General features: G+C 45.1%; 1 protein-coding gene across 1 annotated transcript; it reads right to left on the reverse strand.

Annotated features, from left to right (window-relative positions):
* Window positions 1–35,877: 35,877 nt before the first annotated feature.
* FAS (Fas cell surface death receptor) lies at window positions 35,878–60,531 on the reverse strand. The gene is made up of 9 exons (XM_044239478.1): window positions 60,404–60,531; window positions 48,700–48,865; window positions 44,196–44,333; window positions 43,029–43,137; window positions 40,230–40,288; window positions 40,008–40,076; window positions 38,733–38,794; window positions 38,279–38,303; window positions 35,878–37,523 (listed from the first exon to the last, which is right to left on the reverse strand). The coding sequence occupies exons 1-9, from the start codon at window positions 60,431–60,433 to the stop codon at window positions 37,210–37,212; spliced, it is 972 nt and encodes a 323-aa protein (XP_044095413.1). The 5' UTR covers window positions 60,434–60,531; the 3' UTR covers window positions 35,878–37,209.
* Between the last annotated feature and the right edge of the window lie 417 nt (window positions 60,532–60,948).

Raw genomic sequence — 60,948 nt, forward strand, 5'->3', positions numbered from 1 at the left:
TGGATTAAAATAAATAAACAGGATTTTCAGCTAGAAAGATTGTCCTGTTTTGACCTTTGTATTGATTTTCTGGATCGCTGCATTTGGAATTACAAAACTTTGATGTTTTCCTCTGGGGAGAAGTTGTGTTGAGTTCTACGATGGTGTTTCTAGCAGCCTAACTCGGAGGCTGCATCTTTTCTAAAATAAATAATGTGTGCTTAGTTTAGTAAAATCCTAAAGCATTCAGGCCTTTTTCAAACCAAGAAAAGCATCACAGACTGATAAATAATTCAGATTGCCTCTTCTCTTAGTTTGGCTGAATCCAAATTCGTCACCATCGACTGGAAGCTTCCTTTGCACAAGGTGCCATTCTGGATATTTCATATCCCTCATTTACTTAAACATTTATTGCAACTACGTGATACGGAGATTTATCCCCATTATACAGAGAAAGAAGCCGAAGCTTCTTGTCAGGCTGAAAGTCTGACTCCAAATCTAGGACTTTTCCAACGGGCTGGTGACCCTTGGAGACAGTCTTCTAGAGACGGTTACTGCTAAGAAGTCTAGGAGCCAGGGAGCTGATGCTGCGCTCCCTGAGGCACTGTCCTATACTCATGAAACAGTAGACGTTAGTATGGAAGAAGTGGGTGTGTTGAGAAGCTAGGAGCTGAGAAGGTTGTGGCCACACAGAGAACATTCGTTAAGCATTTCCATTCCCTTCTAATGCGGATGAGGGCTAGGCAAACAAAATCCAGTAGAAATTAATTTCTTTCTTTCTTTCTTTCTTTTTTTTTCCAGAATCAGGCCCAATTTTGACTACCTTAGTCCAGGGAAATTTAACAATCCTTCTTCATCCACACAAAATGTTGATAAGAAGGAACAAACCACGGGGACCTTTTGTTCTATGAGCTTGACCTTGGAACTGCAAAAGAATGCCTTCGTATTTCTTTGTCAGAAACTGTGCTGGAACCGAAGAGAGAAGAGACTGAAGTCTGTAAACAAAGTTCAGAAAGACACACTCGGCTTCCAGGAAAAGATCCACGCGGGCTCTGCACTCAGTCTGGGTTGAACTGGCAGCTTCAACATCTCTGGGAAGCCCCTTAGTAGCTTGGAGAACTCATGTTGCATCAAAGCGTAATTGCTGTCATTTGAAAGAATTAATGTGTGGGTTCTTTGGGTGATATTGTGAGAAGAAAAATATTTATTAAAGATTGGCCTGTGTATGTGCGGAAAAATTAGACCCCAGAGACAATAACAAAAAAAGAGTAGTGACCTCTACCCTCCTCCCACTAGAAGAGTAGGGGGGAAAGAGGCCTGTTAGGATGACAGACATTTTTATTCTTTGTGCTTTTCCCTTTAAGACAGAACTGAACTGGAAAGTGGAAGAGCCAGGCCACTTGGGTGTATGTATGAAATCCAGCTCTCGGATCTCTCCTTCGCTCTCAGAAACTTAGCCCTCACTGCTGTTCTCACATCCAAGGTCATCCTGCCTGGATCCACTTTCATTTAACCGTTTGTGTCTACTGGGCCCTCTCTCCATCTTTTGTTTCTCCATCTTGAATTTGATTGAATAGAGCAGTGACAAAACTTTGGTTTGTAAGGTCAGCCTTCAGAGGCCTCTAATCTCCTTCCAGACTCCACAACTAAGCCTTGAATGAGCACCATAAAAGCTGATGCCAAAAAGTTTCCCCAGAGAGGGGTCGTGGGGTTCCTGAACGTTAAGTCCGGGCCTATCCTTCAACCCAAAGCTTTCTCAGTTCACAGATTTGCTTACATTGAGTTGTCCTTTTGAAATTAATTAAGTAACTCTGATTGAACCAAATTACACATGTGGGGAGCAGCTGCCCAGTAAATGTTCATTGGGTGAAGGAACGAATTGGCTTCCCTTCCTAAACCAGGCTCTGTGTCTGAAACTGAGAAAAAGTCATTGACATTGACTCTTCCTTGCTTGGTCCAAAGCTCCTAGGTAGCCCCAGATCTCTAGTTCTTTCTGTTGTCAATATCCTTCTGGAATTTCTCTAATGAAGGGATGAATTTGATGAATATGCAACCAGCTCTAGGAGGGGTTGCAGACTAACGTTCCAGGAGCCAAATCCAGCCCTAAACATGTTCGTTGTCTTTAAAATTTTTTAAATTAGAATTTATGACTCAGGAGATTTTACTAAAAAGACAGGTTCTACCTCTTCTTGCACCAGGTCTCTATGTCTCCCTAGCATCCCACAGGTGGAACAGAATATCTGTCTGTTGTAGACAAGACAGGAGCCCTATGCTCTTCTACAGTACAGGTCTGCCCCAAGAAGCATGTCCCTGAATGATTTTATTTGCATGACTCCCCTTCATATGTATAGTAAATGCATATATTTCTCTGTTCCACCAATTTAGACAGACAGTTGCATAATTTTAGAAACAATAGAAAAGAGCATGTGTTTATTTTCCAATAGGAAATAAGGTTTTACAAACATCTGATCATTTTTCAAATGCTTGGCCTCTTGGGACATTTTAATTTTGAACTCTTGCCCTGCTGTCTTTTTTCTGTGGTGGAGATTCTGTGCTTTTCGTTTCTGGGATCTTTACAAAAGCCAGTTGGAGAGAGGAAACTGTGATCTGCAAAATAAATCTTTTTTAAGACTTTTAATTTTCAGGGTGTCTGGGTGGCTCAGTCAGTTAAGCATCTGCCTTTGGCTCAGGTCATGATCTCGGGGTCCTGGGATCAAGTCCCGTGACGGGTGCTCTGCCCAGTGGGGAGTTTGCTTCTCCCTCTCCCTACTCATGCTTGCTTGCTGTCTCTCTCAAGTAAATTAATAAAATCTTTTTTAAAAAAGAGTTTTAATTTTCCTTTCAGGGTTTATCTGAATAGGAATTTCCTCAACTTGGATTGTAAGTGATCAGAGTCTGCTGATAGGAGGCAAAAACCAAGAAGATGAACCCGTAGACTAGATATGTAGGCAGTCCATTGGATTGGGCCCCGGGGTCACGCATGAGACTGAGTCAAGCTGCAGTCAGGCAGGAAGCTGAGGACAGGACCACCAAGACCAGACAGCCACCAAAGGGAGCCAAGTCAAGAACTTACTGGAAGAGCCACATCAGGGCTCAGGAAACTTGAAGAGGAAAACATGTTTGGAATGTATGTCCTGCCTGGGCTTCAAGACTTCCACACACATAGAAGCTGAAGGCCAAGTTAGACTTTCTGGAAACTAAGTTTACCTTTAATCTTTAAAAAAAAAAAGAAAAGAAAAGAAAAGAAAAGGAAAGAATATTCAAATCAACCCTTCTACCAGACTACTTGACATAACACACAAATGGTTTCTTTAGCAACTTTTCTTAAAATATACATTTTATTAAAGTGTAACACATATACAAGTGTTTGGCTCATTGATTTTTTTTTTTTTCTCCACAAGTGGCCATACCATATAACCAGCACTGGAATCAAAAAATAAAACATTACCAACATCCTCATGCCCCTTACCAGGCATGTCCTTTCTAGGGCTAACCGCTATCCTGATGTATCACAGAGAGATTGCTTTGTCTTGTTTTTTTTTTTTTTTCGTTTTTTTTGTTGTTGTTGTTGTTGTTGTTGTTGTTATTTGTTTGTCTGTTTTTTAAAATTTTACAGAAATAAAATTGTAAGACTTTTATATACTGACTTCTTTTGATTCAGTATTGTGTTTCTGAAAATCACCTACCTTGTTGCGCAGAGCATTGTTTTACTTATGTTGATGAAAACACTGTAATTTATATGTTCCTTCTACTCCTGATGTACATTTGAGTTAGTTTCAGTGTGAGGCTATCACGAACAATTCTGTCATGCACATTTTTGTCTGTATTGGATGGCGACTGTTTGTATGTGTGTCATCTGGGTGTATTTTCTCAGAAGAAGGTTTGGAGTCATAGAGAATGCTCCTGTCCACTTTTACTAGATATCACCCAACAGTATGCTAACAAACTTGACTATACCCTCACCACGAGTGTAGGGACTTCCTGTTGAGCCACAATATCACCAACTCGTGGAATAGCTTATTTCTTTCATTTCAGTCATGCATATAATTGGGAAAGGGTGTTTCAGTTGTTCCTACTTAGCATTTCCTTAACTACCTACAAAGTTGAGCGCCTTCTTCTATGATGACTGGTCATCTCAATACCTCTGTTTGAAACGTGTTTCTTCATGTCTTTTGCTCACATTTTTCTATTGTTATCTGACTTTGTTCTTTTTGTTTCTATGAGCTTTATATATGAATAAGTAAATACAAATACATGTTGTGTATACAAATGCTTTTAGGATATCGGCTTTGCAAATATCTCTGCCCTTTCTGTAGCTTACCTTTTCACGGCTTTAATGATACCTTTTGGTGAACTGATATATATATATATTTTTAAGATTTATGTATTCATTTGAGAGAGAGAGAGAGGGAGCAGAGGGGAGTGGGAGAGGGAAAGGGAGGGAAATCCTCAAGCAGACTCCCCACAGGGCATGGAGCCCAATGCGGGGCTGAGTCCCAGGACCCCAGGATCATGACCTGAGCTGAAACTAAGAGTCTGACGCCTGACCAACTGAGCCACCCAGGCGTCCCAGTGAACTGATATTCTTAATTATAATGCAGTCTAATGTATCTCTTCCATGGTTAGTGCTTTTCAGTGGCTCTCATTTAGGAAATCTTTGCTTGTTTCAAAGTCATAAAGACATTCTTCTGTATTTTAACTTAGAAGCTTTATTGTTTTGTCATACTATCTATCTGTGCATCTGGAATCAATCTGGTTTACAGTGACAAGTGGGAGTGGGAACTCGTTTTTGTTCATATGGAAATCCACTTGACCCAGCAGCGTTTATGGAGATTGTCCTTCTCCTGCCCCACGGCACAACAGTAATCAAGGGACCATCTATGAACGGGTCTGTGTCTGGTTCTCCATTCTGTTCATTCCATTCATTTATCTATTATCATGCTGATATTGCTTTAACTGCTCTATAAAATCTTCATATCTAGTAGTGCAGTAAGACCTTCAGGTTTGTTTTTCCTCTGCAATATCCTCTTACTTATTCTTGGATCTTTGCATTGCTCACAGAAATAAGAGAGGCATCGTATTAATTTCTACACGTACACATGCACACAAACATGCCTGAAATTTAATTAGCTTGGCATTAAATTTATAGATCAATTTGAGGGGAAGGGAAATTTTTGTAATTCACAATATTTCATCTTCTTGCCCTAACATGAGTTTAGGACCTGTTTTAGTAGGCTTTCTATTTGCTTTCAAACTTGCTTTCATTTCTCAAAAAAGGCAATTCCATCCTTCCCGGGAGAACTTTTAAAAATTTTTATCACTATTTTATTAACGTACAATTTTTCTGACTGCACCAATAATCATTACTTAGTGTACAAAAATCTTTTAATTATAAAAAAGAGGAGAGAAAAGTCAATAATTCATTCATGATCTTAACCATCTAACTATTACCATAAATGCCATAAAATGGAGATATCGTATACCTCCTTTCGTATCTTTGGTTGTCTCTCAATATTTCAGGGAGCTGTTTTCTCACTTGATTACATTTGCACTTAAAGGTGATTTTTAAAATAACTAAGTAGTATTATCCCCACGTATTGACATCAAATCAACTATATAACAAAGCCCCTATTATCAGTAATTCAGGCTTTTTTCAGATTTTTCTCTATTCTGAGTCATACTGGAGCACCATTCTTGGAAATTGATATTTGCTCTTATGCCTGACTGCCAAGATCCTCTGAAAATATTGGGTTTCCTCAGGCCGGGTGTCCTTGTAAGAAGGATGTCATCGTTCAATCTTACGTGGCCATTCCTGATGTACCAGCAGGATACCCAGGGAAGACAAGTGACCCGGAGGTCTGCTTCCTTCTTTAAGGTCCCCCACCTATGAGGTTCTGGGAGCAGATAGTATGGGGTCCAAGATGCAGCCCATCCCCGTGTCCCTCCAGATGGGTGAGAACAGCATGTCTGCAAGGCCAGCGAGGACATCTGGAAAACACCCCAGCTCCCCCCATTTCTCTATCTTCACTAACACCCAATGGTGGTCAACCCATCTGAGAGCGTCCCCAGGAATATACAATGCATTTCCCCCAAGAAGCTCGGAAGCGTCAGAAGTGGTATACACTGTGCCACGGAGGTTGTTAGGAAACATTACTTTCCAGTAAGTTCTTCACTAGGGAGTTTCTCAGATTATAGGAACATCCTTCCCCTACCCCCCTCCCTCCTTTTTGCCTTTCTTCCTTTCTCTGAGAGGAAAAAGCAGTGAGGAGGGCAAAGGAAATGGATGAGCCAAAGAGATGAGAGCAGCTGTGGTCAAGGAAGTCTGGCTTTGCATAGAAACTGCTTCTCACCTCTGTGGGAGTTTGATTCTTGATTTAAGAAGTTACTCTCTGGGGCTCCTAGGTGGCTTGGTTGGTGAGGCATCTGCCTCTTAATTTCTGCTCAAGTCATGATCCCAGGGTCGTGAGATTGAACCCTGGCTCCGGCTCCATGCTCAATGGGGAGTCTGCTTGAGGATTCTCTCTCTTCCTCTGCCCCTCCTCCAGCTCATGTGCTCTCTCTCTTTCTAGAATAAATAAATCTCATCCATTCAGGGCTAATCTTCACGGAGGATTTATCACTTAGCAATAGCTCGTTCCAAAAAATTATTCCAGAAAGATTTGTCTGCAGTGGCATGTAGATTTAATGCGTGTATCAACTCGTCTTCATTGGTAATGAGAAACTAGAGAAGTAGGTGGGGAAACAGACTCCTGGTTTAGCAGGAAAGAATGTTAGTTGGTTGATATTCACTGGGGATGTGTGTTGGGGGAAGTGTACTTCTGCTCCTGGGTCACGTGTTCTTGTGGCTCGCCGTGCTAAATTGGACAAGACATGGGAAGTTGATGATAATGACAGTTACGAAACATCTAGAAGTAAAAGTTAGTTGGAAAATAGTGGTGGGGAAGCCCCTATGGGCACCTTTCCTGGATGACAGTGTTTCTCACATCCTGAGGGACCTTTTTCCCAGCCCTAAATACAAGTCCTTAAATTGCCCTTGATGTCTTCTTCTGCACTTTTACCTGTCCTACTCTTCTCCCCTCCAGGAATTTTTTTTTTTAATTTTATTTATTTATTTATTTTACTTTCAACAAGTACATTTAGAGGGAGAAATTGCAAACAATAATAATTTAATTCAGTGCAACTTACTGGGTGCTCAGTTCAGCTGAAGTCAACCAAATTCTTCTAACTATGCATTTTTAAATTTACAAACTTTCACTGATTCACATACAGCACACAACACTGCAAAACCACTTTAACTCTTCCTACCACTAATGGATTGCGTTATTTGCTAAATAGGGTCACTTCACACTTGGAAGCAAGTAAGTAGCCTTATGTATACAAGATTGTGTAGCTTACTTGTCCTGAAATGGTAAGCCCTTCTCCAGGGAGAGCACTTGCCATGCACCAGATCCTGGAAGGGCAAAGCTGAGTAAGGAAATACTGGTTATTTCAAAATAGGAGATGAACAATACTATGGTAAAAGCTGTCAGCTGGGGGACCACTTACCAAGAACAGTGAGGGGTCTGAGATTTTGCCCTCCTTGTAAACTAACACATTAGTCTGACAGTTTTGTGGAAGCTCCCAGAAGACTTCTGGATCAAAGATAAAGAACTCTATTACTCATGACACAAATATGAATGTCATGTTTGTATCACTTCCCCTTGTCCAGTGATTCCCACCAGGGTGACACAGAGGGATCTGGGATGTGGGTGCTGCACGAGGAGGGGCTTGCTTCACAGTCGAGGTCCCTCCAGCTCAGGGACTCTTGAGTTTTTTCTGCTACACAGTAAGCAGCAAGTTCTTCAGATAGAGACATTGTATCTATCTTCCAAGGCTTCTTTCTGTATGTGCCTCTTGGGAAAGATCATCCAAAACAAAAGGACAGCTAAAGCCTCCCTCCCAAGACATGCAGAACTGCAAGAACGCTGTAGAGAATTAACTCTGCCTGGAAATCAAGGACGGCTTTCTGGAGGAGGTGTCTAACTTAGAGAATAAATGGGAGGTTACCGGGTAGAGAAGTAGTAGGAGGGAAGACACTCCAGAGAGTGGAAACTGTGTGAGCAAAGACCTGGAGACAGAAGGAGGAAAGGACAAGGGCAATTTGGAAATGCTAGAGAGGAAAGAATTATTCTCACCTTCAAAGATTCAACCTAATTTTGATCATCATTTCAATTTATTTTTTCTACAGATTGATGTCTTCGTGATCACAGTGATGTTTGTGACAAATCATTGAGCTGTGGATCGGGGATGGGGACGGTGTGCTGGGCTAAATACATTTTGTTTTTCAGAACCATACAGGTTGAGTACCCCTCTGCCCACACAAGCTACATGGGAAATGACAGCTAACTGTCCCCCTCCCCGTGGCCCCAGAGCCTTTGGGTCTTTCAGCACCTCCCACGTGGGTCGTGGTTTCTAAATCCTTCACCATCTGGATCTTCTTTTCTCTGGGACAGATCTTGGGACACCACTCAAAAAGCGTGTCATGCAGAACTGGACAGAATATTTGAGTCCCGAGCCCATCTTGAAACTCCCAGGGATCTGAATGACGAAATCTATTGTTTGCCTCTTGTTCTGCTAGAATCAGTGTCGCCTGAGAACCAGCCAAACCACAAAGGGGTCATCCTACTGGCCCTTGTAGTCTTCCATGTGGCTCTCAGACTGACCTGGCGCAGGAAGGTGAGGACCGGTTTGGAGAAAAGGACTCTGGTCTCCTAAGGAGTCTTCCTGAATTGGGGCCCAAGGGCCATCAGTAACAACAAAATGGGAGGGAAGAGCATTAAAATGCAGATTCCTGGGCACCGCCCCTAACAAATCAGTCTCCGGGCAAGAGGGCTTGGGAAATCCGCATTTGCAACAGACTTTTATGCACTCGAATATTCCTATGGGCTCAAATATTAGAAAACTCCTGCTGAAGAAGGTCCTTTAGAATGGCGTTCTGTCCTGAAGGAGTTAATAGACGCCCCCAAGGAGTCAGTCACTTTCCAGTTCCCCGGGGAGGGAGGAATTTCCCACCTACCGCTGCCAGTGTCCCTTCAACATCTCTGGGTGGGGGGAGGGAGAGAGGAAGAAGCTACCATTACAAGCGCCTGTAGGGGGCAGATTGCCTCCTTTTGTCTTGAGGGTGACTTCCACAAGTGACCCAGGAGTGCAGCCCTATACGTCATGGCTCCAAGGTGAAAATTCTCAGAAGAGGGTGCAAACAGGTTGTCAGGCTCACAGTGAGGTGAGCGGTGAGCGTGAGTCACACCAGTAAACATGACAGGGACATACTTGAGTGTCTAGGGGAGAACACCATCAAGCCGCGATGGGCATACCAAAAACCATGCCTCATGGCAAGAACCACGAAGGAAGTACATGGGGCACAGTGAAGGAAGAAATTCAAGGTGATTTAGGTTTATTTCCCTTCAAAGGCAAAGAGTAAGATATCTTGGGGATCCCCAGGAAGGAAATCCACTCGATCTGTGGCCAACGAAAAGGCAGGCGAATGCCAATGAGGTGCCCTGAAATAAACATTTTATATTATATAGGATTACATTTGATACATTTTGGTTTTGGTCTTCCCACTGTTTCCCTAGGTGAGATAAATTACAGCTGGTTCATAGATGAAGAAACCGAGAATAGGAGGTTTAAGTTATTTATTTGTTCCACAAAAATTTATGGGACCCTCCCCCGTCCCTGCCGGCACAGCTTCGAGGTCCCATAACAGGCCCGAGGCTGGCCTCTCACTTCAGGATGCAGGCTTCCTGGGATGTTTGCTATCGAATTGCTGATAGTATGGCTACAAAATGCACAAATTGGAGCATGTAAGTTATAGCGCGATTTCAATATAAATACATGGTGAATTCCCAAAGGAATTGTATGGATTAGAAATGTCAGTGTCTGTGTTTTGGAGGGCCAGAAAAAGCTTCTTCCAGAATTATGGACTTAAGATGCGCTTTTAAATAATTTTTTAAATAATTTTTAAAGGTTTTATTTATTGTAAACACACACACACAGAGATTACAAGTAGACAGAGCAGCAGGCAGAGGGAGAGGGAGAAGCAGACTCCCTGCTGAGCAGAGAGCCCGATGTGGGGCTCAATCCCAGGACCCTGTTATTATGACCTGAGCCAAAGACAGCCACTTAAGTGACTGAGAAACCCAGACACCCGTGGGCTTTTAAATATTAATAGAATTTAGTGAAGATCTCAAAAATAGAGGACATTTGCTCTGAGTTGATGTGGGAAGTTTAAAATGCAAACAAACCACTGATTATACATTAAAAATACCAGTTCACTCAATCAAGCAACGTGTCTTTATTGAAGATTAGGGTGTGCACAACTTCACAAATCTGGGGGCTCTGGGGCTCCAATGTCGTAAGGACACCTGAACCCTTATTAAAGAATTTCCAACCCAGTTGGTCTGAAAAGATTTGTTAAGAGATCTAACCTCACTGTGGAGTTATGAAATAGACCCCTCCGCTGTCTACATAAAGGAATATGATAATAAATGATAAGGTAGTGGTGTTTAGATAGTAAGAGCCAAAGGCATTAGAAGCAAAGTAAATCCGACTTCTCAGTCATGTGGGAAGTTCCAGGAAGACTAAACACTGGGACAAATGTGTGTGTGTGTGTGTGCGCGCGCGCGCGTGTGTGTATGCACACAATTGTATTTTTCCAGGAAAGACAGCCCCAAGGCTGTGTTGTAGTTTTTCCCTATTCTTTTGTAGTAAATTACTTCCTGATACCGTAAGGGGAAATGTGTGTGTGATCTGTTGGCCCTCCTTTAAAGAGTACAGATTTCTATTAATTTTTTTTATTTCTCAGAGCTTTGCACTTTAATGTTCATTTCTTGTTTCCTAGAGCTCTACATGTTAACTTCCTACTTGATTCAAGGTAAAGTGAAAAATTCTTAGAATGGAATTTTTGTGTTAAGAGTATTTTTAGAGGGTCCCCGCCGGACATTTATTTTTAAACTTTTTTTCTTTTATGGAAATATCCAAGACACATATGACAAACGGCTGATATTTTTTATACTTGTGGAGCAAGTACGTAAATGCTCTATTATTGTATTGTCCTGGGCAGTGTTGTGTTATACGTACATTATCTGTATAATGACATATACAAAATATATAGGATCTTGTGTTACATTTACATTTTTCAAAATAGAAACAAACTTTTTGCCCAGTTGCAGCACTCTGAAATTCTTGGCATCAGGAACACCGCTTAAGATCACAATCCAAAATCCAGCATGAAACAGTGAGGCAACCCCCCCCAAAATCTAAACCCAACACAGCAAGAGGGAGGAAGGGGATAAGATTAGTTTGGTCTGATGGTTACAAAACTGTCTTAACATAAAAGGAAAAGCAAAGCTCTACTTCATTGGCAGAAACAAGTTGCCGTACAGGTAAGACACACCAGCCAGAGAACAACAAGAAGAAATTGTATAATTCCTTATTTTTCCATCTCTCTCTTCCTTACTTTCCTCTAAGGCTTCCAACACATAAGGCTTAGATCCTCAAAGGGGCATTTCTATCTCAAGTTCAGAAAAGCCCTTAGGAACTCAAGAAATGAGGTGACTGACTCTCTGCAGAATAGTTTGGGGGCACAGCCTATGTGGGCATTTCTCTAGAATTTTTTCACCCACACATTCTTTTTTTGGAGAAGCTGGACTGGGACAGCCCTCAGGTTTCCATTTTGGGGAGTTTAATGTTTGAAAGACAGTGAAATATCTTATTTTTTTATTTTATATTTTAAAATATTTTATTTATTTATTGGGGAGAGAGAGAGAGACAGAGGGCACAAGCAGTGGGGAGGGGCAGAGGGAAAAGCAGACTTCTGCCTGGTAGGGAGTCCGAGGTGGGGCTCAATCTCAGGACCCTATGATCATGACCTGAGCCGAAGGCAGACACTTAACGGAAAAAGCCACTCGGGCGCCTGAAACATTTTTTTTAAAGAGATGGTTTTTTTCGTTGTTGTTTGTTTGTTTTTAGAACAGATTTATGGAAAAATTGAGAAGATCTTACAGGAAGTTCTCATATACCTAGCACCCAGTTTCTCCAATTATTAATCAGTATGGCACACTTGTTATAATTAATGAAGCAAGAGTCACACATCAGTATTAACTGAAGTCCATGTTTTATTCATATTTCTTTAATTTTCACCTACTGTCCCTATTCTGTTCTAAGACCCTGCCCAGAACACCATCCCGCATTCAGTCACGGGTTTCCATGGGCTTCTCTTGGTTATGGCAGTTTATCAGGACTTCCTTGTGTGTTGATGACTTTTCACAGTTTTGAGGACAGTTAGTGAGGTGTTTTGTAGGATGTCTCTCACGTGGGATTCTTCTGACGCTGCCTCCAGATTAGACCAGGGTTATGAATTTGGGGAAGGAAGATCACGTAGGTAAAGTGCCTTTTGATCACGTCATATCCAAGTTATATACTATCAACATGCTTAATGACTTAATGACAACAAAGTCAACATGATGTTGACTTTGATCACTTGGCCAAAGTAGTGTTTGTCCAATTTCCCCACTTTACTTCCACACCCTCCCCTTTGGAAGGAATTTACCATGCGCAGCTCACACATAAGAAGTAGGGAGTAGCTACATCAATTATTTGGAATTTTTCTGCAGGGAAGGGTTGTCTTTTCTCTTCTAGTTCTTTTTACTCAATCATTCGTTGTATCAGTATGGACTCGTGCATATTTGTTTTATACTTTGGGTTCTAATCCAATGTTCTGTTATTCTGTTGCTCAAGTTTGTTCCAACTTGGGCCATGGAGAGCCCTTTATTGGTTCCTGCAGGTCATAGAATTTTACATAAGTATGACCATCTCTGCAAACACTTTATTTATTTATTAGACAGAGATTTATTTATTATTTTTTGGGGGGCAGAGATCACAAGTAAGCAGAGAGGCAGGCAGAGAGAGAGGTAGGGAAGCAGGCTCCCTGCTGAGTGGAGATCCCGATGTAGGGCTCAATCCCAGGACCCTGGGATCATGACCTGAGCCGAAGGCAGAGGCTTAACCCACTGAGCTACCCAGGCACCCTCTGCATACTGGGAGGCTAGTCCACGGATGACAAAACTTATTCTTAAGCCTAGTTCACACATGGTAAATCTTCATATTCTATTTATACTTTAGTATTAATTTTACTGGGTTGAAAACCATTTATACTAACCATTAAGGGCCACAGAAGAGGGTCTGAAGAAGATTCGGGCAATAATGCCACGACCATGAGTGTGTGCATGACGAGACTAGGGGGCTCACAAAGCCCACAGAGGTCAAGCCCAGCACACAGAGGGTGTCCGCCACAGGCTCGTTCGACTCGCCGGCGCCGCCTACCGCAAGCTTGGGCAGCAGCTCTTGATGCTCGTGCCTCCATCCCAGGAGTTTCGGGCTCTGCAAGTCAAAATCTGGGGCCAAGGCTCAAACCAAGACCCAAGCTGCCCTTTAGCTCTGGCCCAGCTCCAGTGCAACAGCAAGATCAAGAAGGGGCCAGGCCTCTGCCAAAGCTCCTGAGTAGAGGCCTCTGTCTGCTGATGAGACGAGGAACGGCTGGAGTGACCTCGGGCCACTGTCTGCATGGAGCTGGGGTCCATAAAAAAGCCTAAGCCAGGATCTATCAACAAAGGAAGGGAAGAAGAGAGGAGAGGAAGGGAGAGAGCAAGGGAGGAAGGGAGGAAAGGAGGATTGAAGGAAGGAAGAAGGGAAAGAAACGAGTTATTCTGTTAAGATGAGGTTACCTAGAAGATGAGCAGAGCTTACCTTCCAGGGAACTGCAGTTACCATGTCAACAGACTGCGGTTTCTGGGTTGACAGTTGAAGACTTTAAGACAGCTAACTCTCCGTCAAAAGTTGGACCAGCATGCAGAGCTGAGTGCCACGCAGCCCCAGCTGAGCCCCAGGCACAGAAATGCTAGCCTTTCCGCACACCCACATGGACCTTCTTTTTGGGTGATTACGAAGGTAATGGAAGAGTCCAAGTTAACATCTATCACAAGCTGTTAGTTTTTTCAAACTTGTCCTCTGAATTCCTAACTTAACGTCTTTCAAATACGTCCCATGAGGTGATTAGACGATACTCCGGCTCCTACGAAGGGCATTTTATTAGCTGATTGGGTTAAATAAAGCTATTTTATGTCAGAATATATTCTCTACAATTCTACAGCTATTTTAATGACCAAGATGTGTCATCTCCTTTTAACTTTTCCTAATTATTTCTTTCCCTTTATCTCAATGTTCTGTGAGAATTTGGTTCTTTCCCATGAAATGGATTTGATTCTTTTTTTCTTTATAATCAGAGTATCTTAAATTAAATGCACATTATAACCTTACAAAAAAATTTTTGGTATAATAGCCACTTTTCCTTAATACCTCATGAGTGGATTCCATTTTTTAAAAAGATGTACTTATTTATTATTTTAAGAAAGAGAAAGAGAGGGAAGCATGGTGGGGAGGGACAGGAGAGAGAGAGCATCCCAAGCTGAGTCTGAAAGAGGTTTAAGGAGTTGGCTGGTGCAGGGGTGAGGCTGGCATGTCTGAGATCAGCAGGGCAGGAAGGGCAGGCAAGGCAGGCCGGCAGGCATCTATGCTGTCGTTCTGAGTCCACAGCGGGTCAGGTACAGCGCGCTTTCAGATTGAAGTCAGGTGTTGTCCGCTGCGCAGAAGAAATACTGCTGTTACAGGAATCCTGCTTCTCTAGAGAGCCCTGAATAATCCAGTGTGTGTGTGTGTGTGTGTGTGTGTGTGTGTGTGTGTTGAGGCGTCACAGAAATGACTCTGTAAGACTTCCAAGGCCGGGTGGAGAAAAGCTGGTAGACCTTTCTCTTGCTCCTTTTGGGTGCTTGTGGTCGAGACCCGGCCACCAGGCTAGGAGGATGGCGAGGAGCCACACGAAAACTCTGCATGATGGTGCTGTGGTCACAGTCCAGCAGAGATGGGGTGACGAGCAGCCTCGAGCCCCAGGCATGTAAGCGAGCGAGCGATCTTCTGTTCCAGAGCGAGTGGTCTTCCCTTCCAGGCCTCAGCGGTGGAACCGCTCGGGTTTCTGCTCCCACAGCGGAGACGAGACCCTCCCAGCTCCCCCTGCCCCGCCTCCCCAGGCCCTGCTGCAGCTGCACACCTGTAAGCGGACGTTTCAGCCACTCGTTTCGGGGTGAAACACTCCGTAAAGGAAGGTATGGATTAGCTGAGGCTGGGTCCCAGCCCGGACACGATCAGCCCACAAGCCACGGAGACTTACAAGAGCAGAGGTTGACTTCTCAGTCCTGTCGCTTGTCCGCTGCGGGGCCACCGCCGCTCTGCTCCCCGGTCTCTGCTCTGGACTCGGACCGGAAGAGCAGCCTCTGTCTGCACCCTGATGCTCTCACAGTCAACTGGGGTGGAGGAGGCAGTGAAGGAACCCGTGGGGCTCTTAAAGGCCCTACTTGGAAGAGGTACACGTTTCCGCTCACACTTCACTGGACAAAGAAGTCTGGAGGCGAGGCTGACCACAATTCAAAGGTGCAGGAAATTATCATTCTGCCCAGAGGAGAGGAGCATGAGTCACATGGCCTGTCCACCCCGGGGGCACGCACAGGGAGGGGTGAGGGGTGGGCACTCTGGTGACCTACAGGAGGGAACATCCTTATGGAGAATGAGAAGAGTCAAAGTGTCCATGGTTTGATCTCTTTCTTTCTTTCTTTTCTTTTTTTTAAATATTTTATTTGTTTACTTGACACAGAGAGACCACAAGTAGGCAGAGAGGCAGGCAGAGAGAGAGGGAGAAGCAGGCCCCCCCACCAAGCAGAGACCCTGACGGGAGGCTGGATCCCAGGACCCAGAGACCACGACACAAGCCGAAGGCAGAGGCCTAATCCACGGAGGCACTCAGGTGCCCTTGTTTTGTTTTGTTTTAATAAAAAAAGCTTACTCTTTTTTTTTAAAAATTGACATATAATGATTATGTGCTTCAGGAGTACAGGTCTGTGATTCATCTGTTTTATAGAATACCCAGTGTTCCTTACAACACATGCCCTCCCCAGTGTCCATCATCCAGTTACCCCATCCCTGCACTCTCCTCCCCTCCTGTCACCCTCAGTTTGGTTCATGAGGTTAAGAGTCTCTTATGGTTTGTCTCCTTCTCTGGTTTCATCTTCTTTCACTTTTCCCTCCTTTCCCCTATGATCCTCTGCCTTGTTTCTCAAATTCCACATAGCAGTCAGATCAAGTGATAATTGCCTTTCTCCAACTGACTTATTTTGCTTGGCATAATACCCTCTAGTTCTATCTATCGTTGCAAATGGCAAGATTTCATTTTTGATGGCTGCGTAGTATTGCAGTGTATCTATGGACGGCATCTTTATCCATTCGTCTTTATCCATTCATCTGTTGATGGACATCTAGGTTTTTTTCCGTAGTTTGGCTGTTGTGGACATTGCTGCCATAAACTTTCAGGTGTATGTGCCCCTTCGGATCACTACGTTTGTATCTTTAGGCTAAATACCCAGCAGTGTGCTTGCTGAGTCTTGTAGGGTAGCTCTATTTTTAACTTTTTAAGGAAACTTCATACTGTTTTCCAGAGTGCCTGCACCAGCTTGCATTCCCACCAACAGTGTAGGAGGGTTCCCCTTTCTCCACATCCTCGCCAGCATCTATCATTTCCTGACTGGTTAATTTTAGCCATTCTGACTGGTGTGAGGTGGTATCTCATTGTGGTTTTGATTCGTATTTCCCTGATGCTGAGTGAAGTTGAGCACTTTTTCACATATCCGTTGGCCATTTGGGTATCTTCTTTGCAGAAATGTCTTCTGTCTTCTGCCTATTTCTTGATTGGAATATTGGTTCTTTGGGTGTTGCGTTCGATAAGTTCTTTGTAGATTTCAGAAAAGACACTGATCTGGTGATGGTGACTACTTCTCAGCCTGAGTGCAAGGCTGTCTCTCTGTTCCTCTGTCCCTCCTCAATCTTTATCATACGGTTTTGTAATTTTCTGCTGCTGGGGGAGGGGTGAACAGTCATGGGATAGGTCTAACCTGAAGGCTCTCCCTCAAGGCAGTGAGAAGTTCTTAAGATTTTGTGAGCAGAGGAGAAATCAATCTGCTTTATATTTTAGACAGACTGATCTGGGGGCAATTTGGAGGATGGGTTCAAGTAGGGTGACCCCGGAGGCTGGTTGACCAGCATTTCTGAGGATTTTTGTCTAGAGCAGTGGTGGCTGGAGTCCGAAGAAGTTGGTAATGGGACAAAGAGCTCGGAAGTGGTTAAAAACACATGAGTAAATCCTGGGACCAGCATAGGTGATAGATAGGATGTGGAAAATAGAAGAAAAAGGGGAGGATGCTTGAACTTTGCAGCTGAAAGCATTCCTCAGCAGAGTAGAACAGAGGGTGTTCCTTTGTTGTGTTAACCATTTCCTGCTTCCCAGAGAGCCTAATGAACGAAGACTTGTCCGGGAACATTGGGCGGTTGCTCAAGGGGTGAGTTTTCGGTTAATTTATCACAGCTTCTGTCCCTGGTCTTAACCAGTTCTTAACCCAAAACTACAAGAGAAAAGGCTTAGACCAAGAAAGACAGCAACGGCAAGAAAATTTCTTCTTGAACTTTGCCGAAGTGTGTCTGTGAACTCTTGGCAAGGAAGGAGGTGAAGTCACTTCAAATGATGCTGTCTACCGCTCCCTGCTCCGTGACAAGTTGCCAAGAGATGCAAGAGACACGGAGGGCTACTCAGCAGGCATATCTACTTGGGTTTCTCCTTTGGAGGGGCCAGGAAAAGCTATCCCTTGAGGAAAGAGGAAGGAGAGGGAGTTTCTCTGCCCAGATTCCTCTTGACGGATGTTTCCCAGTGGTCAGATTTCTCCCTACAAGGAGATAATGCCCCTTGGACTTCTGAGTACGTCAGCGCAGCCCTTCCATGGACCCCCTGGGATGCTAGATCCCACCCCAGGTATGGGCTGGTCCCTGCTGGAAATGGTGACCAGAACTGGGAACTCCTCAGTGTGCGGGTGCTCAGTCAGAGCTGAGTGAGCGCGCTCAGGGCAACCTAGGCGTTGGCCTTGGGATCTGGAGTTGGGGGCACATGCAGAGTTTAGGGATCTGGACTGATAGCTCGGTCCAGGGAGATAATGGAGATGAAGGAGTCTGAAAGGGTGTGTAAAATCCAGCTGCTTCATTCACACCATCCAATCCTCAGGGCCCACATCCGTCTTACATGTGAGGTTGCATGTGCTGGCAACTGTCAGGCAGCTAGGACTGCAGTGAGATTTGGGAAGAACTTCCAAGTCACAGCACGAAATCAGCAGGCTTGGAGGAAGATCTCACCCACCTGACTGTTGGCTTCGTGGGGTGAGTCCCTGTCTGCTTGGCTCCCCTCTCCCGACCCCGCATTCTCCACCTCATGGTATGTCTGCATTGAATTTAGGAAATGAGATACTCCATTAGTAGGAAAGCAATATTACATAAGCAATTCTTCCTTCTCAACTTTCCTGTTGTGTAATTATTCAAAATCACAGGACCCTGGACACCTTTCAGTGCTAAAAAATATAATTTAAAAGGGGGGAAAAATAAAGAGCCTCAATTATGGACACCGTGATTTTTTTTTTATTGGTAGGAAAACTTTTCTCACCTGAATATGTTATTTATGAAGACGTGCTCACTGAAAGCAGACTGGAAAACTCACCTCACCAGTTAGAGACAACCTATTAAAATTTTAAAAATAAAATAGCTAGCTTTCTTATCACAAATGTTAGACTCTTAAGCAGTAACCTTCACTCCCATGCAGTGGTCAGTCACCAAGATGGTATAAAACTCTTTGAAGTATAGCACTAAGTAAGGTCTTAGGCTCCAATAGCTTTGGAAATCCATAATATTACAGATATTTTGTTTTTTCCATCTTTGATTGGTACAGTTAGGTTTTCGTTGTGATGATACTGTGGTGAAAATCGACTCTGGAAACATTATTCAGTAACACAGCAGCTTGAGTAATATATCTGTCTGCTAATAAGCTATATATTCGGAGTCTAATATCAACCAAGAAAAGGAAGATAAAGTATAAATTTGCTTTGCAGTTGCATGGCTTTTTTTTCCCCCCAGAAATGGACCAACTGATATTAACATTTATGCGGAAATACAAAAGACCCCAAATAACCAAAGTAATCTTTAAAGAAGAAGAACAACGTTGAGTATGCATACTTTCTTGTTTCAAAACATACTGTGATAAAGATTGTGTGGTACTGGCATAGGATAGATATATAGATCGATGGAATAGAATTAAGAGTCCGTACGTACACCCTTGCATTTATCAACAGTTGATTTTTTGACAGAGGTGCCAGGACAAGTCGAAGGAGAAGGAATCACTGTCTCCACAAATTGTACTGAGACCATTGGATCTCTATGTGCAAATACATCAAATTGGACTCCTATCTCATTCAATATCCCCAAATTAACTCAAAATAGAACACAGACCTAAGTGCAAGATATAAAACTATGAGATATTTAGAGGAAAGCATAGAAACAAGTCTTTGGGACCGTGGGTTAAACAATGGGTTCTTAGATAAAATATCAAAAGCACAAATGACAAGAGAAGGAAACAGACAAAGTGAACTGCTTTAAATTAATAACTTTTATGCTGCAAATGTTGTTTTCAAGAAAGTGGAAAAAATAGGGATGCCTGCATGGCTCAGTTGGTCAAGCATATGCCTTCAGCTCGGGTCATGATCCCAAGGTCCTGGGATCGAGTCTTACATCGGGCTCCTTGCTCAGTGGGAAGCCTGCTTCTCCCTATGCCTCCTTTGCCTGTTCTGCCTATAGCTTTCCATGCTTCTGCTCTCTTTCTCTGACAAATAAATAAATAAATAAATATCTTTAAAAAAATAAGAAGTGAAAAGACAGCCCACAGAATGGGAGAAATATTGGAGATTGCATACTTGATAAATAACTCACAGCCACAGTATGTAAAGAGCTCTTAAAATTCAATAATAAAAAGACAAGCAGATGAAAAATGGTGGTGAATTTGCATAGAAATCTCTCCAACGGAGATGTACAAACAGCCAATGCACACATAAAAGCATTTTCAACATTCTTAGTCATTAAGGAATTGCAAATCAAAACCGCAGTGAGATACCACTTCATATCCACTTAGGTTGGCTCACATCAAAAAGACAGACAGTAACAAGTGTTAGGGATAATGTGGGGTGATTGGGAATGCATTCTTTGCTGTAAAGTGCTATGCAGACGAGTTTGGCAGTTTATTGAAATGTGAAACAGAGATAGTTACCACATAATCTGGCAGTTCTGCTTACTCCTAGGTATATACCTGAGATAAAGAAATGAAAACATTTATCTGCAGAAAACTAGCATATGCATATGTGTTGCAGTGCTATTCATAATCACCACAGAGTGTAAACAACGAAATGTTCATCAACTGATAAATAAGGGGATATATCCACATAGTGCACTATCACCCATCCATAAAAAGGAAGTTCTGGGGGCATCTGGGTGGCTCAGTGGGTTAAGCCTCTCTGCCTTAGGCACAGGTCATGATCTCAGGGTCCTGGGATCAAGTCCTGCACTGGGCTCTCTGCTCAGTGGGGAGCCTGCCTCCCCTCTCTCTTTCTGCCTGGCTCCCTGCCTACTTGTGATCTCTGTCGAATAAATAAATAAGCTCTTTAAAAAAAAGAAAAAGGGGGGCGCCTGGGTGGCTCAGTGGGTTAAGCCGCTGCCTTCGGCTCAGGTCATGATCTCAGGGTCCTGGGATCGAGTCCCACATCGGGCTCTCTGCTCGGCAGGGAGCCTGCTTCTTCCTCTCTCTCTCTCTCTGCCTGCCTCTCTGCCTACTTGTGGTCTCTCTCTGTCAAATAAATAAATAAAATCTTTAAAAAAAAAAAAAAGAAAAAGAAAGTTTTGATACACAGTTCTGATACATGATACAACATGATGAACCTTGACAATAATGTACCAGGTGAAAACAGCCAGTGGAGAGAGGCAAGATAGTACATGATTACGCTGGTGTACAATGTCCTGAATACAGACAGGAAATCGATTAGTGGTCCCGGGGGAGGAAACGGGGACTCACTGCTAGTGAGTATGGGTTTTGGGGGGAGGTGATGAAAATGATCTACACTTAGATTATGGTAATAGCTGCATGACTCTGTGAATATATTGGGAAAAAAAGGACTATACATTTTAAATGTGTGAATTGCACAGGGGCTTTCAGGAGAGGGGAGGATATTTGATTTCTCTGAGCCTCAGTTTCATTGTTTGTACAATACTTAGTTTACAGGCTTTTGTGGAAATGAAATGATGTCTGTAAAGTCCCCGGATGAGGACGTGGCAGTTGGGAAGGTGCACAGCAGTGTCAGCTGTCCAAGGAGGTGACATTTAATCCATTTTCGACATGGATTTTAAAAAGATTTATTTATCTATTCGAGAGAGAGAGAGAGAGAGAGAGAACGCGAGTGTGTGCGGAGGCGAGGGGCAGATGGAGGGGGAGAGAATCCTCAACTCATTCCTGGAGAACTATGTTAGGGGCTCAGATTTTTTTTTTTAAAGATTTTATTTATTTATTTGACAGATAGCGATCACAAGTAGGCAGAGAGGCAGGCAGAGAGAGAAGGGGAAGCAGGCTCCCTGCTGAGCAGACAGCCTGATGCGGGGCTCCATCCCAGGACCCTGAGATCATGACCTGAGCTGAAGGCAGAGGCTTTAAACCACTGAGCCATTCAGGTGCCCCAGAGCCTCAGATTTTTGTACTGAGCCTCTATTTTACACACTCTGGCATGAGAACAGTCCTCTAAAATTTAAATATACCCTGCCATGTGATTCTTACATACTCACTTCCACCAAGGTTAAATTCTGGGCCATTTGCAGAAATAAGAGGATTCAGACCACGTGTCCTCAGAATGGGATTCTAGGCACCTGGCTTGCCTTGCCCACTAGCTAGCAAGCTTCCAAGCAGTGGAAACTCTAGCCAGTATCGTCCCTTGCATCCCCACGCAGGAGGGGTGCTCTGGCCAGTGTGGGTGCTTCATAGAAGAGGCCAGCTCCCCGGTGGTGCAGGAAAACTAGCCTCATGTGATGGTTTCAGGTCGTGCCCAGCAGACACCGTCCACTTTCGAGTCGGTAGTGGGTATTTTGCAATCCGTTTCTCAGAGGAGTGAAACTTGAGATTTCCTAAGTGCCTCTGTGAACATCAAATAGCTCCAGAGGCACAAAATCAGGATGGTTTAAGCCGGTGATGGATATGACTTAATTCTTCTTGACTATAGCTCTCAACAAATGTGCATGTACCATCATCTGCATAGGAACCGCCTTTAAAATATACCTTTTGTGGGGGCGCCTGGGTGGCCCAGTCGGTTAACCCGCTGCCTTTGGCTCAGGTAATGATCTCAGGGTCCTGGGATCGAGCCCCACATCCTCAGGTGGGAGTCACCTTCTCCCTCTGCCCCTCCCCCTCCACTCCACCTCCCTCTCTCTTTCACAAAAATAAAGAAAATCTTCAATAAAATAAAATGTACTTTCTATGGAAGAAAAAAGAATAATCCCACATAGTTCCAATGCCCACTCCCTGGAGACAGTCATCTTTGAGTTTCCGTGAATATCTGTTCATATCTACGTAGAGCTACATTTAGATATGGAAGGACACAGGTTGAATGTCATTTTCTTGAGAAGCGTTTTCCTGATCTCCTACCCCCACCTCATTCTAGATGAAGTTCTCTGTTATACCAGTTCATAGTACTGGATTTTTTTCTTGATATTCCTTATTAGAGAATACATTATTTAGTTAATTACCATAGATGTTTCCTGCTATATATTTCCACCCTGAGATAAACTCAAGGGTCTGTCCTACTCATTATTGTATCCCTAGAATTTGAGTACCAGGGATATCACTGGATATCTACTCAACACATAGTTCTAGAATTCGCCAACTAATACTGAGGGTCTGTATGCGTGTGTATGGACTTGTGCTTCTAAAGCCGGCCAGCAGCAACCTCAAACACTGTGTCAAGGGCAATCATGAAAGAATCACGTGGACACAAAAAAGGCCACTTTAGCTCTCACTGGGAGCCACTGCATCTTGTCGATTTGAAACAGAGTAAAGAATTCCCACACGTGCACACGTGTGTGCACTCACACGCGATTGATGAAAATGGATAGGAGGCAGAGGTTTCTGGCTGAACCGAGCCTGGTCTGGTCATCTGTACTAAGTGGCAGTTGGGAACCTTCTCCTGGAAGAGACAGTCACCGCTCACCTAATGCCAGATCTTGAGCTGTGCTGGCTGTCAGCGAAAGTTAGTAGGCTTCCAGTGAGGGTGTGACTAAGCGTTCCTACAGATGACATTGCTCATGACTTAGGAATCTCTCTTGGGTATAAAAACTCAGTCTGCATTGTCAGCAGAAAGATGTGTGAATGTGCACAAATGTTGTCTTCTTGGAACCTCTATTTCTTCTTAAAATGGAGATAGGGCGCCCGGGTGGCCCAGTTGGTTAAGCGACTGACTCTTGATTTTGGCTCAGGTCATGATCTCGGGGGCATCCTGGGATTGAGCATGGAGAATCTGCTTGAGATTCTCTCTCTCCCTCTGCCTCTTTTCCCACTCGTGTGCTCTCTCTCTCAGATAAATAAATAAATCTTTAAACAAAATGAAACAGGGGTAATAACATCTGCCTCAAAGTAGGAGAGTAAAATGCAGCAGCGAAAATAAAAGTAGAAAGGGTGCTTGCATGGACCAGTGATAATACTCCGTACACGGAAGCATGAGACCATCTCAAACCCCTGTGCCCCCGAGACCCTCCACCTCATCCCCATTCCCCGCGGGAGACCGTCTCAGTAAACTTCCCTATTCCAACACTGGCTCTCATTGCCAGGAAGCGAGCTATTCCTGTTATCATCTGGTTTCTGGATCTTTATCCAAAGTGAACTAGCTCTGGGATCTACAAGTCTGACAGCATTATATAGGTACCCCCCTTTGACACTGAAGACAGTGGAAAGCCTTTGAGATCGCTACCCTCAGACAGTAATTTGCTGCTACTGTATCTGCTCTTGGGGCTGTGTGGGGGATTAAAACCTGCACCTTCACTGGAATGTTTGTAGTGCTGAGCAGTATACTTCATCGAGCAAATATAAACCATATTTATAAAACCAAATAAAACTATATAAGCAGGGGCACCTGGGTGGCTCAGTGGGTTAAGCCTTTGCCTTCAGCTCAGGTCATGATCTCAAGGTCCTGGGAACCAACCCCCGCATCGGGCTTTCTGCTCAGCAGGGAGCCTGCTTCCTCCTCTCTCTCTGCCTACTGTTCTGCCTACGTGTGATCTCTCTCTCTGTCAAATAAATAAATAAAATCTTAAAAAAAACCATATAAGCATATAAAACCACACGTTGTATGAATGACAAGGAATAGTTTTAAATCCTCAGAGGCAGAAAACAGAGTGGTGGTTTCCAGAGGCTGAAGGGAAGGGAGAGTGAAGTAGGGGCTTCTGAACAGGTGCAGGGTTTTCCTGGGAGTAGCGAGATGTTTTGGAAAAAGGAAGTGGCTGGTTGCACAACGCGCAGTACGGAGTACAAGGCATGCCACTGAGTCCTATATTTCAAAGTGGATCATTTTATGCCTTGTGAATTTCACCTCACTTAAAAACAACAGGTGGTGGAGGGAAGGAAGGGAGTTTCCAAATTCCAAGTTGTTAAGAAAATCCTTTCTCGGTGGAAAAATGAGTAAGGTATGATGCATAGGAAAAGCCAAGAGCTGGAGGAGGAGTGGAGAGAATGCCCCAGAGCAGAGTATAACGTGCACAACACACACTTGGCAAGATGGGTGTAGACCGTGCCGCGCTGAGTGCCCTTCCCATCTGGATTCAGGGTTCTGCCAATCCCACAAACGGTCTTCGCGGGCCCTCCAAAGGCAATCAGGCCCACAGATTGTTTCTTGCTTCCTGGTGCTGGAATCTCAGCTCTACCCTGGCAGAGTCCTGGGCTATTGCATTAAGCTTCTCTTGGGAAGCTTGGAATGATGCCCGGCTCAGAAATGCTAGTTGTTCAGCAAATAGTTGCTGAGACAAAATCCCCTAGTTGTGTGTGAGCCCCTTCTTGTCTCCATCAGTGTGAAGTCTGAACACAGTCCTTTGCTAACCGTCCTGTCCGCTCTTGCCTAAGAGGAGAGTAGAAGGAGTCACCTCCACCTGCTGTGGTTACGGAATTCAAATCTGAGCAGTTCCTTCTAGGCTGTTGCCAAAGGACCAGACCGCGTCTCTCGCCAGTTTCTTCACACTTTGAATCAGACCTTCTCTGCTGGGGCCATAGTACATACAGTAGGGGTGCACCCTCCAAGGAGGGGGAGCCTGGGTCTTTGCTTAGAAATTGTGAAAACCTTGCTGGCACTGTCCGAAGTCCTGGTGGTCTTCCAAAGCCACAGGGATAGAAAATTCCAGGAGGTTTGTGAAACTTCATTGCTAAACTTCTTGCCTGCTTCTGCAGAGTGAATGAAGCCGTGATTCAGCCATTACCAGTAGGCACTCGGTCATTTATTTGGAAGCAAAAAGGATCCTGTGGGGGTCCAAAGGCAGAGCTCAAAACAATTCTATTGAGTCTGCCAAATCCTATGACCCAAACACACCAATAAATGGGGTGAAACTTCTAGAGTTACTCTACAGGCTGTCCCAGGTCTGTTAATATTTCAAACACTGGCTATGAACCTAGGAGAATGAACAAAATAGAGATTTCTGCCCTCATTCGTTAATCTGTGTGCAGTGGAGACTTTGTGAACTTTTTTTTACAATAGAAAATCATAAATGCCATTATAAGGGAAGCTAAGAATAACTTCTATGCCTTAGCCTTTCTCCTCCCATTGGAGCCTATTTGCAAAAGACAGTTCCTTGCCTTGTGGTCCTTCGGCATCACAGTTATTGAAAGTAGTTGGTAATGTGCAAATTCCCAGGCCCAACACTGTACTTTACTGAAATATCTCTGGGAGCGGAACCTGCAAATAGGAATTTAAAAATGTTCCTCGGGCCATTCTTATGCACATTAATAAAATTAACTTAATTTAATTAAAGACGTATTTTCTTCTTGTTCTACATAATTATCAGAAATGTGTCTTCACTTTGTAGATAAGAAAAGGGAAACTCAAGAGATGTTAAATCCAAGGCAATACAGTTAATTTGTGGCAGGGCTAAAATTTGAACCTGGATTTGCTTGATTTCAGATTTCACCTTTGACTGGCAAAAAAAAAAAAAAAAAGGCGGGGGGTGGAGTGGGGAATCAAACTATGAAACCACTGGGATATATTTCCACAGGGATAACAAATCCCTGGGATTTGTGTATCTCTGGGATAACGGCCACAGAGGCCCCCTTAGGCAGTTAGGACTGGAGAAGCAGTGCCATCTGGTGGCCATTTTGGAGAGACGTGACAGAAGGGGAAAATTAATTATTAATTTTTTTAAATTGAGCCGGGGATCATTTCCTCTTGCTCACTTTGGTGCACCTTTCATGGATGGATTTGGGTTGAGCTGACCTCACTCATCTGGAGGACCCGCTGACTGCTGTTTTGTGCTTTGGTTTTGTAACCGAGAACTTTTCTTCTCCTAGCTGAAGTTAATTTACTCATACAGGGCAGGACACTGCAAGGTCATTAGGGCCACGTAAAAATCAGTAGATCCAAGGGACCCTAGTGAAATACTTTCTGGAGCCAACATACCCTATTCTGTATCTCTAGAAGTTTAGTTTTCATTTAAAAAAAAATTTATTCAAAAGTGGTTTGGGTTTGTTGTTTTTGTTTTTGTTTTTGTTTTTTTTACCATAGTTACAAAATCTTTTTGACAAAACAGCGTGTCATCTGAGTGTTAAGGAAGAGGACCCCCAAACCCCACCTCCAGGAGAACATGGAGCTGAGGCGCCCCTCTGCCCCCCTCCACTCCCAGCAAGCGGACATCTGCAACTTCTGCGAAAGTCACTATGGGGAGCTGTCACGTGGACCACAGAACTATCCAGACATCTCCTAAAGCAGCCAGGGTTATCTGGCCAGGTAAACGAAACCGTCTACCTCCAAGATAACACAAAATCTGCTTAAGCCACCCCAGGCAGCTGTGCAAATTCTCAGTCCTCGTTTCTGGAAATCTTCACATGTGCTTATCTCGCTTCAGATGGTGAACTTGCAAGCTGGGGGTGGTAGACCCACAGGGACCCCCTTGCTCCCCCCACCCCGCCCTTGCCCCCCACCAGCCCTGAGCTCCACCCCAAGCTCAGCAGCCCTGCTCACCCCTCTGCCTCCCACTGCTCTTACTCATTGCTGCCGCAGGAACCTTTCATATCCTCTTCCTTCCTCCAGAGCTCAGGTCCGCGGTCATTTTCTTGACCTCACACACGAGGTCACGCCCTCCTGTCCTGCTGCCCTTCGTCCTTTTCTTCCAACAGCATCTGTCAAAGTTGTACTTGGCCATCTAACTGTGGTTCCCTCTCAGTCATGTCTGGCCCTAGACCGGAGCCCCTAGGAAGGATCAGCGTTTGTAAGCCAGAGCCTCTTATGGTGCCTGGCATACAGGGGGAGAGCCGTAAGCATTGACGCACTACCCCCCTCCCTCCCTGAGCATGCAAGTGAGGCCCATCCTGCCCCAACAGCCTCAGCCTTACCCCCTCAGATCCCATGTCCCAAGCTGTGTCTCTGTGAGATTGTTTGGTGCTGGAGATCGAAAAACTTGATGCCTAGGCTCTATTGCCCTAAAACCCCAACCTCAAGGGAGGGGAGAGGTCAGTCCTGGCGAGATCGTGAAAGATGGCGATTTCGCTTCACAACCCCCTGATTTCTTGAGAATATTCTGACTCTTACTGATTGCAACTTTGGATGAGCTCATGCAGCTTTTAAACCCTTGTCTCCTTCATCTGCAAATTGGGGATAACAGAACGATGGCGTTTGGGGAGGAGGAGGCAGGGCTCAGCCAACTACCAAGGGCTCTGTGTCCCAGCAGTTTGACAGGGTGCTGCCCCCAGCTGCCGGAGGAGGCCCGGCCCCGGGCGCAGCTGCTGCGCGGTGCACGCTGGCTTCGGCTTCCTGTCCATGACCCCCTGCGGTAGACCCTACCCACTCCTCCCCGGATGTCTCCATGCGCAGAGCAAGCTGCCCGTGGGCGGCTTCCGAAGCTGGCAAGAGGGTGAGCCGGTGGCACGCACCTTCCAGACCCCGCTAAGGGCCTGGCATCAATCAGGGCACCCCTGGTTGGGGACTTCTGTATCGGGAGTGAGGGCCCCCCAAAAGGGAAGGATGTGCAGAAGCACAGATCGAAGGGGGTCAGGGGCGACAACCCGTGGAGGTCTAGGCCACCACGCAGGGCAGGCCCCCAGCTCACCGGGGGTGTGGGGGGTGGGCGCCCGCGAACGAGCAGGAGCCAGCCTCCAGGGGGAAAGTCCCACCCCACTGGGCTTTCTCGGAGTCTCCAGCCCCGGGTCTCCAGCTCTTGAAAGTGGCCTGGATAGGGAAGTTGTTTTCCTCTCAAGAAGGCTGTGTACTCATAATTTCCCCCCGGGCCAGAGTGAAAAGACGAAGCAGGAGACCAGATTGATGGGCCCAAACCACGGGCCAGCACATTCTGTGGGAGGGAATCTCCCAGGGGGGCGGCAGGGTTTTTCCACCTCTTGTCATAACCCGCTCCGGGTATAGGTGCCGAGAACTGCCCCCAGCTGTGGGTTGCAACAGCAGGCAACGGGCCTATGGGGGAACGGCAGGAGGCCCGCTGCCCCAGAGCGGACTCCCACTCCATTCTGGCCGCATGTCACTTGGAGGACAGCGCCTCAGCCCCACTTTCTCCAGGATGCCAGCTGCAGTGGCTGTGTGCAAGTGACCAATCTCTTGCATTTTACTTTTTTTTTTTCCCCCCTGTAATATCAAGATTCCGGGTTTGTATTTTTGTATATGTGAGTCCCAAGGCTCTGCTTCCTGCACCATGTTCTGAGAAGGCCAGCGAGCTCAGGTTTACACTCAAGTCTACACGTTGATCAGCCAGGGTGGGGTGGGGGTTGTGGTGGGGGGGGACAACTGTTTGGAGAGCGGAGCCTAGGGAAGGTCCCATTTTTGCAGGTAAGAGCTGGCTTATCGGCCATAGCGTCCTCTTGAGAGCCCTCCGCCTGCAGGGTCCGTGGGAAATTAGGCTTGAACTCAGTTGCCCCTGACTGGATCTCCTTCTACTGAGAGACTGAAAATTGGTCTGAAGAGGAACAGGTGGTGTAGGAAAGCAAGGAGGGTCTGAACCAGGTGAAAGGCCAAAGGAGAAGCCAGGATTAGCTGAGGTTTGTAAATACTACTAGAAGATTCTTGTTCTGGACTTCTAATCCCAAGGCACGGACTCATTTTCCATACCAGATCCATTCTAAACAGGATGCACAGCAAGGCGTGTGTGTGTGTGTGTGTGTGTGTGTGTGTGTTTAAAAATGAGTGGGTACCGTTAGGTGTAAGAATTAGTATCTCTGTATCCATTTTGAGCTGCCCAGGGGTGGTAGTATGAAGCAAAGGCTAACTTTTTTCACGTTTATAAATTCTGGGCTTTTCTTGTTGGCTTCCAGGGAGACCATAAGCCGTGGCTTCTTCGTGGTGCCCAGAGCCAGTGTCCTGCCCTACTGTGGCAGCGATGAGTGTTCCAGGAGCTAAAGGAGACGGACTCACTGTGAGATCCCCACAAACCACCCTCACTCCCAGGGTACCGCCTCCGCAGTGCCCATGTTCTAGGGCCCTGTCTCCTTGCACTTCCCCACCGAGTCTTTTCTTTCTTTTCTTTTTCCTTTTTTAAAAATTTATTTATTTATTGGAGAGATAGGGAGAGAACGCAAGCAGGGGAGGGGGCAGAGGGAAAGAGAGAGAATCCCAAGCAGACTCCCCTGAGCACGGAGCCTGATGTGGGGCTCGATCTCAGGACCCTGAGATCATGACCTGAGCTAAAACCAAGAGTTGGTCCCTTAACCAACTGAGCCCCCTAGGTGGCACCCCGCCCCCACCAAGCTTTTACTTCAAGGTTAAGTAAGTCAAATAGGAACTTAAGGGTGAATGCCCGTAGTGACTAAATATCTTCATATTCCTATGCAACACTCGTATTTTAGCAAAGCAAACGATAACATTTGTATCTTAAGAAAGCACAGTACCTCAAAGTGGTAGAATGCTGTGCCACCCAAGTGGATGTTATATATTTTTAAATATTAAAAAGAGAGTTTCATATTTATTAATATGGAACAGCATGCATAACCCATCATTGAATAACAACCAGACTATAAGCATAGTCGGCAGTAGGTCACATTTATTTAACTCTCTGTGTGTGTAGATACCCACAGATTCATGGGAGTGGTTACCTCTGATCGGTGGGATCAGGTTACCTTGCAGTTTCTTCCTTACTCTTACCTGTATTACTTGAATTTTCTAAGTGACTACACTGGCTTCAGAATTAAGGGGAAAAAACAATGAATGCATTTGCTGCCTTGTACTTCACAACCATAAATACAAAATAAAACAAAAACCCCACACTTTTGCTCCTTATGTTGCTTCCACGATGAATTAGGGATTGACTGGCTCTCTAATTTGCGTGGTCATTTGTGTAGCAAATTTTTCGTAAATCCCTACGTGTGGGAGATTGGCCAGAACTCCTACCTTCCTGCTTTTATGGTGATAAGCTATGTAACTGTGTGTCAGTTCCGATGAAAGTGATTGCTGGAAAAGCAGATTTCATGTTGACGTGAGCCAGGCGCTGTACTGGGCTCTTTTCGCAGTGGTCTCCTGTCCGCCCTACCAAAGGGGAGGAAGCATATCAGCCCTGATGAGTGGCGGGGGCCCAAGCTCTGAGAATGGCAGAGTCAAAAAGGCATCTTGAGCCCGACTCCCCGGGGAGGGCTTCATCAGACACGTGGCCTTCATCAAAGCCTCGGAAGAGTGTGACGTTTGACCTTCGAAGACGGAAGAGAGAATCCTACCTCCGAAGCGGTCTAAGAAGAGGTATGTGGGAGGGGCAGGCATTCGACCTGGTGCTAGACAGCTGTGTTTCTCAGCTTTGCTGGGGAGACTTTTCAGATGTGATCGGCCGGGGCTGGGATGAAGCTGAGGAGGACCCAGGTGCCAGGTTTTGGAGACAGAGCTGAAGTTCCTGCCATCTAGGGCTACCTGGCTGGCTCAGATGGAAGAGCAGGTGACTCTCGATCTCAGGGTTGTGAGTTCAAGCCCCATGTTGGGTGCAGACATTATTTAAATAAATAAAACTTTTTTTTAAAAAAAGTTCCTGCCATCGAGAGAGGGAGGTGTACACTCAGACAGCACGGAGGGCAGCGGACATGCGAGGATGCCACAGAGGACAAGAAATCCTTGGCTGCTACTTGCTGGTTGGCAAGCGCAGGTCTCCCGCACCCCGGGCTCTGCTGTCTGGTCGCCCTAGCTGCAGCCTCAGGGAGTTGGGATGAGAACGGAGGCACCTTCTTTCACCTGTACCCACTGCCCTGGTCATATTCCTTGACTGCCTCCCAGTGGTCACTTGGCAGTCTCCTGCAGTAGACGTGTTTTCTACTCTAAAGCGGTGGTGCCAAGAATCCCAGGGCTGGCGGCCAAGTCCTGGCCCTGTGTGACAGCCGAGGCACGGCCAAACATCACTAGCTTTGTGTGTGGTCTCCTGGAGCATCCATGTCAAGGGTCCCGTGGCGACCTTACTGATGCACCAATGCTGGCAGGGCCCGTGGAACCCTGGAGCTTGAGGTCTGTATAGCAGAGCTCCGTTCAGCACTTACCAGTGCTGGACACCGGGCTACGCCCTCCGGGAGCGGTAAGCTCACTCCAGAGCGGTGGATCCGCTTCTCCTTCTAGAGGTGAGGACACTCGAGCCGAGGGAGGTTAACTGGCTTGTCCAAGGGGGCCCGGTCCCAAACGCAGGAATGGCAGAGATCCAAACGCCCTGTCCTCAGAGCCTGCTCTCGTAAGCCCTTCTAGATGCTCCGTTTCTGTCCCGAAGGACCTGACGGATGCATACATACCCCAAGTCAGATATTTCAGGGCACCTGCTGGGGTGGCCGGGGACGTCCTGAAGGTAGTCACTGTGACTTCAGGAGACGTGAGGCTGCGGGGGAGTTGGTGACTGCCCCTTGGTGGCGCTAGCATTTTCTCTGGAGCTTTGAGTAGGGGAGGAATTTGGTGAGACGTTTCTCGGAGCAGGGGCATAGCGCAGGTTGCAGCGTTTTGACTGAGCGATGCTGTGAGAACGGGTGGGGCGTTGGTGGGGTGCTGTGGAGACAGTGGGAGATGAGACTGGAAGGGCATCGGACGAGGGGAGCATCTCGAAGGGCCTCGGATACATGTGATAACATAATGACATGATCTTTTTTTTAAAGAAAAATGTCTCCCTGTAGAGGGAGTGATCGGCCATTCATTATAATTTTTCTACTAAAAATCAATTACAAACCAACACAACTGACTAGGTAGATATTTATGCCTTCTTTCGCTGATTCAGTCAAAAAGTATTGATTGAATGCGTACCTACTCTGTGTTGATCGTGATTTCTGTCCTCAGGTGCCCTGTGGGCTGGCGAGGAAGAGACAAACGGCTGCCTAGAGGGCATCATTTGTGAATACCTCCGAGGCGCAGGGGTTAGACAGCATCGCAGTGGAATTCCATAGCAGGTGGCATTTAAAGCTGAGACCTGAGGAGAAAACCGAAAGTAGGGGGACAAAACGGGGAAGAAGCAGAAAGGCAAAAACCCAGAGGCAAAGACGAACAGCAGCTCTGAGGAACAATAGATGGTCTGGCCTGGTTGAGGCGTTAGACTAGAGGGGGAAAGGTGTTAGGGAGGGTGCTAGAAAGGCACACGTGCCCGCATCGCATAGGACTCGTACCCGAGTGTAGACTATTTGAGAAACAATGGGAGTCGTGGAGGATTTTGAGCCGGGAAGCGATATAATCAGATTGTGGTGGCTGCTGTTTGGAGCGTGGATTTGGAGGGGCAAGAGTGAAAGTGAGACCCTTCAGGAAGGTGTTGCAATAATTCAAAGAAAGAGCGCGGCCAAGGAGAGGTCAGGGCAGGCAATGCAGGGTGTGTGGGGAGGGGGTGTCCTGCCACTCAAGATGAACCTACAAAGTTCAGAAATGCATGAGGAAAATCGCACGGGAAAAGCCAAACCACAAGAGCAGCATGGATATCAGCACAGTTAAAGTGGAGATACCAAAGGACTCCTGAAAAGGACTCTGAAATGACGGTGTGTAAGATCCCCAAGGACATGAATGGTGTGCTAAGATCTGTTCAACTATAATACACCGTCCGTGAAGAAAAGCAGAAATGAACAAGTACAGCAGGAAATGTGAAACCATCAGAAATATTCAGAATGAAAAAACACAGGCAACAAAATAGATACCTCAGTGGGTAGAATATTCTAGAATAACAGTACGAAAAAAAAAGTTAACTGGGAAAGAGTAGTGAGGAATTCTCCAAAATGCAGCCTAGAGAGACAACTGTATTAAGAAGTAAAAATAAAAATGGAGAGATAGGAAGAATAACTCGAGAAACTTCGGCAGATAATGCTAAGAGTTTCAGAAAAAAACCCTTCTGAAGGAGAAAAGAGCTGGGAATTTTCTAGAAATCGTGAAACATTTCAGACTTCTCTCTCTCACGGAAGATTTCCCCACATGAAGATAAGTCCTCACTGAAGCTCGTCACAGTGAGACTGCACAAAGCCAAGGACAAGGGCAGGGGAAGCTTTGAAAGTTCTCAGAGTTAGAAAAAGAATGATTGCCTATGGAGGAGGGATATTTAGACCCACAGCAAACATCTCTTCAGCAGCCATAGATGTAAGAAGACAGTGGATTAGTATTTTCAAAGTGCTGAGGGAAAACTGCAAATCCGCTAGTATAAATTTCTATAACCAGATAAATCACCACTTGGAAGCGAGGGTGGAAAATTCTCCAGATTGTGTTGACCGTATGCCTTATCCAGACAGTTGTACAGAACGTGATGGTTCAACAGCAAAGAAGGATCTGGTGCAATCAGACGCGAGCGAACTCCAGGTACATGGCAGGTCCTCACTGAGTAAGCAAGGCTTGCCCTATGGTCTGACCTCTCCTTCTAAAACACCTGCTCTCTGCAGCATGTGACTGACACTCTCACCCAGGATGCCCACCCCAGAGAGGACCAGAACAGGTTCACCCAAATGAGGGTGATTTGGAACCGAGGCATCATGTCAGACTCGGAAGCATGGCTCCCGTGATTGTGGACATGTGAGCAGTCATTCTGGGTTGAGACCCTGGGACAAAGAGCCATCACACCAAGACCAAGGACCGTTCCAGCTTCCCCCTCTCTCCCAAAGGAACCCAGAGCTCTTGGCTGGGACTCACTGAGTGGGCACGCGATGCTCTCTAACTGGACTTCACCTTGCAAAGGGAAGCTTCCGCTTCTGGCCACGAAGGCTAATGAGGTTCAGACTTGCCCTTCTGCTGTCTGTCTGCAACTAGAAAACTGGACAACAGGTGGCCTCAAGTCTGAGCCCTCAAAGGGCTCAGAATTTCTGTCCAGGGGCACTCTCCAGCCCTGGAGGACACCGAAAGCAGAACACAGTCACCTCCTTGAGTTGAGGAGCAGAGATTGGAGCTCAGGAGGCTGCTGGCTGGCCTGACAGTATCGGGTGCTAGAAAAAAGGGAGGTACGCAGAAACAAGGGCCCCGGAGATCTGTACCATGGTTCTCTGGAGTCTTGGGCTAATCACTGTGTGCCCAAGAGGGGTTAAGTCTCCAAGAGGTGGGCAAAGATCAAGTACTGGGCACTGTAAATAGCATAATTCCTAAAATCCTCATTCCATAGGGGTAGCAGGACTGGACCAGCCATGGGGTCGAGGGCTTTTCAACCTGTCCTCACAGAGATATGATCTGAGCTATCTAATACAAGAGCACTAGCCATGGGCAGCTACCAAACCCTCGAAATGGTTGACTTGTCCAAACTGAAATGTGCCTTTTCATATAAATAAGACACATACCAGATTTGGAAGGACTTCGTATGAAAAAGATGAATGTTAGCTACCTCATTAGTACTTTTATAATGGTTACACCTTCAAATGAGAATGCTTCAGGAATAATAGGTTAAATAGAATCTATTATTAAAATTAAATTTGGGGCAACTGGGTGGCTCAGTCAGTTAAGCAACTGACTTCAGCTCAGGTCATGATCTCGGGGTCCTGGGATCAAGCCCCAGGATAGGCTCCCCACTCAGCAGGGAGCCAGATTGTCCTTCTCCCTCTGCCCTTCCCCCTGCTGATGCTCTTTCTCTTTCTCAAATAAATAAATAAAATCTTTTTAAATTTTTAAATTAAAAAAGAGGGAGGAGTGCCTGGGTGGCTCAGTGAGTTAAAGCCTCTGCTTTCGGTTCAGGTCACGATCTCAGGGTCCTGGGATTGAGCCCCGTATCGGGCTCTCTGCTCATCAGGAAGCCTGCTTCCCCCTCTCTTTCTGCCTGCTTGTGATCTCTCTTTCTCTCTCTCTGTCAAATAAATAAATAAAATCTTTTAAAAGAGAGAGAGAGAAAGAGAGAGAGGTAGTCCAGTGGTCACAAAGTAGCCAGAATGGAAAGTATGCAGGAAAGAACATTTTTCAAAATCCCCATTTAGCTTTCTTATCAATAAAACCTGACCTTTGAAATAGTGACTTTCTTATGCACATTCATGGCCCAACATATAATCCTCTTGTAATGTATCCTGCCACGACGAGTAATTATGTGCTATTTGGGAGAGGTGTTCTTGGCCAGAACAGCCCATAGAGGGAATTATGTAACTACTGAGAGGACTTTACAAAGGAGGTACTTTCTGAGAGACCCAAGAGAGAATTCGAGATTCATAAACAGTTTACATTAAGCTGTCGATAGAGAACAGGGAAACAAAAACAAAAAGCAAGGCCCCACCAGAAAAGACATAATCATAAATGTCCGAAACGTGATTTTAATTAAATATTTTATATTTCCAAACATAAGGAAAAAATATCTTCCAACCACAGAAGTTCTTTAGGTAGTCCTAAATGCCTGCGTCAGTTTGGAGCAAGCTTCCGTTTACATCCATATAAATATAAACAGTATTTATTAAGCTCCATATTTAATACAAACTTCTGGAAGTGTTTAAATGGAAAAGTGAGGAAGGAGCAGTGGGGAGAGGGGTTTGTTTGCCCCAGAAGCGACCGGGAACCACAAGAGACAACCCTAAAACCTGAAGACGATTTCCCCCTTGCTGTGTACGAATGGCATTTCTCCTCAGAGGACACAAGGGGAGTAACTGAGCACTTTGTGAGGAACAGGACAAAATAAGACTTGGGTGGGTTTGTGGGTTCCTGATAACATCAGGAAGAGCGGTTAGTCTCCCCAAAGCAGGCTAGCAGTTTCTACGGGCAGCCATGGTTTTAGGGGATCATGAGGTGTTTCTCATGCAGCACTTTTGGGTGCTGTGAGGGTGTACAGTCAAGATACGTCTCAGAGAGAAAACGGAGAGGCAACAATACCCAGGAGTACTTCCCTGATGAAAATGTCCAGACACCTGAGAAATAAGTAGATTATCTCAATCCGGTAAAACGGCATTCGAGTAGAACATATTCAAGCATTAGAAGTCAAGTCTGCATTTCGTGAGTGAATTCAAAACGGAAAGATTTCACACCAAAATGCCAATAATCTGTGCAAAGATCTTTGAGATAGACCCTTATCAAATTCTTTATTCAGAGGTGCATGCAAACTTGTCTCAGATTCTCTCCTCTGGAGTTGCAAAATTCACAAAAGTAGGACTGTCTCTAGAGTCGGTTGTGGAGCCGGAGAGCTAATGCAGAAACCGAGTGGGCTTTCCAATGATTGAGACATGGCAACCAAAAGTCACAGCTCCTACAGATTTGTGGAATGGAGTCAATCTGCCGGCAGACATTTGTACTCACACCCTCCGATGCCAGTCATACCCACACCCTCCCCTTAGATACTAGAGTGTGTTCCTAATCTTCTGTCCTTTGCACACAACTTGTACTCTTCATGTGACACTGAATTTACTTGGAACCATTTCTGTCTTCCCAACATCCTTGAGGTCAGAATCCTGAGACCCTCAGAACCTGTAAACATACTCGCTCTACATATCTAACAAATGAAACACACACACTATAAAAAGCCAAGCAATGTTCCAGGCCACAGCTACTAAAACCCTAATTTTTCTTTCTATCGACTAGTATCTGCTCAGGACTGAGTTATACTACATTCTTTTTGCTTTTGGCCAAGGTTTATCTTTTCTTTTCATGGTTTGAAGTTTCCATTTTCAAGTGAGCTAGTACTGTCCTTCTGGATCATTTCTTGAATTCTCTCTGCTAGTTCACAAAGATGGGCTTTTCTGAGGCCTCTAAGTAATTGGTAATAAGCATCTTTCCTCCCGTGGAGTTGGTACCAATTACGCAGCAGTTGGACTTTTTGTTCTGCTGTGTCTTGGAGGTTATCATTCTTAATCTCATCTATCTTGGCTTCGTTGATGCCATTCTTCCGAACAAATTCTCTGACTTCAGTTATTTTCATTTGTTCAGCAATAATAGTTAGATATCTACTCAGGTCAACATCTGAAAAATAGAAGGCAGTCTCTGAAGATTTGTTTTTCTAAATGAAATTCTGATTCTGAAAACTATGTTTATTTCTCTTCTAATAGTAGTAAGAATACTGGTTAAGTCCTAGAGATTGAAAGACTGGTCGGGGAAAATGAAAACAGAAACCCCCCCCCCATCAAGTTCTAACCCTAACCCCCTCCTAGGTCACCAGTAATTTATCCATGACATGGGCAAGATCTATGACATAGCTCTATCTTCTTTTCTCGTCTATAAAATAAGAGGGTTGGAAAAGATCACCTCCAATGTTCTTTATGGATCTGATGATCCATGACCCACAAACCTAAAAGGCAAAGACTTTATGATCTTCTCTCTGACTCTCAGGCAGAGAGAAGCAGAACTGTAGAGAATGGTGGAAAATACCAGAGCCAGGAATATACCAGTAATAACCAAGTCTACAGAGGAGTTTATTTGGTTTAGGGAAATCAGTTTAAGCAGGAGTTCTATAATATATCTGTTTGTGAAGGAAAATTCTCTTAAGCCTCAGACTATAGTGTTTCATTGCTACCTGATTTATTCTTAACGATGAGTATTAGTTATACATTCAAAAACACTGTCTGATATACCCTTGACAGTGAGCAGAGTGAGCTAGAAGCTCAAAGAACAGCAAGACCCCACGTGTCACTGAAATTAGCAACATTATTTTACTCTGAAATTGGCCTGTTAACTCCCAAGGAAGCCATCCCTCGGAAATCCAATGATAGAAGACTTACCTGAGTATTTTATTAGCATCATTTCCTGGGGGGAGACCAAAAAATAGAGGGAAGGAGCAAGATAAATAAAAATATATTTGTGACATTCTAAATGTAATTGTCAAATTCTCCCTTAAAACTGAAGGAAGTACAATCAGTAGCTTGATGTATAAAATTAGCTAGGTGACGTGATTAAGGATGCTTTTCCTATTCAGTTTTTTATTCTGCAAAGTTCCAGCCTTGCCAGAAATTAAGGACCATTCACTTAGCTCTCTCATACTCTTTGTTAATTAATTCTCAGGCTGTTCGTGTTCCTATAAACGGGACACCAAATCTTCGTCCGTTCTTGTCGCCCCTCTAACCCGTGCACATGCACTCACACGAAATGTAGGTCTTAAAACGAGGAGCAAATAAAAAACTGAATTACTACTTTCTTTATTTTCTTAAGAAAGCAGATGTTTGTTTCGATACCTACAGTAACTGAGGGTTTGGATTCCAGGTCTTCAGTCTTTTTATTCCGGTGCCTTCTCAACCTCCCTGGAAAATCAAAGACATTTCTGTCAGACTCTGGTCTCAGCCTTGCAGCAAGCCTGGGAGAACAAACTCTCACACGAAGAGAAGTGGGAGAAGGAAGGAGAAACTCAGTGAAACTTCAAGTGACCAACACCCCAAGAAGCAGCCTTGTCCTGAAATCCCACCCCATGAGGTCAAATCTTCTAGAGATACGTCCCGTTGTAAGTGAGCCATCCAATGGTCACAGGCTGGCCTAGCCTGAAGCTGGCTTTTGTCTTACCCTATGGTCACCACTACTCCCTGTCACCAGAATAGAACTGGGGGCATTGGGGGGGGTGCCCGCTGCCGGACTCAGAAGCCCCAGGATATGGAAAGTTGGCACTGAAGGTTCAGAAATTCAAGGGCATACACCCACAAATCCCTACAGTCAGTATACACAGTGCGTGTGTGCCTTGAAGTCAGTATGAAATCAAAGAAAAGGAGTGGACGCGTCTCTGAGCACAGAGATCGTGTTGAAGCACTGAACATGTATTTTTAGCCTCTGAAGGCAAGGTGACTTCTTTATCCTCACTTGGTCTGCAGAAACAGTGATGGGTTGCAACAGAGAAGGAAAATTGGAAGCTTCCGAGTTACTAGGACTTGACACCCCTCTGTGTTTTCGGAGTGATTTCTGGGGATTTTTCATCATGGTTATGCTCCATTTAGGCTCACCTGTTGACCTCCCTAAGTAACCGTAGCCTAAGCCCTATTGCCACAGTATTTGAAGTTAAGGTGGAGAAATAACAGTAAAAAGGCAAAAACCATGGAGTCTGACTGAACAAGGGCGAGGAGGCACAGAGAAGGCGAATTCAGCAAGTGTTCCCAGCAGTCTTTCCCAGGAAGATCCTTGCTTCTCGTGCTCTCTATGGGGCCATCTCTACGAGCCGGCAAGGATTCCTTCGGATCCCTGACCGGCTCCACTGCTGCCGGAGTGAAAACCTACCCTTGTTCCTATGGAGAATGGGAATATCCATTCTGAGCTCCAGAATGATTGCTCAAAAACAGTAGCCAAGGGATGATATCGTCTTGTTCTTATCAGCTCTCTGGGGTTCATTTAGTGGCGGGACTTTAGCAATATCACAGGGCCGCCTCCCTGGGATGAGCTTTCTTATGGGGAGGAGACAGAGGGGAATTCTTGTGCATCACTACTTCCCAAGTTATTTCGATCTGCAGTTGTTTGAACAAAGTAAGAACTTACACCAACATATCAGCACACCGATGAGAATCGGGATTAGGACACAAAACCACAGAAAGCTGGAGCTGGATCCTGTGGGTAGAAACATAACATTGAATGTGAAAATAAGCCCTCTTTCAGATGAAACAGAGTACGCTCAAAGAATCGAAAGGGATTGGCTTTTCTTCGTATTTTACAGTAGGCATGAGAGAAAAGAGAATGTAATCATAAAAAAGGAATAATAACCTTCTTTACATTTGGTGTTGCTGGTTGGTGTGCAATTCTCAAGGACTCCATGTTCACACCTAAAAGAAAAAAAAAAAAAAGAAAGAAAAGAAAACAAAAATTAACAGGGGCATCTGGGTGACTCAGTCGCTTAAGCGTTCAACTCTTGATTTCGACTCAGGTCGTGACCTCAGGGTCATGGGATCGAGCCCCACATACGGCTCCCGTGCTCAGCGTGGAGTCTGCTTGAGAGTCTCTCTCGCTCTCTCTGCCTGCGCCCCTTCCCCCACCACTTGGATGCGTGTGTGTGTGTGTGTGTGTGTATGTGTGTGTGTCTCACAAAATAAATAAAGTCTTTAAGAAAACACAGAAGAAATTAAAAAAGCCGGACAGACTGATCCTTGATCATCTGCAATGACACACTCTAAATCTAGGGCCATTTTATTCATCTTTGCATCTCTAGAAGACACCATCCCTCAAATACTGACAGATTAGCATCTAAAGTCAGTACAAATTCATAACATAATTTGGTTGTTGGATGAAAAATATCCTAAAGAGTAACTCTACTTTAAAATACCAAGAGTTGGGGCGCCTGGGTGGCTTAGTCAGTTAAGCGTCTGCCTTCAGTTCTGGTCATGATCCTGGGGTCCTGGGATTGAGTCCCACAATGGTCTCTGCGCTCACCAGAGAACCTGCTTCTCCCTCACCCTCAGCCCCTTCCCCTGCTTGTGCTTTCTCTCTCTCAATTAAATAAATAAAATCTTTAAAAAAAATACCAAGAGTTAAAGGAAAGTAATCAAATATTGACAAATAGGAGAAAGGATGAAATAGACAAGGATTTAAAATTGGTAGTAAATTGTGGTCTTAAAATCATAAACTGCTATTTCAAAACAGTCCCACTGAACAATAAAATGACCGGACAACAGCCCTTGCCTGTGATGCTGCCTAAAAAGCCTACCCAGTCAGCCCTCAGAAGTTTCGCCTCTCACCAACAAGTGGTGATCAGGACCCTCGAGAGGAAAATCCTTGGGATTTCCTTCAGACGGTCAGATTGCCAGACTGAATGACAGCCTGGTTCAGCCCATTCCTTAACTCCGTGCCCTTGGGTGAGTCGCTTAACTACCCTGATCCTGTTTTCTCATCAATAACAAGGAGATTACATTACAATACCAAGGAGGGTTATGGCGAGAAGAAAATTAAATTGAGATTATGAGGTATTTACAACTATTATTACAGTTGGCTCTTGACTCGTGGGGGTTGGGGCACTCACACCCCCAATGCATAGCTGAATATCCTCGTATAAGTTTTTACTCCCTCAAAACTTAACTACTAACAGCCTGCTGTTGATCAGAAGACTTACTGATAACATAAATGATCAATTAACACATTTCGTATATTACATGCATTCTAGACTGTATTCTTTCAATGAAGTAAGCTAGAGAAAAGAAAATGTTACTTAAAAATCACGAGGAAGAGGCACCTGGGTGGCTCAGTCAGAGAAGCATCTGACCCTTGATTTCGGCTTAGGTCACGATCTCAGGGTTGGGAGATGGAGTCCTATGCTGGGCTCCGTGCTGGGCATGGAGGCTGCCTGGGAGTCTCTCTCCCTCTCATTCTGCCCTTACCTTCCCATCCTGCTCATGCTCTCTCTCTTTAAAAAAAAATAAATAAAAACAATAAAATCCTAAGGAAGAGAAAATACATTTACAGTGCTGTACTGTACTTACAGGTAGAAAGAAATTGCATATAAGTGGACCCACATAGTTCAAACCCATGCTGTTGATGGGCCAAAGCATTATTATTTAAGTGCGTCCGTCCCTCCCCTGCAGTCCCCACTTCTGCCGTCATCATGAGGCACTCTCAGCCATGGGAGGGCTAGAAGGGAAAGACTAGGTGAACTGCAGGTAATTTTAAATTTCTAGTCAATAGAAGACATAACCTGTCATGTCCCTACTTCTCAAGTCAACTAGGTGAACTCCTAAACGTTTCCCGAGGCAAAATACAAGTTTAAGGAGAGACACGTGAATATAATCCTAAATGTTTATATTGGTACCACACAATATCTTACAGAGCAAAAGCTACTTTCCAGCACACACCCCCTAGTCCGTGCTTCACAGAAATGAGAAGTGAATACCATTTGCTTCCCATGACGGAGGGATCGGATGCTCAGAGAGTGCAGTGACCTGCTCAAAATCACCCAACTAATCAGAAGAAAAGTGAGATGTACCATCAGGTTTTCTAACTTTGGGTCCAAACCAAACTCTTCTGTAACAGGCATGGCCCTTCGTGGTCTGGCCCTGGGTGCTTCTTGCTACCCTCCAGCCGGGTACTCTGCTCTCTGGAGTGGCCGTCTGTCTTTCCGCAGATGCTCCTCTGCTACCTGAAATGTCCTGTCCATGTTGGCACACCTGGGAATGTTCTTTCCTTCCTGTCTCAAGACTCCCACCGTGTTTCCTACCTTCACCCGCCCCGTCGGGTAGGGCTGGAAGGTTCTCTGTAGAACTCGTAACAGCCTGACACATGTCTTTTCTGGTTCTTGACCCCATAACCATTGCTTTTCTTGACTCTCTCTGCCTCTCACCTGGGACCCTTGATTCCAGGAATGGGGCTTGCTTGTAACTTCAGCAGCATGCAGTTTCAAGCACATAGGAGGTGTTCGATAAACGTTTGGAGACTGGATGTCTAGTTATCTAGTGGCTCAGAGGCAAAGTAAGACTAGAACCCAAATTCTGGACTCTCGACCAGCGTTGCTTCCCCTTGGGAAGACGTGGTCTGTCCAGGTGTATCTAGCACCGTGATCAAAGAAAGATGAAAACTTACGTGGTGCATGGTGTACAATGTTCGCATTCAGAGATGTTACAAAAAAAGTTTGGTTTACATCTGCACTTGGTGTTCTGGCTCCGGGTACAGTTTCTCTCCACTTCCAACCCTAGAAAACCAGTTTGCAGACTATTAATTCTCACAGCTGGTGAGCAGGGGCTGCCTGAGGTTTTGAGATCTCCTGCTTCCATCAGCACACCTTTTGCAATGCAGGGAGCGTTCACATGCCAAACCAGAGATCCCAGCAGAGTTTTAAGCGGACAGACAGTCCAGCAGCCAACACAACCCCACTTCTGCTTAAAGAGTTTCCCTGTTCCTCTAGAGCCTGGCTGCTTAGGGCATGGCTGGTGGACCAGCAGCCTTGGCCTCAGTCGGAAGCCTATTAGAAATGCAAAATATCAGTGGCACCTTGTTGAAGCATCTGACATCGGCTGGGATCATGATCTCAGGGCTCTGGAATCAAGCCCTGCACTGGCCTCCCTGCTCAGTGGGGAGTATCTTTTCTTTCTCCCTCTGCACTCCCCCAACTCATGCCTGCTCTCTCTCTCAAATAAACGAACAAAATCTTAAAAAAAAAAAAAAATGCAGAATATCAGACCCTACTCTGGACCTAGTCAGTCAGAGCAGAAAGAAAATTTCATGTCCAGACATTTCTTGATATCACATGACACTGGGAGTGTTTCTGTTACATTTGAATCTGGGCTCTCACCATAGAGGACGTGCATAAAAATTCAGGTCCCCAGTTGGAACGATCAGGAGAAAATCAACCTCCAAAGCAGGGGGAGGGGAAGCACCCCACCTACCGCTTGGATTGCTCTGTCCTTGTATCAGAAGGCTTCTGAGCTCTTGCTGGCTATAACAAGAGCACTGATCAAGGTGGGGGAAAAAAAATCTCCACCAATTTTGGTTACAGCTGATGAACCCTATTCACCAGGTTCATATTCAGTCGTCTTGGGAGAAATGCCTAGATTTGACCCAGAAATGTCTAGACTCGTGATGGGCGTGGCACCTGGTCCTGCTTCGCTCCAGCCAGCTCCCTCCTGTCCCTTCCTCCATGCCAACCCAGCCCAGAGTAGCCCAGAAAGTTGTCCCATTTCAGACTGTATTATAAATGGCTCTATTTGGAGTACCACACCGGTATTTCAGATCGATTTTTAAGATGCTTACCATGCTCTCCGTCACAAATGCGACATCTTCTGCATTTATCCGAGAAATGCTTCTCTTCCATGTACTCCTCCCCGTCCTGGCAGGGCACACATTTTGACTCGCCCCCCGCAGATTCGCAGTCACCCTCCTTCCGTGTGCCTGCCCCAGAAAAAAAACACAGCAAGCGTTGGAACACGAGGAACACAAGCGACAGGCAACAGCGTGGGAGATACGCGCGGATGGCAAGGAAACGGGAGTCAGGGCGGTCAGACTAATGATACAGAAATACAGTGGGAGAGAAGGCTGGTGTAGAAGTCATGTCGTCAGACAGAAAGTCTCCCAAGACAAAGGCTCAGAGAGTGACTCAAAGAATAGGACTACAGACATAGGATGATTAGCAATAGGAATACATATCTTTTAAAGGGTTAGAACGACCACATGCGCTGGAAGAAATGCGTCTAGCAACTTGGTTTGCAAGAAGGCAAGGGTTTGTATTCATTCCTCTTTCTATGCCTTTGCTTTTAAGGGACAGAGCATGTTTTGATGGGAAGGTGTGAACATATATGCCAACTTTTATCATCAGATGGCTTATCGTAATCCACACAATTGTAAATAATATTCGCATACACTTCACTTATCAAATAAAGCGAGGCACTGTATTGGTGTTCGTAAGCTGTAGGCAACAATGCTTTCTACTGAAAATTCATTGATTTAGAAAGGGTTTCTTAAATGTCTGGCGTATGTCAGGTACTTTCTAGGGCCCAGAGATCCTATAGGAAGGAAGACAAAGCCTAGGTCTGCAAGGGCTTCAAATTGCTGGGGAAGCAGCAGGTCATGCCCAGATCAGTGTATGATGTCAAACCGTGGTAAGTGCCTTGGGGAAACTGGATTAGGGCAAGGCGAGAGAGGACGAAGAAGAAAGAGACAGAAGATATGAAGGAACATCAAAGAGGAAAGCCAGTCTTGTGGCTCTCATTATTCATGGTGTAACTAATTAAAAAGAACTGACCCACACATGTGGGCATGGGCAAAAACAATTTACACTCTCTCCTGGGTACATAACTTTCTTAACAACCTTGTCGCATTCTTTCCGAGAAAACAAAATGCGACATAAGCAAGTGATGAAACTGAAACAGATGTGATATTGTAGTCAGCAAAGGTGATAGTATGTCAAAAGAACAAAGTAAGTTGTGAAAACCCAGAACCAAATTCAAATACCGAACATCATTGAGCATCGGGGCTGTGTAACATCACAGCAGTGTTAAAGGGCACCAAGCCAAAGTACAATTTTGTTGGCTAGCCAGTGGTATTATACCGGTCTCTAAACGAACTGGCCCCCTTAATGAATTACTTTGCAGAACAAAGTCTAGCACAATGCCTATGGCATGAGAGTAAACAGGGTTTTCTCTCCTCCAAAGTGTGCAACGTCAATGTATCAAATATTTATCAAAATATATGGTTATTTTCTTTTGCTTTTTAATTCCTTTTATTATTATTATTATTAAAGAAAGAGTGAGCGGGGCAGAGGCAGAGAAGAAGAGAGAGAGAGTCTCCAGCAGACTCCCTGCTGAGCACAGAGCCCGAGGCAGGACTCGATCCCACGACCCTGAGATCCTGACTTGAGCCAAAATCACGAGTTGCAGCTTAACGGGCTAAGCCGTCCAGGTATCCATGAGTGGTTGTTTTCATGAAAGTTAAGATTTTAAAATACATTGTTTCTAAGTGTAATAGGACCCATGCTCAATGTGGAGAATTTGGAAAAAAGTTCGGGAAGTATAAAAAGAAGCTGTACGTCAACCACTCTGAGAAATTCATGGTTCTCATTGTGGCACATCCCTACACGTGTATACCCATCATACATGTGAATGTATGTGCATGTAACGGGCATGTGTGTGTGTGTGTATAGTATGTGGTGTACCACAGAGTCCTTCTGATTGGATAAGCTAATGCGATGAGGATTTTTTGATCAGTTAAAGCTGTCAGTTCTTGTAGGGCATCATTGAAAAAAATACCGTAAATATTTTAATTTACAAAGCATAATGTGTAATTATTGGCCAGTCTCATGGCCTAAGAAAAAAGGTAGTAAGAATTCCAGATTCTTCCTCATGTAGGTGATATTTAAAAGGCCTCCTTTCTTGTTTTTCTTCCTCTTCATCCCTCCCTGCCTCCTTCCCCTTCTCCCTCCCTCCCTTTTTTCCTTTCTTCCTTTCTTTTTGATGGGAATAAACCCTCACAGTTACCAATAATTTGTATGGCAGGCTTTCCAGGCTTTTGTGATTTTTTTTCCATTGATTTTGACCTCACTTCGTTCATCAACAATGCTTTTAGCTGCTCACCTGGAACGAAATCCTCCAAGCATTCATACGAGCTTATAAAGAAGTAAAATCTGTCTTTTCTCTGCATTTGTCCAGCACTGGTTTATACACTAGTTAATTAAATTACATGTTAATATCATAACACCAAGAAGCATAAAGACTCGGAAGCAATTTGAATAGTGATAAGCCTACGATTCAACAAGAGGGAACAGAAGCAGAAAGAGGAGGAGTGTGCGTCAGACACCACCCAGGATTCTTAGAGATGGAGAAGAGAGAGTCAGTTAATCCAGCAGCCAGATCAGTTAGAAATCCTTTGCAGGGGGTACCTGGGTGGCTCAGTGGGTTAAAGCCTCTGCCTTTGGCTCAGGTCATGATCCCAGGGTCCTGGGATTAAGCCCCCGCATTGGGCTCTCTGCTCAGTGGGGAGCCTGCTTCCCCTTCTCTCGGTTTGCCTGCCTCTCTGTCTACTTGTGATCTCTGGCTGTCAAATAAATAAATAAAATATTTAAAAAAAAAAAAAAGAAAGAAAAGAAAAGAAAAAGAAATCCCTTGCAGGGGGCACCTGGGGTGGCTCAGGCGATTAAGCATGTGACTTTGGTTTTGGCTCAGGTCATGATCTCAGGGTTGTAAGATGGAGCCCTGCTGGGGGCTCCCTGCTGGGCGTGGAGCCTGCTTGAGATTCTCTCTCTCCCTCTACCTGCTCTCCTTCTTTCTTAAAAAAAAAAAAAATAAAAAAAAAAAAAATAAAAATCCTTCAGGGAATTTCTACATTGAGACTGATGTCAGAAATATATGAGAAAATGTGACAGAACCGATGGAGATATTCAACTTTTGAACACTCCAAAATGTGCTTAACCGATCCCCCTCACTGAGTGTCACAATGGAACATCATGCATACAGTATTTTCCTTTGACTATTTTTAAAGACATTCTCCCCGTCAATTTATTACTACTTCAGGAGGCATGAACATTTCCAAGTTTCCAACCCACATATCCGAATTTCTTTCTTAAAAGACTGTAACAATTTACCTTCCAATTATGGTTTCATGAGAGTTCTTATCTCAAAAGCAGACCCCCCCAGGGTTGAAAGCACTTCTTCTGGAGAAAATAAAACAAAGCAAAACAGAAGAAAAACAAACAGACAAAAGTCCTTGACCGTCTGAAGGGCAAAGCATATTATCTTTGTTTGAATTTGCATTTTAAGGTTTTAAAAATAGGACAAAGGACCTCAAGTCCTAGGGCAGATAGATGATGTTTGGCAAGACATTAAAAGGCCAGAAAGCCATTGTCTATTCCCTTTTGGAGAAAGTAAATGCAAATAGGCTTAAGTATAAATGGGTTGGATTATAGGGAGATTTTCCATGAGGGTTATTAAAAGCTGGACAGGAGGCCAAAGGAGACTGGTAGAATCTTTATAAACAGGTTCTAAGCCTGTTCAGCTGTGGGAATGCTAGAAGCCTGCCATGCTCACCACCAAACCTACTACGGACAGTCTCTCCCGGCTCTATTCATCCACAGCGACCCACGTGCTCCTTCCTTTCGTCTTCCTCTCGTACTTCACAACGAGGGAACCATCTCTATAGGAGACGGTAGTCAGCTCTACTCCATGTTGAAAAAAAGGTTTGCGCCATTGCATTTTGCAAAGCTTCTAATCGGCTAGTGTTTGAAGGATTTCCGAAATCTTCTGAAATGGGTTTGCATTTCAAAACTCTGGTGTTAAAAATTTGCTGGGTTCTGTCCATTGCTTTTCTAGCTCATCTAGTTTCAGCTGCAAAAATGCAAATGTATTTTGCAGGCTTCAGAGACCTTCTGATGGGAGGGAATGGCTAGACACGGCTCTCAAGGGTGGGGGGAGGTCCCTTGCTTTCAGAGCGTCCATGACACATTTTCACAGTTCTGTTGCAATAAGCTTTAATATGCACAAAGGAGTCTTTTTTTTTTTTCCCCCTCCTCAAAAATGGAGTTAAAGAGAGAAATTCTTTCCCTTCAGGGGCACATGTCATTTGCAAATTCCATTTCCTCCTCTCCCCAACAAGCAGGGTAAAGCTGAACTCAGGTAGTCTCTGGAAAGTAATTTCCTGGTGGCGTTTCTTCCCAGTAATGTTACGATGCGGGAGAACCAAGCACTGTGAACCGTTCTCTCCATTATCCCTGTTTGCTTCTCCTCACCCTGATTGTCAAGCTAATTGTGGGCTGTTGGGTGGAACATACCGGCAGGACATGGCTGACAGCAGACTATCTTCTCACCATGCTGATCTTCCCAGCACCTCGTCTCCCTTATGGTAATGTTCTTACGAAATCTCAATGCCTTTTTGTTGACAGCAGTTGCTTGAGCACTGACAGCTTTAGGCCATGGTCCAGCAATGGAGGTAAATATCTGTTAAGGAAAAGCATGAGAAGAATGTTACTGACGTCCTTCCCAACTAGACAACTTGGACCACAGGTGTAAGCTGCTCCATGGGGCTATGTCTGAGGCTGCAGAGACTAAGTGCATGGGGTGGGGGGGGCTCCATCCTTCTACTTGCACATCTCTGGAAAAGGGATGGTCCAAACTACTCTGGAAACAGCATCATGGATGGTGGGAGCCAGGGCTGTGGGCTCGAAAGTGAACCCTGGCTGGCTCTCACCTACCAGCCTTGTCGCTGTGGTTTGTGAAGTCACTTAAATTTTCTGTCTCTCCACTGCTTTATCTGTAAAGTGGAAATCATTTCCTCCTCACGGTTTGTTGTGCTCATTCAATGCACTGAAAGCTCTTAGCGTGATTTCTGGCACATAATAAATAGATGTCCAGTAAACGGTATTGTTATTAATTTATTAATTGCTATTATTGTTATCGTCATGAAGTTCTAGTGAGGAACAACATAGTCAAGTAGGAGAAAACCATGAAATTTCAAAGCGATGGCAGCATGAATCCCAGCTCTACTGTCAGCTCGCTGACTTTAGGCAAATTATGGAACCAGGTGGCCTCATTTCCTGACCTGGAAGTGACGATGGCACTTTCCGTCTTGAAGACACAAAGTGATAATTTCTCCCAAGCCTGGTTCTTAGTTTATAGCATGTTCTATTTCTTCTCTCTTTATACATAACCACAGAATAAACAATTTTGATGAACTTCTGTCTGGTTCACCAACCATACAATGTATCTCATGGGATTTTCTTCACCTTTGCTCAGGGAAAAAAAAAAAAAAAAAAAAGAACTTCTTTTATTTATTTATTTTTTAAAAAGATTTTATTTGTTTATTTAACAGACAGAGATCACAAGTAGACAGAGAGGCAGACAGAGAGAGAGAGAGAGAGAGGGAAGCAGGCTCCCTGCTGAGCAGAGAGCCCGATGCGGGACTCGATCCCAGGACCCTGAGATCATGACCTGAGCCGAAGGCAGCGGCTTAACCCACTGAGCCACCCAGGTGCCCAAAATGAACTTCTTTTAGTGGAGAACCAATCTTTAATCTATTTGGACTTCCTTTCTTCTGAAGGTGAAAGTCTGTTGGTCTAAGTGATATTGTCTCAGAATTATCTCATGAGTTATAGACTAGAATTCTTTAGAAAAATGAGCCCTCCAAGATGTATGGAAGCATTGGGGGATAATCTTAAAAAAAAAATCTCTCCCCAGTTGGAAGAGACCAGTGAGTCTTGTTTGCAACGGATAATGGAAAACTGAACCTAAGCAACCCGACTGAGTAGAAGCAGTTCTTTCCTACTGCCAGCCCCCCCACTGCTGTGAAGGGGGGTTCACAGGGAGATATCACGAGCTCTCCTCTTTAGATTCTGGTGTCTCACCAGAAATTGAAGAAACCAGTACAAGCTTAAATTCAGAAGCGATTGATAGGGATTGAGCAGGCCAAAAGTGACCAGTGAAAAGCACTGATAGTTGATGCCCAATCCTGTGTGTGTGTGTGTGTGTGTGTGTGTGTGTGTCCTATGGCCCTGGGGGGCCCTAGCCTCCTTCGTATTCTAATTCCATCCAGGATTCCTGAGACAATATCACAGACAGGTTCACAATTCCTCACTTAGCCGATAAGCGCTCAGGTCCGCAGCACATTTCACATTTATGGGTCGTGACATGGATGCTATTTCTGGAAAACTCCACATCTGTCAACTTTCTCAAGCCGTCTAAAGCAAATGTATGCCCTCCCTCATTTTGTTTTCATTTTGAACTTTCTCAGTGGGAATCAGGATCCACCATCCAAAATCCGTCCAGAATTTGAGGAATTTGAAGCATGGGGCAGAATGCTGAAAGTCAGAACCACCACTGGCCTCGAAGGGCAGACACCAGCACGCAGCTCGGCTCGTGTCTGATCACGGCCGGGTCACAGAGCTGAATTTCTGGAAACGTTTCTTACTTAGTTCAGCATCAAAAACTGTCTTCAAGTAGGAAAAAGAAAGCTGTTTCAAAGAGCATGTGGGAACTGCTGCCCAAGATGAGGCCAGCACTGCTCCAAAGAGCTTGTATTTGCTTTTTAATCATTGCATTAACTCAAGTTTGCAATATGCAAAGATTAAACCAAACCGTCCAGGCAGTAACTGTGTTTTGACTGTGACAAGGCAGGAAACCCACAAAGGACAAAATGATCTGACTGCTCAGAAAACTTATTTTCAGAAGAGCTGAAAAGGCCAGAAAATGGATAAAGTGAACGCCCTGGAAAATGTGAATTAACTAAGTCACGTGATCACCAAATGGGAAAGAAATGAGGAATAAGAAGTTTTATATCTCCATCATCCTAAAGATGAAAAAAAATCAGAGAAACCTAGATTGTTTATTCTGCTGGGAATATTAATGAATTGAATGAATACTTTGTTGGGCACCTACTAGGTGCTAGACACATAGCTGGAAACAGCCCAGTGAACAGATAAAAACTCTGCTCTCATAGGGTTTATATGTTAGTGAGGTATGTTAGGGTTCTCCAGAGACCAAAAGCAAGTCCCAAGTCTGATCCGGTAGGCCACCAGGCTGGAAAGTCACAGAGAATCGCAGTTCAAGTCCAAAGGTGATCTGGAGGCAGAACTTCCTTTTCCTCAGGGGACCACAGTCTCTATGCTGTTAGGCCATCGACCGACTGGATGAAACCCACCCGCATTGGGAAGGGGATCTGCTTTACTCAGAGTCTACCACCTGAAATGTCAACTCGTCAAAAAACGACAGTGGCAGGAAACAAAACCAAAAACCAAAAAACACCTTCACAAAACATCCAGGGTAAGGTCGGAGTAGACGTCCGAGCTCACGTCTGAGTCACAAGGACACGTGAAATGAAGCATCACATGCAGGGAGATGAATCACCAGAGAAACAGGGCCTCTGCCAGGGAGGGATTTGTGCTGTGTAAAGCAATGAAGCAAGCTTGGGGGGCATGGAGAGTTTGAAGGGTGGGGTAGGGCTGTGTTAGAAAGCGTGGTCCGGGAAGGCTACGGAATGAGAGGGTGTGTGCTCACTGTGGTGAATGAAATGTGGGTAAGAGCTGGCTTTCAGGAAAGAGCTGTCCTGGTGGGTCATACCCAGAGGAACTCAGCCTGATCAAGATGAGGGAGAGCCTCACGTCCTCAGCAAAACCATCCTTAGCAACGAGGTGTGAAGATAAACAAAGATCTCCGTCTCCTGAGCCACACAAGTCATCAGGCTTTTGCCAATGGAAGCCATGGTGGGATTATATGGCCAACCTTTACCCCTAGATGCCGCAGTCTCGTGGACTCCTGGAATGTCAGAGCAAGGGGACCATATGCACCTGTTCAGCGGCAAGATAGATTTCAGAAAATGGACTGTCTTAGGTCTTTCGTTATCTACAGGAAGTTCATGTTTTCTGCAAATCTAGAAAATGCGCCTCTCTCTCTCTCTCCTGACTCACCCATGAAAATGTGAAGTGAGGGGCGCCTGGGTGGCTCAGTGGGTTAAAGCCTCTGCCTTTGGCTCAGGTCATGATCCCAGGGTCCTAGGATTGAGCCCCGCATCGCATTGGGCTCTCTGCTCAGTGGGGAGCCTGCTTCCCCCTCTCTCTCTCTCTGCCTGCCTCTCTGCCAACTTGTGACCTCTGTCTGTCAAACAAGTAAATAAAATCTTTAAAAAAAAAAAGAAGAAGAAGAAGAAGAAGAAGAAAGAAAGAAAATGTGAAGTGAGAGTTCCAGTCCCTGGAGGGCGGTTTTCCCTTTCCCCCAGGACCTATGACAGGCCTGTTAACAAAATTCCTTAATATATGTCTTCTCGTGGTAGTTTCAAGAAGCCTCTGCATGAGGAATTTTTACTGTCTTATTTTACAGTTGAGGAAGCTGAGCACAGAGAATGGAAAACGACCTGTCCAATAATCCACAGTGAGGAGAGGCCGCCGGCACCTCTGACCCGGACCTGGCCTCTGTTTTAGGTTGGTAAATCAGCTTCCTAATTATTTCTACTCCATTTAGGGGCACCAACAACTCAATTTGTTTTCAGAAAGATAACTGTTGACAAAATGCCCAAGTATTAATTACACAAAGAACCTTCAGGGGTGCCTGGCTGGCTCAGTCGGTTAAATGTTTGACTTCCGCTCAGGTCATGATCCCAGGGTCCTGGGGTCAAGCCCCACGTTGGGCTCTCTGCTCAGCAGGAAGCCTGCTTCTCCCTCTCCTTCTGCCTGCTTCTCCCCCTGCTTGTGCTCTCTCTCTATGTCAAGTAAATAAGTAAAATGTCTTTAAAAAAAAAAAAATCTTCAAAACAAATGCATATTTTGGATTGGGGAGGGGGTCTGGCAGGAACTCTCTGAGAACCAGAAGTCAGTCTCAGTGTAAGAAGGCTGTAGCAGGGCCCCTCAAGGCTGGGGTTCTGGCTGGCATGGGAGAGAGGCAGACAGTTCGCACCTCTGGTCTGCAGCTGGGAAAGAAGTGGGGTTTACACCTTTACTTCCTTTCCTCGGGGAAGGAACTTAGAAACTCAGGGTGCTGAGTTTCTAAGAATGGCCACGACGCCCTCTGGGACAGCAGTCTTTTGCGGGAGTGGGGGTCTGAAATGTACAAATAGAAACCCTAAGTCTTCCTAGGCTAGAATCTTGGCACTGACTCCCTTTGAAACTCAGTGACAGGCCTACAAGAGAGTTTGTCCCTTGTATCAGTGGATTAGGAATTAAGAGAATAACTGGGCATTCATTAGTTATCTGCATCAGGGATGGACCATTTTTCAGAGCCAACCAGGGCACTCAATACAAGAAACGAAGCCGGCAGAGCCAGACCCAGAAATTGAAGACCGCCTACCACCCCGTACCTCACCCTGGGTTGACGAGCTGTCCACCCATTGCCCGGACTCACACCACTGGAGATCTCACACGACAGTTTCTAATACAGTAACATCTCAGTGCCTGAATTAAGCGAACTGTTGGAAGAAATTGAGAATACCTTTGGATTACAAGAATCGATTGCCCTGAGAGATGAGCTAAGATTTGAAAAGGAAGTTTAAAAAAAAAAAAATCACTTTTTTTTTCCTGTTCTTAGTGAAGCTCGAAGCAAACAGGAAAATAATTTTTTAAAAGCAGCAAGTTAAAAAAAAAAAAGATATGAGGCAATGAAAAATGCAAGAATGGCAAGAATGACTAACAGATGCCTGAAGAGTCAGGGAATTGTTTCAAGATCAAGCTCTGTCCTCTGCTGCTGAGGACATTAATGGCCCAAGAAATGACACTCAGCTGACTAACTCTGCTTGCTTGCTGTTTGGACGCTCAGTTCTTTAGAACATGCAAGAAGAAAGAAATTCTAAAAAGGCCATTTTCAACTATGAAAGACATCTCTTGTATATTGGTGTAAGATATAAGGAAATAGTAGTGACCTTCTGTAGTAGGTCCATCATTGAAATACTGAAATACAGAGAAATTTAAAAAAATTTCTACATAAAAGAGATGAGTGAAGAGTCTATTCCTCCTTATTTTTTCAAAACATGTAAGTAAAAATATGCATGAGAAGCTTATGCCTGGAGTGTCTTCTTTCTTTCTCAAGGTCAGTTTCTGGGAAGACCAGGAGAGAAAGAGAGAGCTGAGGCAGTGGGCATAAGGGACTGGCTAGACCTCTGATTTATCAAGCAATACCTAAAAGAAAATGAGGGAATCTAGAAAATTCTACCTGGGATTAGATTTTGAGTTTAGTGCTAGAGTGAGAAAAATAGTCTTCAAAACTGTGGTAGACCTCAGAATCATGGAGTGATGCATTAAAAAAAAAAAAATAGTGTAGGTCCCACCGCAGCATGGAATCAGGGTCTCTGAGATCATCTTCAGCAAGTTCTCAATTCTGGAGATGCTCAACACAACTGGAGACAACCGAGCTCCAGGAAGATCTGAGGGCACCAGACCACTGTATTTACATGTGAGAAGCCGAAGAGGTTAACAGACCAACAGCCTCTGGGGTCCGCACTTGCAAATCAGAAGTTGACTTCTCATGGAGAAGTAATGAACCTTCCCAAAAATTGGCCTGAAGGAAGAGAAGTCCTCTTTGGTGGAGGAAACAGATAATGGGAGCGCCCCCAAGTCCTAAACTAGAGCCTAGAGTCCTTAACTGCCCCGGAAGGACCAAAGAAGTAGCACAGGAATGAGGTGTCCACATGTCATAGGCAATAGAGGAGGACAACTTTGTGGAAATGGAGAGAGCCACCTGGACCAAAGGGCAGGGGAGTGGGGGCCATGTGGCCAGTGGTCCTAGGTTTTCCATTTTTCAAGAGAAACCAAAATTCTCCAACATTTAGGTGGCAACCAAATACTATTAAAAATAGTATTACATATATATATATATATATATATATATATATATATTTACTGTGTGTATCAATACCATGCAGGCTAAAAACGAAACAAAAAACCCACAGTCTAGGGCAGTGTCTGCTCAGTGTTTGAAATCAGGCCTAAATCTGTTAAGACACCCATCCAAAAAACAGTCTACTTTGGCCAAGGATTCTCTTGTGAGCATGGCTAAAAACCAAAGCTCAGTCATCAGCAAGGGGCAAATGCTCTGAGTACGTATTTTCTCTCTCTTCCAAGACCTCTGCCCTCCAAAATCAAGTTTCGATGTTTCTCACATCTTGTATTTTTATGGCCTCCCAGAACACAGATGTGAGTACATCTGGACTCTTGCACGACCTGACCAAAGGACAGTATGTCACTAATGACTCCATGACCAAGTTTATTCTTCACAAGTCTGCCCAGTTTGCAACTTAACAAAACCTCCAGTAGGCTTGCCAGCCTCTCTGGGCTGAGGGTATCTGCTTGGGGAGCTGTAGTCAGATCTGCTAATTTATAAGGCTGGCCTTGCTCAAAATGCCTAAATCCACAGTAAATTCATTATCATCCTTACACTTTGTGGAACTCGAGCCAGTGGTCCAACATAGACCGCTGTTTCTAAACACCCACGATGGGAGTGGCTTGGTTGCACCAAAGTCCATACCAAAACAAGAAGTGAGCAGAGATCAAAGGGGAGGACCAGCTCATTTCCTTCTGGTGAAGGTGGAGCTTTCACTCCAATGATCAGTTCCTTTCTAATTGGAGCTTTACTACTTATATCTCATGTCAAAGAAAATAGAGGTTGGCTAGTAGATTCAATTATTTGTTCCTGTTTTAGACTGAGTTCAAGAGAAATAATTGGTGGTAGGAATACAGCTGCTTAAGAAGCTAAAGGTGCAGGGTGCCTGGGTGGCTCAGGGGTTATGCCTCTGCCTTTGGCTCAGGCCATGATCTCAAGGTCCTGGGATCAAGCCCCGCATTGGGCTCTCTGCTCAGCAGGGAGCCTGCTTCCTCCTCTCTCTCTCCCTCTGCCTGCTTCTGTGCCTACTTGTGATCTCTCTCTGTCAAAAAAATAAATAAAATCTCTAAAAAAAAAAAAAAACCCCAAAACCACACACACACAAAAAAGAAGCTAAAGGTGTTTTATTTCTCCCTTTAAAGCAAAAAGGAAATGAAAAGGACTTTCTAGGTGATTATGTTGTTTTCCTGATTTTGTGAATAGAAACACCTAGATAGCAAAAAGAATACAAACTATGGACTAAGATACTGACAATGGTTCTACAAATAGCTTTTTTTTTTGTAATAAGATATATGTAGGCAGATTCCTGTACAATTAGAAATGGTTTCTTTAAAATAATAGATTAACAGGCACCTGGGTGGCTCAGTGGGTTAAGGCCTCTGCCTTCGGCTCAGGTCATGACCCCAGCGTCCTGGGATCGAGCCCCATATCGGGCCCTCTGCTCAGCGGGAAGCCTGCTTCCCCCTCTCTCTCTGCCTGCCTCTCTGCCTGCTTGTGAGCTCTGTCTTTCAAATAAATAAATAAAATCTTAAAAAAATAAAATAACAGATTACTAAGAAAAGAAATAAAATAATAAATGATAAGAATAATAGAAATTCTAGTTCATTGAATAAATACCCTCCCTGTAAATGCATCCAATAAAAATTATAAGATAAAAATTGTGTCCTAAAGAAGTGACAGAAAGCAGACTACAAACAGCATTGAACAAACATGCAATTATGTACAGGTGTAGACAAAACTAAGAGGCCATAAAACAAGCAAAAGTGCTTGTTTTAAGTGACAAAATAAGGAAAGACTTTACTTTTTTCAATTATTTTTTATTTCACATCATCTAGTCCGTTTCTCTCTACCTATCTCTTTAAAGAGAAGAAAGAAATTCACTGTCCTAAATTTGGTTTCGACTTGCTTTTTATTTCTGGATCTACTTTTTAAGTGTGCCCTTTTATTATTTTTCATCCTAAGGTAATAGTCTTCAGTACCTATTACAACACATGTGCTCAGTGAGGGACTTTTGGGACCCAAGAGAATTTACCAACAGGCACTTGGCTCACTAGGGGTTTTCAAGTGGGGGATTTCCTTATTCAGGTTTTTAAACATCTCTTAAACCGTTGGCTATTTTTCTGCCTGTTGTATTAGAGTCACCTGGTTTTCCTTTAGCATTCTAGAACCCTTCAGAGGGATTCCTTTCCACTGCAAGAGCTATTTACAAGTAAATTACTTGTCTGATGTCCCAGAGTCTTACATTCAAATCCTGAGGCCCCTTTGCCTCTCACTTTTTCATCCCTCCCCCTCTAAACTTAGGGCGAGAAATAAAACCTCTTTTTCTAAATTAAACTCTAATTTTGCCACTAGGGGTGGTAACTGCACGTCAGAGATGGACAAGAGGAGGCTTCCTACAGTCTCACAGTGGCTCTGCGGGGCTCCGTGTGGCAATTTCATTTCTGCCTCCCCATCTTGCCATTGTTTATAAATTGGCATTTTCCCCTCCAGGTTGTCATTGTTTTAAATTACATTTCATATTTTTGTTTCATTCTAAAAACTTTTCAAGTCTTTTGTGATATAAGTAAAACTCATTTTAAGGAAAAGAAAAAAACCATTTCATGTTTCTAAGTCCGGTTTAAGGAAAATGATTAAATTAGAAATAAACCATTCTTTATTTTTCCATTGAAAATCTTCCAGAGAATTCTTTATAAATACACTGGTTTCTTTTCAAATGCCCTTCCCTTTCCCTTGACCGTAGTTTGAAGACAACTGTTCTAAGAAATGTAGAAGAAATTGAGTATGTAGAACAGACTGCCTCACTACAGACCTCAACGATACAAATAAAATCCTATCAGAGCCATGTGCTAGAAAGAAAGGAAGGAAGGAAGGAAGGAAGGAAGCAATGCCTACAGCTATTTCTTATACAAACGTCTATATTAGGCCTGACTCCTTTTCAAAGTCTCCTTAGACATCTGTGAATTGCTTGGGGATTTCAAACTTATTTCTTGTAGGCATCATAGACACAACAGCTAGAAACTAGAGGAGAGGAAAAAGGACCGCCCAGGGGGCAGGAAGAAGAGAACCACAAAGAGAAGAGAGGATAGGCAGCAACAGTGACAAGGGCACCAGGGCTACAAAGAGGACAAGAGAGAATGAGGCAGCTCCTTTCCATCTATTCATAGCCCATTCATGTGGTCAAACAAAATCCGCTTCTGTGTTCCATGTAATTAGCAATCCCACCCACACTTGAATCTTCTTGCTACTACTAAGTAAGTAGCTAAGTGCAAAGGCACAAAAGCACGTGTTTGCGGGAGACACACCAGATGACACGACAGACAGCCGGGAACTTTCTTTAAGAATACAGGTGTGCTATTGGGCAAGTGGCGGGTGCAAGGCAAGATTCTGTGTAACTAAACTGAAGAGTCATGTTTAGAGGGGCAAAATGGAATTTTATACAATATATTATATTTTATACATTATAAAATATAGACAGTGGTTATCTAAGGGACAGGGTTATGTCAGATTTTTTTCAGAAGAATTATTTGTCTGCATTTATAAATTTTATTTAATCAATCTTAAATTTCTTAATCTCCTAGGCCATATGTTATATGTAAACATAATACACAAATATTTAATTTATTATAGATTTTATAATAAGTGTATATAATAAATATATACACACGCATGTGTGTGCATTGCTTCAGAGAAACAAAGTGTCCTACGTGCTTTAAATACACTCTCTGGCAAAGATGCTAGGTTAAACAAGTGGAACTCCCTCTGGGCTTTGATAATTTTGCTGCACTTACTAGTACTGCTGTCCCAAGAACTAAGAGGGATTTTCCAAAGCAACCAACACTGCAATAATGCAGTGGTTACCGGCAGGAAAAAAAGAGCATGGTCAGAGCAATACAAATAGTTCGATTTTGAATATTAAGTTTTCTCTAAGAGTTTCTAAAGGAACCCAAATATTGCACATTACTTCCAAAAGAGCCAGTGAGGTTTTGTTTTGTTTTTCTCCCCCAATCATAAGATGGTTCCAGACACTGCCTTTTTTCCTTTCAACTTTTGGTGTAGTCTGGAAACCAGGTGCCACCAACAAACTGGCCTGGACTTTGGCCAAGTCCCAGCTCTGCCACTTACAGTAGCTGTATGACCTTGGCTCATCTACTGGGGCTTTCTGGCCTCCATTTAGCTATCTGTGAAATGGAAATGAAGAAGACATCTCCTTCACCCTCTGGCTGCTGTGACATCTGCCTGACGTGGCATTGATACACCGTCCCATCATGGTGCTCGGAACTTGGGGTCAGTCCCAATAAAATGAAAATCCTAGGACTTTCGGGAGCTTCAGCTCACAGATGACCCGAGTCTCTTGGATTGGCCACCAAGCCGGCAGCCCTGCGCTAGGGACTCTCCCAAAGTGAGGGCTGCAGCCCAGGCTTCAGGTTAAGTGCAGGCGCGCGGGGGCGTGCGCGCCGGGAGCAGGTACCACCGCTCCAGCCGCGGGGTCTGGCTTCCCCCGCGTCCTGGGAACAGAAGCCACCAAGGGGGTGCAAGCGAGGAAGACTGCAAGAAGAAAAGGAAGGGCGAGGACAGGACGGGACCGGACGGGAGGGGAGGGGAGGGGAGAAGCGAGGAGAGGAGAGGAGAAGAGAAGAGAGACAAACCTGAGGCCGTGACTTACAGTCTTAAGGAGAAGTATTCCCGGAAGGGAAACAAGAACAAGTTTCTTTTTCTGAGTGGTGGTAAGAAGGTAAACAAGCCTCCAGGGACGCAGTCAGCCCCCGCATAACTTTTTCAAGAAAGAAAGGGTTTGGCCTCAAGCCTCAAGTTTTCCCCACCGCCCGGAGGCCGCTTTCTTCCCTAGATCTGAGAGCGAGGGCAAAGTGTGCGCTGCGGGGCGGCCGCGGAGCGCGCGGGCTGGGTCCCCGAGGGGCTCGGTGCACCCCCTTCCCGCCCCCGGCCGCGGACACCCACCGCTCTGGGGCCGCCGGGCGGCCGGACACGCCGCTCGGCTCCCGAAGACCCCCTCCTCTCCCGGCCGGGTCCGCGTCCCGCACAGCGGTCCCCGGGGAGGGGCGCCGGGAGGGAGGGGCTCTCTGACTCCGCGGGCCGGGAGAAGCCGCGCAGACCGCGGCCGGCCCGCCGCCAGCCCGCCGCCCCAGGCGCTGCGCCCGCCCAGCCCAGCGGGCGCCGACTCACCAGACACGGGACGACCCAGGTCCCCCACATGGCTGCGGAGCGCTCCGCCGGAGGGCCAGCGCCTCTGCGTCTGCGAACGCCGCCTGCCACCTGCCCCGGGAGGAGCGACAGCCGCGTGGCCCCTCCCCGAGCCCCGCCGGCCTGGGAGTGAGCTCCCCGCGCGGCCCGCCCCGGCCCGCCCCGGCCTCTCTCCCCGCTCCCCGGAAGTCTCCGGGCACCTGCGCGGGCTCCGCGGGTGGGCCCCGGGGCCGGGACGCAGGGGGAAGCCCGGCCGGGGAGCGCCCGGGGCGGGGGGAGCGGCGGAAGGTGCGCCCTGGGACGGCGCAGAAGCGCGCGGGGCCGGGGAACCGGGGTGGGGGGTGGGGGGGTGCGGCCAGGCTTCGTTGCACAAACGGGCATTCCCCGTGCGGAGGCGTTTCCGCGGGCGGCTGGCGGGCGGGGTTCAGGTGAGAACCCCGGGAGCAGCTGGCTGACCTTCGGACACCCTGGGACTATTGCGGGACGCCCCTCCCGCCGGCGCCTGGGCCGCTCGCTGGAAACGTCTC

Source organism: Neovison vison, chromosome 2 (genome assembly GCF_020171115.1).
Source record: "Neovison vison isolate M4711 chromosome 2, ASM_NN_V1, whole genome shotgun sequence".
NCBI lineage: Eukaryota > Metazoa > Chordata > Mammalia > Carnivora > Mustelidae > Neogale > Neogale vison.

Bases quoted from the DNA above. Each gene is read 5' to 3' on its own strand.
- FAS (XM_044239478.1), bottom strand. From the start codon at position 60,433: ATGTGGGGGACCTGGGTCGTCCCGTGTCTG. The intron at 40,077-40,229 runs GTTATTATTCCT...TTCTACCCACAG, and splicing joins CAACACCAAATGTAAAGAAG to GATCCAGCTCCAGCTTTCTG. The intron at 37,524-38,278 runs GTAAGTCTTCTA...TCTATTTTTCAG, and splicing joins GATGCTAATAAAATACTCAG to ATGTTGACCTGAGTAGATAT.